The 70,911-nt window shown below is 43.8% G+C and overlaps 4 protein-coding genes and 1 long non-coding RNA gene across 5 annotated transcripts; 3 read left to right on the top strand and 2 right to left on the bottom strand.

Annotated features, from left to right (window-relative positions):
• The first annotated feature begins 17,381 nt into the window (after positions 1-17,381).
• On the top strand, positions 17,382-18,652 carry LOC135635951 (uncharacterized). The gene is made up of 4 exons (XR_010495769.1): positions 17,382-17,675; positions 17,875-17,970; positions 18,070-18,205; positions 18,313-18,652. It is a non-coding gene; the product is annotated as an uncharacterized LOC135635951 (long non-coding RNA).
• Positions 18,653-18,677: 25 nt separating this feature from the next.
• Positions 18,678-36,971, top strand: LOC135635950 (uncharacterized). The gene is made up of 5 exons (XM_065147433.1): positions 18,678-18,827; positions 19,088-19,401; positions 19,968-20,265; positions 35,776-35,853; positions 35,972-36,971. The coding sequence occupies exons 2-5, from the start codon at positions 19,091-19,093 to the stop codon at positions 36,020-36,022; spliced, it is 738 nt and encodes a 245-aa protein (XP_065003505.1). The 5' UTR covers positions 18,678-18,827; positions 19,088-19,090; the 3' UTR covers positions 36,023-36,971.
• Positions 36,972-38,718: 1,747 nt separating this feature from the next.
• LOC135636839 (IAA-amino acid hydrolase ILR1-like 1) lies at positions 38,719-44,629 on the top strand. Its single transcript, XM_065148923.1, has 5 exons — positions 38,719-39,141; positions 39,500-39,625; positions 42,100-42,414; positions 43,842-43,970; positions 44,086-44,629. The coding sequence occupies exons 1-5, from the start codon at positions 38,803-38,805 to the stop codon at positions 44,491-44,493; spliced, it is 1,317 nt and encodes a 438-aa protein (XP_065004995.1). The 5' UTR covers positions 38,719-38,802; the 3' UTR covers positions 44,494-44,629.
• Positions 44,630-44,763: 134 nt separating this feature from the next.
• Positions 44,764-47,048, bottom strand: LOC135636840 (vacuolar-processing enzyme-like). The gene is made up of 8 exons (XM_065148924.1): positions 46,938-47,048; positions 46,680-46,836; positions 46,488-46,573; positions 46,212-46,411; positions 45,825-45,873; positions 45,528-45,743; positions 45,234-45,440; positions 44,764-45,027 (listed from the first exon to the last, which is right to left on the bottom strand). Exons 1-8 carry the CDS (start codon positions 47,031-47,033, stop codon positions 44,845-44,847), a joined length of 1,194 nt encoding a protein of 397 aa, XP_065004996.1. The 5' UTR covers positions 47,034-47,048; the 3' UTR covers positions 44,764-44,844.
• Positions 47,049-48,912: 1,864 nt separating this feature from the next.
• Positions 48,913-56,158, bottom strand: LOC135636354 (ferrochelatase-2, chloroplastic-like). Its single transcript, XM_065148043.1, has 9 exons — positions 56,086-56,158; positions 54,648-54,881; positions 52,791-52,885; positions 52,346-52,449; positions 52,148-52,274; positions 51,243-51,395; positions 51,004-51,104; positions 49,349-49,405; positions 48,913-49,227 (listed from the first exon to the last, which is right to left on the bottom strand). Exons 1-9 carry the CDS (start codon positions 56,156-56,158, stop codon positions 49,152-49,154), a joined length of 1,020 nt encoding a protein of 339 aa, XP_065004115.1. The 3' UTR covers positions 48,913-49,151.
• Positions 56,159-70,911: the final 14,753 nt, after the last annotated feature.

The raw sequence follows: 70,911 nt of genomic DNA, 5'->3' as shown, positions 1-70,911 counted from the left end.
ATTGACTTATAAAGGTATGATGAGTGTACTACTATCAATTTCAGCTTAAGCATTTTGGTCAGTGGTTTAGACCAAACGAAGTTGATAGGCCAGTTAGCCCATCAGGCCCGAGTCATAATATTTGGTATCAGAGCATGGTCTAGGGCCTGTAGGTGTATTAGGTCCCTTGATTAACTCTAACCGATGATTATTTTTAACTTATTTTAGGAGTAATGGAGCCAATTCCAGAGATTAGTGGTCCTGTCACTCGGGGTGCTCATGGTCGCAATGCTATTGGTCTACGCACTCGGAGAGGTGTTCAAACAAATAATAACTTAGAAGCTCCACGCATCGTAGAGCAAACCCAGTCCTCCCGTACACCTGTCACTAATTATGGGCCAGCTTCTTCGACTTCGCAGAATGCCCCTCATGCCCCAACACCCATCAATGCTCAAGATGACGTACACGGAGTCCTCAATGCTATTAGAGGATACTTTGAGCGTCAGGAGGAACGAGATGAAATTCCACGGGGTAGGAATAATACTTTAGATCACTTTAAGAGATTAGGACCACCAAATTTTTAGGGCAAGCCGGATCCAATCTTTGCTGAACGTTGGATTCGTCAAGTGGAAAAGACATTCGAAGCTATTGGAAGGGAAGGCAGACACTTGGTGGACCTAAAAAAGGAGGATGTTAGAGGCAGGAGGTAATGTGGTAACTTGGGAGCAGTTTAAAGATGCATTTTATGAGCAGTTCTTTCCTGATTCAGTTCGCTTTGAGAAACAACAAGAGTTCCTTAGCATCCACCAAGGAAATAGAACCGTAATGGAATATGATCATCATTTCACTGAGTTGGCTCAGTTCTCTCCACATATTGCTTTTAATGAAAGTCAAAGAGCTCATCATTTTGAGAGGGGACTTCGATCATCAATTAGAAAGTCTGTTGCAGTATTGATTTTACCAACATATGTTGAAGTGTTAAATCGAGCTTTGGTGGTAGAGAAATTGGATAATGAATTACAACAAGCAAAGGATCGAAAGCGACCTTTTAGTGCTACACCATTTACGTATGGGGGATCACATTCCGAACCCTCAAAGAAAGGAAAAGATAAACAGTTTGGGCATCAACAAGCAGGAGCTCCTAGCAATCAAGTTGTTATAAGATGTTATTTCTGTGGGAAGACAGATCACGTTTCCACCTCATGCCCCATGGGACAACGCGTATGTTTTTATTGTCAACAACTAGGGCACATGTCAAAGGATTGCCCACGGAAGCAATATCAACGCCGAGCTCTGTTAGGATCGAGAGCACTAAGAGGGGGGGGTGAATTAGTGCAGCGGAAATCTTTCAGCGATTAAAAACGAAAGCTATGTTCGTTCGATAAAAAACTATTTTGATGCAAAAGCCGATTCTAAGATTACTTATGATTAAGTATAGTTTATGTCTAAACACAGTTTGCGTCTAAGCGTAGTTTACGCAGTTTGCGTCTAAATACAGTTTATGTCTAAATGCGGTTTGCGTCTAAATGCAGATTGCGACTAAGTACAGTTTGCATCTAAGTGCAGTTTGTGTCTTAGGCTCAGATTGCGTCTAAGCGCAGTTTGCGCAGTTTGCGTCTAAGCGCAGATTGCGTCGAAGCTCAGATTGCGTCTAAGCACAGTTTGCGTTTAAGCGCAGTTTGCGTCTTAAGCGCAGATTGCGTCTAAGCGCAGTTTGCGTCTAAACACAGTTTTACGTCAAAACGTAGATTCGGAAAGATTTGAACTTAGACACTCGTTCGTAAAAGCGCAGAAGTCAGTTTGCAGTTATAAATGGAATGTAAACGTAAACTGCAGAGAAACTTGTTTGTAAAAGCGCAGAAATCAGTTTGTAGTTATAAACAGAATCAAGACATAAACGTAAACTGCAGAGAAACTCGTTCGTAAAAGTGCAGAAATCAGTTTGTAGTTATAAACAGAATCAAGACGTAAACGTAAACTGCAATGTAGAGATCGTACGAAAACACCGATTTACGTTTGAATGCAGATTCGGAAAGAACAAAACTTAGAGACTCGTTTGTAAAAGCACAGAGGGCAGTAGCTATGTAGGAGGTTTGCAGTAATGATAAAGTGCTCAAAGTAAAAGCAAACCAGAGATTTAGAGTGGTTCGGTCAGTCTTGACCTACTCCACTTTTGGCTTCCTCCACCGACGAGGTCACCGACGTCAACTAGAGGCCTTCCTTCAATAGGCGAAGGCCAATTGCCCTTTTACAGTTTCACTCCTTTTGACGGGCTCAGGAGACAACCCTTACAGAACCTTTCTCTCCTCTCTTTACAACTCAAGACTTGAAGAACATAAAGAGGAGAACTTTTGGACTTTACACAAATTTGAGCTCTTAGAATCACAGAAAAGATCAAGAATTCGGTGTAGGTCTGTATCTTTTCAGTGCTGAATGGGTGGGGTATTTATAGGCCCCAACCTAGTTCAAATTTGAAGCTCAAAACGATCAAATCCCGGAATTCCGGGATCAGGCAGTTGCACCTCCTGACTGGGGCGGTTGCACCGCCTGGCAGAGCTCGAAGACTGAGCCTCTGGGCGGTGCTACCTCTGTCAGGGGCGGTTGCACCTCTCTGCCAGAGCTCGAAGACCGAGCTCAGGCGGTTGCACCGCCTGACTGGAGAGGTTGCACCGCCTGGCAGAGCTCGAAACTTGAGCTCTGGCGGTGCTACCTCCTGACAGAGGAGGTTGCACCGCCCAGTCTCGCTCGGAGACTGAGCCCTGGGCGGTTGCACCTCTTGGCTGGGGCGGTTGCACCGCCCAGTCTAGCTGGGAGACATAGCCTGGGCGGTGCTACCTCCCTGCCTGGGCGGTTGCACCTCCCACAGCAACCTGGGTCCGAATGGGTTGAACCATTCGACCCAATTTGAGTTCTTCAGGGGCCCAATTGCCCCAGGATTAAGCTAATGGGATCACCTCCCATTTCTAACTTAATCAAAGTGCTAACTACGATTATTTCCTAAGACATATTCTGCAGCTTGCTTCGGTGCGTCACTCGCTTCTTCCGGCGAGTTTCCGGCGAACTTCCGTCGATCATCCGATGAACCCTCGGTGATGCTCCTGCGGACTTCCGGCAAACTCCTGGACTGCGACGATCCACTTGGCAAGTTCCGACGAGCTCCTTTGGCAAGCTTCTGGACTTCTCGAATTTGTTCCCGCAGAACCTCCGACGATTGTCCGAACTTCCGTCGAGCTCTCGAACTCCCAACGTGATCATTGTCATGACTCCGGCGCAACTCCTACTGCATGTCTTACTTTCATCGTAGTTAATCCTGCACACTTATCTCAACACATACATTAGACAACAAATGACAATTGACTTCATCATCAAAATCCGAGATTCAACAATCTCCCCCTTTTTGATGATGACAATCAATTGATAATGGAGTTAACCTTAACTCCCCCTGTCTATATGCCATACTTCTCGAATTTAAAAACTTTATAAATTCAAGAGACATATTCCCATCATGATTCCTATCATAATGTATCTTTTTGAAGATGATGTCAAGGCTTGACATACATTTTCAAATTTAACAAATTTGAATGATGGTTATTGTAGCAATTCATCATATTGTAAGATATCGACATGTAAAGCTGTGAAGCAATATCTTAATATCATATGATGTACACATTTCAAATATTTTAGCAAGTGTAGCATTGCATCACATGGTAAGATATCAGTTCGTACGATGCAAATTTTTGTTTGATATCTTGATACAGAGCATATGGCAATCATATATTTCTTGGTGATGCAAGTATGGCCTAATCATAGTATCAGTGATAGCAACCATATCAACATCAGTAATAGCAACCATATCATTATCAGTGATAGCAGGTATGGCCTAATCATAACATTAGTAATAGCAACCATATCAATTCATATTTTTCTCTCCCTTTGTCATCAACAAAAAGCATGGTAGCATCATCAAAAAGCATGGTAGATGTGATTCCAGCAGGTTATCAAGCACATAAAGGAAGGCATGACACATATAATACTTTGAATATCTCTTCTCCTTGTTATGTTATAGTTCGTTGCTTGAAGGAGGAAACTCATTTTTCAAAAAGTTTTCATAAGAGTGTACAGGAAAATCCTATTTTTAGCATTCAAACCGAAAATAAGATGAACTTCTTACATGTATTCGGATATGAGTAAGCTATTGATTTTCAAAAACATTTGTCACATAATTTCCAACATGTTATTTGATCAAGTGATACCAAGGCATGTAATAGTAATCAATAACGTCCGAAAAATAATTTTAACTAGTTTAAGTATTCGGATACATCAACATTCCTAATTCTCTTCTTATGAAATCAAATTGTTCTTCACTTAGAGGTTTTGTAAAGATATCAGCTAGTTGATGTTTCATATCAATGTCATATTGCTGACTTATCAACTATATTGGTATGTCACTTTATATTTTTCAAGGCATAAGGTTTTCAAAACATTTAGTTTCAATGTAAAATCCGAGATAAACAACAAGAGATGTTTGTAAATTTGCATATGCTTACAGATCAAGGTAAAGAGTAACATATTGAGTTTACAACATACCATGTAACCATATCAAAGACAAAGTCCTTCATGATGAGTAACATAAGGAGTTTACAACATGCCATATCAAAGACAAAGTCCATGAGGAGTTTATAACAACAACGGATGATTGTGTTCATACAAGCTCATTCATGAGGTGGAAGGTTGAAGTGCCTAAATAAAGAGTCAAATTGTCGATGAATTTGCTGCAGCTCAGTTAGGATTTGATCTTGTCGAAGTTCAAGCCGTTCTTGTCTTTGTTCGAATCGGTCCATCCGAATCCCAATATCTTCGATAGATGATGTGTGAGTTTGCTCAAACGGATGTGTTTCCTCAAAGGGACAGATCGGAGGAGATTGGGTACCCCTAAAGACTGGTGTTTCCGGTTCTGGTTCAGGTTGAGGGGGGTCAGTTCTTCTTGGCATTCTAACCCAGTTACCGTTTCTATAAAAACATCTTAATCGGTGAAGTAGATTTTTATTAATTATGCTGAATCTATCTACTTTTATTACTTCTTCTTCCGATGGTATTAGAATATCATAGGCTTTCATTATTCTAGTTATTATACCACCATATGGGAGCATCATGTCTTTCTTAGATAGTTCCAACATATTTTGTTGGATAAGATAACCAAGATAGATGTCATTTCCTTTCATGATCATATACATAGTTCCTAATTCTAATTGGCTTACTTCATCATGATGATATTGTTTAGGAAGAATGATGCTAGTTAGGATGTGATGAAGTACCTTAGTGTTTAGAGGCAGTAAATGTTCATAACTTTTAGGAACAAATTTTAAGTTCGGATTGGCAAAAATTGTTTGTAGGGCTTCAACGTATGTTGTTCCAACATTTTCATCATCCCATGATCCTCTAAAGTAAAGTCCTCTACTTTTCATGGGAATGCCTATCATGTCGCAAATGAATCTATCCGTAATTGAAATATGTTGTCCTAAGAGATAGGTGGACATCCTTTCTTCTTCATCTACTAGTATGTTGTTGTAAAACAGTCTTACTAGTCTTGGATAAATGTGTTCATTAATTTGTAAGATAGGGAGTAGATCTAAGTTTGCAAACCACTGGATTGTCTCTAAGCCTCTTAGCTCACTTAAATCTACATATTTTCCCTTTTTTGACATTCCTAAGTTCAAAAGAGGAAAATTTTTCAGCATGGTATTTTGAATCGAAAAGGGTGGAATCAAAGTCTTCTACTAATCTCCTCTTTCCTTTGTCCCTTGAGGATCTTCTAGATTCCATAACTATTGCTGTTTAGAATAATAGTGATGAGCAAAAGTAAATGAATCAAGAAACAGAGTTTAAGGGCTTCTTAGAAAGTACCTTAACGAGATCTTCAAGAGAGGGATCTTCAAGAGAGGGAAGGAATGTTGATGCTTTGCTTCGAAATGAAGGGTATTTGGGATGCTAAGATGGGGGAAATGGGGATGGAGGAGGTTTAGGAGAGTAGAGGAGGGAAGGAAATGAGTTGGGGTCGGTTTCACCGCCGGCCCTAGCTTGAGTTATAAAGGAGCAGAGTTGCGGGCGGTTGCACCTCTGGCTGGAGCGGTGCAACCGCTTGCAACACGTGACAGCTGGAGGTGCTACCTCCAGCTGGGGCGGTGCCACCGCCTGGTGAACACTTGTTCTGATCTGAGAATTTTTCTGTCTTGAGGAGAGTTTTCATTCTCAGTAATCAACTTTACTTACGTAATTACGTAAGAATTTTCATTTTAAGACAGGGACTTTGGCACGATCAAGGTAGATTTTTAATGTGCACATTCTTAATGTCGTACACATGTTTGTGATAAGTCTTGCAAGTTCATGACAGAGTTAGTCATTTCATGATACGAGTTAAATTAGAAGGTTATGAAAGGATGAAATTGATGGGTTTGAAAATCCAGGGATATGTGAATTTGGGAATCATACATTTCTAATTCTTGAAAAGTTAAACAGGACTGTATCTAGGTCGCATTTGTGATTTTACCCTTGTTGTTGTTTCCGAAGGTGACATAGCCTTCGTCTATGCTAGTGAGCTTAGAGAATTAAGATGGATCTCCGGTCATATGCCTTGAGCATCCACTATCAAGGTACCATCTCTTGCTCCTAGCTTGCGATGGTGTGGGTTTCTATAAGAAAGGATGATTTTTAGGTACCCATTTGCTTTTGGGTGCCTCAAAGATAGATTTACATTGTTTATCATGTTGCATAGAGTTTATCATGGTTCCTTTAGGAACCCAAATCAATTTGTTTGGACTAATTTTCTTGAATGGACAATAATGCGTCTTGTGTCCAATTTTGCAACAAAAGTTACATTTTGCTTGGTGTTGAACATGTAAGATGGGGCCTTTTATAAAGGTGGTTGGATTTAGGTGAGGACTTCTCACAAATCCAATTCCACTTCTTTTTGGAACGTGACCCTTGTTTGTAAGGATCATGTTCAATGACTTGCTACCAACCTCGAATTTCTTCAAGGTGTCCTTAAGTAGCGAGTTTTCTTTTTGGAGAGTTTCTAGATCATGACATTTGATACATGAATTTAAACTATCATGATATTCAATTTTTAACTTATCAAAATCACAAGTAAGACTATCATACTCCTTTTTCAGCAATTTGTATTTTCTATTGATAATCTTGCATTCATCAAATAAGTCATGGAAGGCATTTAATAATTCATCGAAAGATAAATCAACATCTAATAAATTCGTTACCTCCTCTCCGATGGCCATTAAGGCGTAATGAGCAACTTGCTCGGTGTTAGACTCCTCTTCTTCAGACGCGCTCGAATCATCCTATATTGCTTTGAGCGCCTTCTTTTTTGTTGTTCTCTTTTTGGCTTGGGGACAATCACTCTTGTAGTATCCCGGCTTTTTGCACTCATAGCAAATAACTTGGTCTTTCTTGGGTTCAAGTTTACTTTTAGTGTCATTCTTAAACTTGTTTCTTTTAATGAATTTTTTAAATTTTCTTATTAGAAGTGCCAAGTCATCATCACAGTCCTCATCACTTGAGTTTTCTTTCAAGTGATCTTCCAAAGTTCTAAGTGTCATATCCTTCCTGTTCTTTGGAAGGATGTCTTCTTGCTCTTCATGAGCTTTGCAAGTCATCTCGTAGGTCATTAATGACCCAATTAGTTCTTCAAGAGGGAAGTTGTTTAGATCTTTTGGCTCTTGAATAGCAGTGACTTTAGGATCCCAACTCTTAGGAAGGGATCTTAGAATCTTATTTACGAGCTCAAAATCCGAAAAACTTTTTCCGAGTCCTTTTAGACCGTTGACAACATCCGTGAAATGGGTAAACATGTCGCCAATAGTCTCACTCGGTTTCATCTGAAAAAGTTCGAAAGAGTGTAACAAAAGATTGATTTTTGACTCTTTCACTCTACTTGTGCCTTCATGAGTCACTTCGAGTGTGTGCCAAATATCAAATGCAGTTTCACAAATCGAAACACGATTAAACTCGTTTTTATCAAGTGCGCAAAATAAGGCATTCATAGCCTTTGCATTAAGAGCGAAAGCCTTCTTCTCCGAATCGTTCCAATCGATCATTGGAAGAGAAGAGTTTGAAAAACCATTCTCGACAAGATTCCAGAGTTCAACGTCCATAGAAATAAGAAAGATCCTCATTCGGGTCTTCCAATAGGTGTAGTCCATCCCATTAAACATGGGGGGACGTGTAATGGAATGGCCCTCTTGGTTTCCGGCGTAAGCCATCTCTCTTGGGTTTTAATCCGTTTGAGAGTTAATCGGGCTCTGATACCAATTGTTAGGATCGAGAGCACTAAGAGGGGGGGGGTGAATTAGTGTAGCGGAAATCTTTCAGCGATTAAAAACGAAAGCTGCGTTCGTTTGATAAAAAACTATTTTGATGCAAAAGCCGATTCTAAGATTACTTATGATTAAGTATAGTTTACGTCTAAACACAGTTTGCGTCTAAGCGCAGTTTACGCAGTTTGTGTCTAAATGCAGTTTGTGTCTAAATGCGGTTTGCGTCTAAATGCAGATTGCGACTAAGTACAGTTTGCATCTAAGTGCAGTTTGCGTCTTAGGCTCAGATTGCGTCTAAGCGCAGATTGCGTCGAAGCTCAGATTGCGTCTAAGCGCAGTTTGCGTTTAAGCACAGTTTGCATCTTAAGCGCAGATTGCGTCTAAGCGCAGTTTGCGTCTAAACACAATTTTACGTCAAAACGTAGATTCGGAAAGATTTGAACTTAGACACTCGTTCGTAAAAGCGCAGAAGTCAGTTTGCAGTTATAAATGGAATGTAAACGTAAACTGCAGAGAAACTTGTTTGTAAAAGCGCAGAAATCAGTTTGCAGTTATAAACAGAATCAAGACATAAACATAAACTGCAGAGAAACTCGTTCGTAAAAGCGCAGAAATCAGTTTGTAGTTATAAACAGAATCAAGACGTAAACGTAAACTGCAATGTAGAGATCGTACGAAAACACCGATTTACGTCTAAATGCAGATTCGGAAAGAACAGAACTTAGAGACTCATTTGTAAAAGCGCGGAGGGCAGTAGCTATGTAGGAGGTTTGCAGTAATGATAAAGTGCTCAAAGTAAAAGCAAACCAGAGATTTAGAGTGGTTCGGTCAGTCTTGACCTACTCCACTTTTGGCTTCCTCCACCGACGAGGTCACCGACATCAACTAGAGGCCTTCCTTCAATAGGCGAAGGCCAACTGCCCTTTTATAGTTTCACTCCTTTTGACGGGCTCAGGAGACAACCCTTACAGAACCTTTCTCTCCTCTCTTTACAACTAAGAACAGAAAGAGGAGAACTTTTGGACTTTACACAAATTTGAGCTCTTAGAATCACAGAAAAGATCAAGAATTCGGTGTAGGTCTGTATCTTTTCAGTGCTGAATGGGTGGGGTATTTATAGGCCCCAACCCAGTTCAAATTTGGAGCTCAAAACGATCAAATCTCGGAATTCCGGGATCAGGCGGTTGCACCTCCTGACTGGGGCAGTTGCACCGCCTGGCAGAGCTCGAAGACTGAGCCTCTGGGCAGTGCTACCTCTGTCAGGGGCGGTTGCACCTCTCTGACAGAGCTCAGGCGGTTGTACCGCCTGACTGGAGAGGTTGCACCGCTTGGCAGAGCTCGAAACTTGAGCTCTGGCGGTGCTACCTCCTGATAGAGGAGGTTGCACCGCCCAGTCTCGCTCGGAGACTGAGCCCTGGGCGGTTGCACCTCTTGGCTGGGGCGGTTGCATCGCCCAGTCTCGTTTGGAGACATAGCCTGGGCAGTGCTACCTCCCTGCCTGGGCGGTTGCACCTCCCACAGTAACCTGGGTCCGAATGGGTTGAACCATTCGACCCAATTTGAGTTCTTCAGGGGCCCAATTGCCCCAGGATTAAGCTAATGGGATCACCTCCCATTTCTAACTTAATCAAAGTGCTAACTACGATTATTTCCTAAGACATATTCTGCAGCTTGCTTCGGTGCATCACTCGCTTCTTCCGGCGAGTTTCCGACGAACTTTCGTCGATCATCCGATGAACCCTCGGTGATGCTCCTGCGGACTTCCGACAAACTCCTGGACTGCGACGATCCACTTGGCAAGCTTCTGGACTTCTCGGATTTGTTCCCGCAGAACCTCCGACGACTGTCCGAACTTCCGTCGAGCTCTCGAACTCCCAACGTGATCATTGTCATGACTCCGGCGCAACTCCTACTGCATGTCTTACTTTCATCGTAGTTAATCCTGCACACTTATCTCAACACATACATTAGACAACAAATGACAATTGACTTCATCATCAAAATCCGAGATTCAACAAGCTCCACCCCAAACAACTGGACAACAATAACTATGACCCAGAGAGGAAGGACAGGCAAGAGTCTATGCACTGACTCATTAAGATGCTGAAGCCTCGGGATCTATTATTAAAGGTATCATCACACTCTGTGGTATGCCAGCATCTTTGCTTATTGATTTTGGTTCTACATATTCTTTTATATCACCCTATTTTGCTATGAAATTACATAAGAATCGTGAGACAATGAATAATGCATTAATGGTAGTAACACCAGTTGGAAACTCTTCGATAGTTGATCAGATATATAGAAACTGTGTTATTACTATTGAAAGTCACAATTTGCTAGTAGATCTTATTCTATTAGAATTTCAAGATTTCGACGCTATCTTGGGTATGGGCTGGCTTTCAGCATACCATGCAAGTGTTGATTATTTTCGAAGACTGTTACTTTCTCACCTCTAGATCAACCACCTTTCAAGTTCATTGGGATCCAAGAAAAGTTTCCTTCCATTATTTCAGCCTTGAGTGCTACCTAACTATTACTGAAAGGATGTCAGGGATACTTGGCCTTCATTTCTGGAGAAGAATCTAAGAAGCCAGTATTAAAGGGCATCCCTATTGTGCGGGATTTTCTAGATGTTTTTCCTGAAGATCTACTTGCACTGCCACCAAATAGACAGATTTAATTTACAATTGATCTTCTACCTGGTACTGCACCTATTTCTAAACCTCCATATAGAATGGCACCAATTGAGTTGGAGGAGTTAAAGAAACAGATCCAAGAGCTTTTGGACAAGGGTTTTATTCGACCCAGTGTATCACCTTGGGGTGCCCCTGTCCTATTTATGAAGAAGAAAGATGGATCTATGCGACTATGCATCGATTATAGACAGCTTACCCAAGTGACCATAAAGAATAAATATCCTCTTCCCCGAATAGATGACCTGTTTGATCAACTTCAAGGTACTCAGGTATACTCAAAGATTGATTTGAGATCCGGGTATCATCAACTAAAGATAAGGGAAGGAGACATACAGAAAACTGCCTTTAGAACAAGATATGGTCATTATGAATTCTTAGTAATGCCTTTTGGACTCACAAATGCACCAGTTGCCTTCATGGACCTCATGAATAGGGTGTTCCACCCTTATTTTGATAAATTTGTAATTGTGTTCATTGATGATATCCTGATCTACTCCAAAAGCATAGCAAAGCATGAACACTATCTTAAGACAATTCTGGAAGTCCTAAGACAAGAGAAACTATATGCCAAGTTAAGCAAGTACAACTTCTGGCTTAATGAAATTATGTTTCTCGGTCATGTAATTTCGAGCGCTGGCATATCTATTGACCCTCACAACATTGAAGCTGTGATAAAATGGAAGCAGCCTTCTAATGTTTCAGAGATTAGAAGCTTCTTGGGTTTGGTTGGATACTATAGAAGATTCGTAGAAGGCTTTTCAAAAATAGCAGCACCATTGACCAAGTTGACACAAAAGAACATAAAATTCATATAGGATGATAAATGTCAACAAAGTTTTCAAGAATTGAAGAAGAAATTAACCAGTGCTCCTATCTTGGTGATTCTTTCAGGGGGAGAAGGTTTTGTAGTGTATAGTGATGCCTCACTACAAGGGCTTGGTTGTGTTCTAATGCAAAACGAGAGGGTAGTTGCTTATGCATCGAGGCAATTAAAGCCTCATGAAAAGAACTATCCTACTCATGACTTAGAGCTAGCAGCTATCATTTTTGCACTGAAAATTTAGAGGCATTATCTCTATGGACAGACTTTCGAAATCTTCACAGATCATAAGAGTCTCAAATATATTTTCACACAGAAAGATTTAAATATGAGACAAAGAAGGTGGTTGGACTTTCTAAAGGATTATGATTTTAATATCAACTACCATCCTAGGAAAGCTAATGTAGTTGCTGATGCCTTAAGCAGAAATACCTACAGTCTTGTAGCCTATATGAATATTCAAAGGAATTCTATGATGACGGAGTTAGCAGACTTAAAACTTAAACTTTTATCGGAGACAAATAAAGGTTTTCTTGTGTGTTTGATGGCACAATCATTTTTGGTGAAAAAAGTTAAAGAAGGTCAAAAGGAAGATACATATCTTCAAATGATGGTTAAGGAAATAGCTCAAGGATCTAGACCTGAATTCCTCCAAGCCGAAGATGGTTCTATTACATTCCACAATCGACTTTATGTTCCCGAAAGCCATCCAGTAAAGATGCAATTATTAGAGGAAGCACATAGATCAAAATTTAATATCCATCCCGGGACTACTAAGATGTATCGAGATTTACGCCAAAACTATTGGTGGCGTGGTACGAAGAGAGATATAGCAGAGTTTGTCTCTAAATGTCTGATATGTCAACAGGTGAAGATAGAACATCGAGTACCTGCGGGAAAGTTGCAAAGGTTTTCGATTCCTGAATGGAAGTGGGAGTAAGTCACTATGGATTTTGTGACAGGATTACCCAAGACTGTGAAAGGATACGACGAAATTTGGGTAATAGTAGACAGACTTACTAAATCTGCTCACTTCCTTCCTATTAACAAGAAGTATTAATTGGATAAACTAGCAAGCTTATATATTAAGAAAATTATTTGATATCATGGGGTGCCAGTTAGCATTATCTCAGATAGAGATCCAAGATTCACCTCCAAATTTTGGGGAAGTCTACAAAAATCTTTGGGGACGCAGTTAAAGTTTAATACAGCCTTTCACCCCCAAACTGATGGTCAATCTGAAAGGACAATATAAACTCTTGAAGATCTCTTAAGAGCATGTGCTTTGGACTTTGGTGGGAGTTGGGATATGCACTTACATCTAATTGAGTTTTCTTATAATAATAGTTATCACTCTAGCATACAGATGGCTCCATTTGAAGCTCTTTATGGAAGAAAGTGCAAATCACCTGTATATTGGGATGAGGTAGGAGAACGGAAACTTTTGAGGCCTCAATTAATTCAAAAAGATGTTGATAATATTTGAATTATACGCCAAAGATTATTAACAGCTCAAAGTCGTCAGAAAAGTTATGCAGATCGAAGGCGAAGAGATCTAGAGTTCGAAGTTGGTGAGCACGTCTTCTTAAAGGTGTCGCCAACCAAGGGAGTTATGAGGTTTGGTCAAAGGGGAAAGTTAGCCCCAAGATTTATTGGCCCATTTGAGATCTTACAAAAAGTTGGGCATGTAGCATACAGATTGGCATTGCCCCCGGCTTTGGCTAGCATCCATGATGTATTCCACGTGTCAATGCTTCGAAGATATATCAGGGATCCATCACATGTCATATCTTATCAACCTCTACAACTACGAGATGATGTCACTTTTAGAGAACAACCAACCTAGATCTTGGAAAGAAAAGAACATGTTCTAAAGAACAAAATTATACTTTTGGTAAAGATTTGTTGGCAACACCATTCAGACCAAGAGGCAACATGGGAAAGAGAAGAAGATATGCGAGAGCAATATCCTCATCTATTCTATTAAGGTAAGCTAAATTTGGGGACCAAATTTCTTATAGGAGGGGAGAAATGTAATCAAATCAAATATTTAAGTTAGGAATTGATTTTATTTCCTTACTTGTTATTATAATTTAAGGAAATCTTAATCTACTTCCTTGTTTATTGATATGAATTAAGGAAACAACTATTAAGTATTCCAAATATGATGATATCATATTTGTTAGTATATTAAATGGAAATAATTTATATTAAATAAATACAAAAATTAAAATGAATTTCCCTTAATAGAGGCTCACCTCCTCCTATTTAAAGGGGAGGGATTTCTCTCTTTCGTTCCTCATCTAGTTGAGCCTAGCAGCGGGAGGAACGAGGAGTTACACCCTATTGACAAGGAGTTACACCCTGTTGACAAGAGGTAGGTTTCCCTACCTTTCTTAAATTTAAAAGTTTTAGCTTTTATTTTGATTCTTTAAACGTTGAAAGTTTTATAGTTTGAAAAATGTGTATCAATTCTTTAAATGTCAATTTTTTATATTAAAATAATCAGTTAAAGTTTTCATAATATTCTTTGACCCATGATTAAAGTTTTTATTATAGAATTAAATATGTTAAAAATGTATATGTTTTATATGATATATTTTCTGTATTACAGTTTATCTTTAATCTTATCTGGATTAAAATCTAGACTAAAATATGTTATCTAAAATCTTTTTTTGATATTCTTTGATCTGAAATTTAAAATATATTATTCTGAATGATTTAAAATATGACTAGAATATGTTGAAATTTTATGTGTTGAAAACATGATTTTTATTTGAATTTAGAAGGCTATTTCCTTGTATTAAAACATATCTCCTAGTCCCTCTTTTAATGTCTTATGATTTCTAGTCAAATTGAGAATGTTATTTCCTTATATTAAAGTTTTTCTCCTCAACTATCTTTTAATGCATTATTATATTTTTATTTATATTGTTAATGGGTATATGTTATGATATGAAATTGAATATTAATTGGAATGAAATTGCTTATAGGCCAGGCCCAACTCACGGGTCAGGCCTTGGCCCGTAGGCTACCCTAGCCCAACCATTATGGGTGGTCACATATAACGCACATGACTAGTCCATGGGCCAAGGCTGTGCCAGTTTTGTGTAATGCATGTTCAATCATGTATAATGCACATGACCAGTAGATGGACTGACTCAATCTAGCCCAATATTATTGTTGAACTTGAGCCCAAATATTGATTGAACTAAACTAGACTTGATTAGTCTAGATCAATTCAGGGTGATTCTGAATTGATTGACTCATTCAAGTTAGTTTAACCTAAATTGAACTTAATCTAGTCTAAATTATACTAGTCTAGGGTAGTTCCAGGCCAGTTAAATAAGGATTAGAGATCAGTTCAGTTAGGCTCTAGCAAATCGAGTTCAATTGAATCGATTAAACTGGAGTTCAAGTCAATTGAGGGCTAATTTATATTATTTGATATTGATGATATTTGAAAGAGATGTTTTAAATATGTTATTTCATCCCGAAATGGACATGACCAGTGTGAGATTATATTATTTTCTTGCCGAGAGCAAGTAGGGCGATTCCCTTCGGGGATTAGCGGGCCGTCAAACGTGGCGGCTGGAGGGTTCCTCCATCTGCTGTTGGGAGGAACGTGTCCCCACTTTGGTGGGTGTGGGACACCACTCCATCCGCTGTTGGGAGTGCGATATGAGTTTGCCTCCATCCGCTGTTGGGAGAATACAAACTCATCCCGTAGGATAAAGCCTCTCCATCCGCTGTTGGGGGAGTGCTCCTTCGGGTATTTGATATACGCTAATGGGATGATTGATTGAAATTTGATCATGTATACATTTTGAGTTGACTTTTGGGGTTCCTACTCAGCGTTGCTGAATTTTCTTTGTTTTTGATTTTCAAAGCAGCCTCCCTCTAATACTAAATCGGATTCCAGTGAAGAGCGGACCTTCCTCTACCGCTAGGTAGAGCCACTTGGATGATTCTTGAAGTTAACATCACTATGCTTATTTTTCTATTTATGATTCGATGAATAAATGGATTGTAATAAACGTTTATGAATGATGAATAAAGTGATGTTTATCTATTTGGCCTAAATATGTGGGCAGATATAAAAAAAAAAATTCGGGATGTGACATCTTTTTATGGTATCAGAGAACTCATCACGGCGTGGAGCCACCACTGAGTTAATCCTCACATGCACTATGCTAGGGTTCGATCTGGGATATGTTGGACCTTGACGAGGACGTCAAGCTAATTGAGTTGGGGATATTGTAACATCCCATTAGTCCCACATCGGAAGTGGGCAATGTGTATGATTAGCTTATAAGGGCCTGATGAGTATATTATAATAACTCCCGCTTAAGTATTTTGGTCCGTGGTGTATGTGTATGATTAGCTTTTAAAAGTCTGATGAGTGTACTACGTTAACTCCGGCTTAAGCATTTTGATCCGTGGTTGAAGGACCAAAATGGAATTATTGGCTAATTGACTCATCAGACTCGGGTCGTGACATAATTAATGACCACTAATTTATTGGGTCGAAATTCAAATTAATTATAATACTTTGAGCTCTTATAAGTCAATTTAAATTTTTACTTACTAAACATGGAATATTACGCTTAATCACAAATAAGCCCCTATATCTTACCACCACGAGAAGAGCAAACAATGTGCACTTCCGCGAGAGACAGCCGCCGAGATCACATAACACTTGCGCTCGTAGCTCCAAAATCTTCGCTCACTGCGAATTTTGCTTATTTCTCGATTCAGTTTCTAGAATCACAATTGAATGTTGATGCTGTAAAGGAGGAAATAAGTCAAAAAATGACGATCTAGAGGGAAATCAGTTGATGAAAAATAGCAAATTAATTCTCATTCATAATTCTGAAGGTGTACGCGATTATCGATCCGTACCCTAAAATCGAAAATATTTTATTTTCTAGAAAGTATAAAAAACTAATCATAAATCCTACTCTAATAATCGACAATAAATCAAAAGGAAAACACAAGAAAATATAGATCACAGAAATAAAGAATCTGAAATGAAGCTCCTAGTGTTAGCATCGAACTAAAAACTCCCTAAAAACTGACTGATCCGGATAGAACTGATGCAGAAGAGAACGAGACCAATCATAAGAATAACAGAAAAGAGAGAGAGCGAGAAAGAATCATCGATAAAAAATTAAGCGTCGTAAGTTGCGATTACACCGGACTAAGGGACTCGAGAGCGAGAGAGGAAGAAATCAACGAAGCCGACTTCTAATTATTCTTTTTAAATTTCGAAAAGGAAGTGGAAATAGGACGGAAGCCGCCAGAAAGCACGCATCCACTGCCATTCATCCGAGGTGGCTTTCCTGTCCGCCAATCTATACCGTTCAATGATAAACGAAGGGCGTATGACGCGGCATGGGTCCCAGCGAACCGCGGTCAAGTTTCCCTCAAACCTCAAAATAACATGACGTTTTAACGGCATTCGATAACGGCGACAAATTCTAACGCCTAACGCCACTCGCACTGCATAGAACGGGTGGCCAACAGCGAAACGGAACATCATATGGCGAGGACCTCCTCGTTGAACGGAGGACGTGACCAAGAGAGCTGCTCTGGCCGCCATTCATCGCAGAATCAAGGAACGGGAGCGGCTCGCAGTGAATGCGATGATCCCGTTTTGGTGAACGGGAAACGGAGGCCGAAAGAGTGTACAAAGGCCATTGATGAAAGTGGACCTACAGGGAGAGAGGCATTTCGTTGATCAAGACTCGCAGGTCGATCGCACTCTCTTTGTTCTTCTCGAATAGTAGAAGACGACGATCCGAGAAGGAAAGATTCTGGATACAGAGAATTCTGTTGCTATTCTTCCAAGTATAGAGTTTTCTTCTTTTTCTTTTGGTTGCAGTGAATTCTCCTGTTAAATCTCATTGCATCCCGTTACGATTAGAGTTTGATCCAAGGATTTAAAAGGCTTTTGAGCGATTGGGTGGTTTGCATTTCGTCAATGATTGGATTTGTTTGAAACTGCCGGATGAATTCTTCTGATTCATTATTTGTTGTTGACTTCAAGATTTGCGGGGGACAATTGAGGAGCTTTCAGGACTTGATCTGTCGGACTGTTTGATATTGGAGTTCAGCAACGAAGTTGTTCTCGCCCTTCTTGAAGGTGAGTTCCGTTGTACTGATTCAGACTTTTCTCTTTATTACTATTTTGTTCGTTGTAATCTACCAAGGAAAAATTTGATCTCTTCAACGGTTTAAACAGATGCATTTTCCTCCTAGTATCGATCCGTGAATTCCTTTGTTGAATCGTACACGAAGAAGCGGCGATCTCTGGATTACTTACGCGAAATCTGGTGAAATCCCCACGAAAACAGGCGAAATCAGGACATTACTCAAGGGTCATCATTTTAAACCTTTTGATGCTCTTGCAATAGGCTTGCAAGAAGAATTCTAGGTCTTTCCTTGGCCTTACACTATGTTGTCAATATGTTGTTCATCTCCACAGACCTAAAAATCGAAGAATCCTCAACGAAGGCAACCAAGATCTTGGGTGTCGGAGCTACTCAAATCAGGGACCTCCAGTTCACTACCGCTGTGATCTCCTTTCTATTCCTCTTTGGAAATTGATTTCCTGCCCTTGGAAGACAAAGAAACTACACCTTCTCCGCAGGCAAGGTACAAGATCACATAAAGGTAGAATTTTCTTTTTCGTACTACTACTGGTCAATCATTCGAGGCTATTGAAATCTCCATGCCTTTTTGTTAGATGTTTTCTTCTCCTCACTGTCCTCTCTGATCACAGTGATTCATTAGTCTCTTTGTAGTTCTCCAGCCGCCCTTTCGCTTCTGTAATTTTCTGTATCAAAACAGGGAGCGAGGAGCGATTTTCGCCTATTCATTGCATGTCGAACGAAAGCTCTCGAATTCTTCTCACTTGAGACCTGGGGAAGCATTACGCCAACTCCGGGGCTTCGTGCCCAAATTCTTCTTCTCCGCTTTCTTTTCGTCACGGATCCATCGGTATCTCTCTCGTTTGTCTAATTCTGGCTCTTCTTTCATTATACTTTTCCTTACAAGTTTCCTCCTTTCTCCTCTTCCATCTTTCCCACTGCAGTCGCTCATTCTTTCAAATCCCATTTAGTTATCCAATTCAAAACTCTTGCCTTCTTCATTGCCCCTCTTCTCTTTCTTCTGGTCTCTTCCAGTTCCGTTTTCATGGCAATGAGAACAAAATTGCCTCTCCTGTCGATGATTCATCGCGTACTTGGTTGACACTGCAGGAGATGGAAAGGGAGGCGTCGAGGTATCGCTGTCGCGTGCGACGTAAGGGAGGAGGAGGTGGTGGTGGAGCAGTCGAACCGTCGCCTACGAACGATACCGACAGGAAGGGGGCATTGTCGCCGGAGTTGCTGTTGCAGTGGGGGAACCGGAAGCGACTACGGTGCGTCAAGTTCCAGCGCAGGGACGATGACGCCGCAACCGGTCTCCACTCCACCACCGCTGACATTGCCACTGCCCCCGCCGCCGCTGCGGCCGCTCGCGTCGACCGCGCCCTCCGGGGAGCCACCTCCGCCGCATACAAGCGGGTCCTCAGGTACGGCTCTTCCCAGCCCCTTTTTTAGCATGTGTTGTGTTCTCCCCATGGGTAGCTAATTACCATCTGCCACTGTGTCCGGGTATAGGGAACCGGTGAGGTCACTGGGGCACGTCTTCCATTTCTGTTTTTTTTTTTTAATCCCAAAATCCAACCGCGAATGCGGGAGACGAGGGAGAGGTCGATCACCTGCCGTCGGTGTCAGAGCAGGTGAGTGGAGAGAGAAGCATACTCGTTTCATCTCAGTCCACGTCATCCGTTTCGCACATTCCCAAGATTGGTTACTTGGGGAGGGGGACGAGCACGTGAGTGGGAAGACCGGGTCTTACGTGTTTTTTCTGGGTCCATTTTCTCCGTAATTTGGTTTTTTTTTTCAGCTTTTTAAATACTTTATTTAATTATGCAAGCCTAAATAATAAATGATTGCTTAAAATTATCTCCTTTTAGTATACCATTGTATATAAATTTGTAGGTCTTGCGTTAACATTACTTTTTAAATTTGTTTCGTTGAGATAAAAGATGCCACGATCCGCTAAGCATGTTTCTTTGTTTGTTTATTCTTGCAGGAACAATTCAGAAGCGACGGGAGTTGCTACAAGAGCTAAACGTGGGGTGAGGGACAGGGTCGGCGGGGGGTCGGCTTACACTGAGGGGACGCATGAGAATAAAAGCGGTGGCGGCGGCGGAGGTGGAAGAAGAGGAGGATCGCCGTCGTCTGGGAGCGACGGGGCTGCAACAATATGGTCCAAGTTTTCTCTGGCATTGACGAACAAGGAGAAAGAAGAGGACTTCTTGGCATTTAAGGGGTCCAAACTTCCCCCGCGCCCCAAGAAGCGAGCTAAGCTCCTCCAGCGGACAATCAACGTGAGCTCGCTAGCTCCTCTTCTTCGTCTTCTGTCCATTATACTTATTATTTTGAGCGTTCAATGATTCGGTGATTGTTTTTTTCGGATAAATCATTTATAACTTTGTTAAGAGCATTGCTTCTCTTGGAGAAAGGAAATGGGGCCACTTTGTGACCCATGTGTGCTTCACTGCTTGTTCTAAATAGTAGCACTAAGGCAGGATGGTATTTGCGTTTTTGTTTTTTTTCTTTTGTGGTGTTTGTTGACCGTGAAACAGTGGGTGATCGGGTGGAAATTCGGTGGTGGTGGTGGTTTGTCTTCATTTCGTCGGACCAGAATTTTCCATGAATCTATTTATACTTTGTTTTAACGATTGGGTACATGAGGTCATCTCTTTGTTTTGTGTGGTTGTCGTCGATATGATTAGAAGAAAGCGGTTGTATTGTATTCCGCAGAAAAGATGTCGTGGGTGGATGGTTCTTTGTTTTGTAACAAAGCACGAAGCGCTAGACTTGGTGCTTTACACAATTGAAATATGGACTGTGTGTTCTATGAAGGTTGTGATGCTTGGGTCAGACGATTTTGCCAAATAGCCGCTTCCATCCTCTAGATTAACAGGGACCAACTGTTTAGGCTTTGCGTCAAAGATAAGATTTTGCTACTGCGGTAGAAGACCTGTGTGCTGCCTGGAATGATTAGGATTTATGAACATGTTAGAGTCACAAGCCCTGGGCTCACAAAAGGCAGCTGCCCATTTAATAGTCGATTTGTAATTTGTCTACTTCTTGTTTATTTCCTGGTTAGATTGCAAGTACACTTAGTTTGCCTCTCTGCAAAGAAAGATCTTCTTTTCCAACAGCATGTAAGATTGTCTTTCTTTTCGTCTTAGTAAATAAGGTGGCATATCTTGATTATATCCAGACCTCATATTGTTGAGGGCAATATTTGGCGTTTAGGAATACCAGACCCGTACTAGTCCCTGTAGGATTTGTACATGGTGTATCAACGTACGGTATGTTGGTATGTATCGTGGAACTTTTTATAATATCGAAGTATACATGGTAATGGAAGGCATGTGCTGCAGTCCATGCCGCTGACCCAAGAGATCACATATTTGGATGGGTAACATGTAGAACCATGGTTGAGAAACTTTTAAACTGTACCATCATTTTTTAGGTGTGTAACTTAGTTTCGTGCAATATTCCTAGCTGTTCATGGTTTCATATTTCAGTTTTCTGAAGATATATACATGTATGTTATATACAAATCTACATGACGTGTTGTGTCCTACATCAATGGAAAGCATCACATATTTGCTAAAGGATATCTGAATTCTTTTACAAGTTATAGTTTTGGTCGATGGCCTTTTTCTCTTTTGGCCTTGACTTGCATAGAAGATTAGGTCATTTAGATTTTGTTAATTGTGATAAGTAATTTATCTGTCTATGCATTTACCTTGCCCTTGGAAAAGTTGCAATTTTCAAGATAACAATACTCATTATATATCTTGCTGAATGAATATCCAAAATGAAGTAAATCATGGACTAGCATTCTCTACGCTATGCATAGAATATTGCACATATGGTTGTCAGTCATAAATCTTGTTCTCACATTTTTCTCCTTTATTTCAAAATTTAATAAGATACCATTTAACAAAATTTTTCATTCTTTGCTTGTAATTTTTATCAGAGCTGTTAATGTAAACACCTTTTTCTTAGCCGTGACCCGGGGGGTCGTCTCGGCTCGTTCGGGGGTCCGAATGGCGGGAATCTCCCTGGGGCGTTGCTCGTCTCTACTAAGATGGTCGGGTGCGGCCTCGGACTCGGGGCGATGCTGCGACTTCTTCCGGGCGGGGACTTCTCACCGGCGCATCCGGACGGGGGGCCTTGGCTGGGTACTTGCACAAAGGTCGGGTCGGGGTGCTCGGCCCGACCCCTCCGACGATCAGGTTAGAGAATGATGTGGGGGCGGTTTTTTAGAGGAGGAAGAGTCCCCTTCCTCCCTTTGGCTAGGGGACGTTTATAGGGGGGGGCTCGGCATTACCGGGCGCGCCATCCCGTCGGTCAGGGCCGTACCTCTGATGGCGTCCGACATCGCCGAGGATGTTGCGTGGGGGACCGGGGGATTGCAGGGTATGGGCGAGCTTCAACCGTTACCTGCTTCGGTCTCGTCCGACTGTGCTGGGTCAACCGAGGGGGCTGTGGGCTCAGTGAGGCTGACGTCCGGACGCAGACCGTCACCCTCATTGCTCCCCCTAGGGCGCCGCGCCTGTCCACGTGCGGGGGACGTTGCCGGGAGTGGGGTCTGCCATTTTTTGTCATATCATATTCCCCCCCCCAAAGGAAGCCATGGCTCGGCATCGGATGGAGGGGATTCGAGGCGTGGCTTTGATCGGTAAGCGGTGGTTCTCTTCGCGGTTCATGATTGAGACATATGTCCGGGGCGAAAAAGCCGCGCTGCGGAGGCGCTTTGGGTGGCATGAGGCCGGGGAGCACGTCTCGGGCGGGCCGGCCGGACCGAGGAGGTGGTCTCGGGGACGTGCGGCCGAGGAGCACGTCTCGGGCGGGCTGGCCGCGCCGAGGAGGTGGTCTCGGGGACATGCGGCCGAGGAGCACGTCTCGGGCGGGCTGGTCGCGCCGAGGAGGTGGTCTCGGGGACATGCGGCCGAGGAGCACGTCTCGGGCGAGCTGGCCGCGCCGAGGAGGTGGTCTCGGGAACATGCGGCCGAGGAGCACGTCTCGGGCGGGCTGGCCGCGCCGAGGAGGTGGTCTCGGGGACATGCGGCCGAGGAGCACGTCTCGGGCGGGCTGGCCGCGCCGAGGAGGTGGTCTCGGGAGGCGTAAAGCCGAGAAGCCGAGGAGCACGACGCAGGCGGGCAGGCCGCGCAGGCGTGGTCTCGGGTGGCGTAAAGCCGAAGGGCCGAGGGGCACGTCTCGGGCGGGCTGGCCGCGCCGAGGAGGTGGTCTCGGGAGGCGTAAAGCCGAGAAGCCGAGGAGCACGATGCAGGCGGGCAGGCCGCGCAGGCGTGGTCTCGGGTGGCGTAAAGCCGAAGGGCCGAGGGGCACGTCTTGGGCGGGCTGGCCGCGCCGAGGAGGTGGTCCCGGGAACATGCGGCTGAGGAGTCCGTTGGCCTTCCCCTGTAGTGACCTTAGGTCCGCATTCATGATAGGGTGTTCGTTGGCTTTCCCTGATGCGACGAGTGAGGGGGCGGATGAGCTGTCGGCCGCTATGGGGAGACGAAGGGACATCTCTCTTGGCGGGATTTTTCCTATATAAATGGCGCACTCAGCCCGTTTCATAAATCTTGCTGCTGAGCCTTGGACCTCGTCGTCCTTTCTGTCATCGCACCTTCTCCTCTCCTGTGCCGTCATTCCCCAGTCGCTCCCTCGTCGTCTCTCTTGTTCGTTTCAAAGCCGGTAAGGATGTCCCTCTTGCCCGCCTCTTCACCTTTGTCCCTCGATAGAGTCCGGGAGAGCATGCCTCCACCCTCCCCAGACGAGGAGGCGGCGCGAGCCCTTGAGGCTCTAATGTGGCCGCACGACCTTGACTCGGTGGTGAGTGGGTCGTCGCTGGTGAAGCTCCGGGAGCGTTATCACATCTCGGAGGAGTTTGTCCTGGTTGCACCTGATCCGGGGCAGCGGTCATACGACCCGATCCCCCGAGGTTTCGCGCTGACTCAAGATGCCCTAGAGGCTGGGTTGCGCCTCCCCCTTCACCCTATCATTGTCTCCTGTCTTTCTTTGTGGCGGATTTCACCTTCCCAGGTGGCGCCTAACTCATGGCGTTACCTAGTAGCGTTCTTAGGGGAATGTTATTATGCTAACATCGCCCCTACCCGAAACCTCTTTCTCTCTTGTTTCCGCCTTCTCAAGGGGTCGGGGGGCTATTTCGTGTCAGCCCGGGTTGGCTTTCGCGTCGGGGGAGCCCCTTCGAACAACAAAGGGTGGAAGGGGCGGTTTTTCTATGTTAGCTGGTCGAAGGATTGGGGCTTCGGAGTTCGGTGGGCAGTGAGGGTGATAGATAACACAGTCCCGGATTTGAACGACGAGGAGCGTCGGGACCTGAAGAGGCTTCGGGCAAACCTTCCCGGTTCTCAGGCCATCCGAGCTATGACCGAGGAGTGGCTGACCGAGGCGGGTCTTAGCCCGGCTTTCGGGGGTATGTTTATAGCGGGTGTTCCCCGTGTCTTGTTTGTTTCCACAGTTTGTGATGGTTTGCTTGTTTCCTTTGTAGGAATGAAGCTTGTGTCACTCCGCGGTGGTCGCTCATCGTCGGCTCCTTCCCCACGCCCGTCCGCTGCTTCCTCTCCGCGCCCCTCAGCCGACCCGTTACCCGGCTCGACGGGTGCTCCGTTAGAGATTCCGGAGGGGCGCCCGTCAAAGAAGGCGAAGACGGCTGGTCCCGGGAAAGCCAAGGCGGGGGCCACCCCTTCGACAACTGTGGGCGCAAAGCGGACCGTTCAGGACGAAGGGCCTTCCCGAGTTGGTGGGCCTAGCCAAGGGGCGGCCGGGAAGAGGTCGAGCCTGCCTACGGTGGATGACCTGTGCGGGCTACGTACGGGGGCCGACGAGCCCCTATGGTCGTTGGTGATGGGCGAGCTTCCACCGGGGGAGGCTTCCGACCCGCTAGTCGCCCGCTGGAAGGGGCTATCTCGAGGGGACAAGGTGTGGGCCGGGGGAGATCCCTCGATTGCTTTTCTTCGGGGCGTGCTCCACCCCGACTTGGCTCGGGACCTATACACCCTGCCCTCGGAGGCCATGCTCAACAAGGCGGGGAGGTTTCTGACACTGGTGAGTGTTTTGCTAACTTCGGGCGTCCCTGTGACTGCGCGCTGACCCTCCTCTTTCTGTGGCAGGGCCTCCACTACTCGACGGCGCTGATGGACCGAGTGCGTGACGCTGGCCAGGTAATCTGGACCCTCAACGAGCGCAACTTCGAGTTGTGCCGCCAGCTAGAGGAAGTTCGGGTCGGGTCGGGCCCAGAGGCGGTAGCGGCCGCGGAAAAGCGCGCGACTGAATCTGAGGAGGAGGTGGCGCGTCTGAAGGCAGAGCTCGAGCAGTCGGGCAATTCGGTCAAGGAACTTCAAGAGTTTCTTCGTTTGGATCGGGTCGAGCTTCGCCTATTGAAGTCGGAGGCGCTTGGCCTTACTAAGAGGGCGGAGAAGGCCGAGGCTGAAGCCCGCGCTGCTTCCGATGCGCTAGCCGAGGAGGTTCGTCTTCGCCCGTCAAAGGATAAAGAGGCGGTCGAAGCTTATAAGAAGTCCGAGAACTTCGAGCTCGGACTGACCCGAATGGGGCGAGTATCCTACGAGTATGGATATAGAATCGCCCTAGGTCGCTTTAGCTCATGCCCTCCTGGCTCCGAGGTGGAAAGGGACCCGTTCGCCTCTCATTCCGTGGACCTGGAGGTGGATATGCCGGAGGACGTGCCATTCGACGATCGCCCAAAGACTCCAGGAGAGTGATGAGTTTGGTTTTTGTATGTCGGAGTCGGGGTCGAGGGTGTGAGGGGTCTGTCTTTTCCTCACTGTTATGCTTATGTACCCCCTTTAAAATAAAATGATCTTTTCTTCCGATTTCTGTGTTTGCGTAGTGTCTACATCTTCAGGTGAAGTATTTCCTAAGGTTCTGTATGTTCCAAGTCCTGGGTACGGGGTCGCCATCCATTGTTGCGAGTCGGAACGTCCCTGGTCGGGACACTCCGATGACTCGATAGGGTCCTTCCCACTTCGGGGCCAGTTTCCCCCTTACTCGGGTCGGGTGGCTGACCTCGATTTTGCGCAGGACCAGGTCCTCTAGCTTTATCGATCGGGGTCGTACCCTCCGGTTGTAGACCCTCGCTACGGCTCTTTTGTAAGAAAGGGTTTTCCGGTGCGCGTCGGCCCGTCTTTCTTTGAGCAAATCTAGGTTGGATCGGAGCCCTTCACCCGAGGCCTCTTCGCCGTAGCCTGCTGTCCGCGGAGTCGGGACAGCTACTTCGGATGGTAATACGGCCTCGGTCCCGAACGTGAGGCTGTAGGGAGACTCCCCCGTTGGGGTCTTAGGGGTAGTGCGCAGCGCCCATAGGACGCTCGGGAGCTCGTCGATCCAGGCCGATCGGGTAGCGGACACTCTTCTCTTGAGACCGTCGATGATGGACCGGTTGGTTACTTCAGCTAGTCCGTTCGCTTGGGGGTAAGCCACCGAGCTGAACCTCAGCTGAATCTTGTGCTTGGCGCAAAACTCTTGGAACCTCCTGCCGGCGAACTAAGGTCCATTGTCGGTGACGATGGACTGGGGCAGGCCAAACCGAGTTACGAGGTTTCTCCACACGAACTTCTCCACTTGTGACTCCGTGATGGTTGCTAGGGGCTCGGTTTCGACCCACCTGGTAAAGTAGTCCACTCCTACGATGATGTACTTCCGCTGCCCGGAAGCGGGTGGGAGAGGTCCAAGTATGTCCAGTCCCCACTGCGCGAATGGCCAAGCACAGTCGACGAGGGTGAATAGGACCGCCGGCCGTCGGGCGGTGCGGGCGTGCTCCTAGCATGAGCTGCATCGCCGAACGAAAGCTTTCGTGTCCTGGCGCATGGTCGGCCAGTAGTATCCCTGTCGGAGTATCTTGTGCGCCAGGGCTCGTTCGCCTATGTGTCCCCCGCAGGCCCCTTCATGCATGTCGGACAGAACTGTCCGGGCTTCGTTCGGCTCTAGGCAGCGTAACAAGGGGCGTGAGAAAGACCGCTTGTACAGCCGTCCTCCTTCTTCAGAGTACCACGCCTGCGTCCGACGCAAGCGTCGAGCTGTGGTTTCATTGTCGGGTAGGGTTCCGTCCCGCTTGAAGCGTAGCATCTCCTGTACCCAAGTGGTCGGCGCGCCGCCCGTGACTGTGGCAACGATCTCTATGGCTCGGTGAGGGAGCTCTTCGGTCTCGGGTCGAGCCCAGGGGGCCGAGCCGGACGCTAGTTTTGCCAGAGTGTCGGCTCGCTGGTTCTCGCTCCTGGGAACATTCGACAATTCAAAATGGGCGAACTTGGTGGCAAGGCTTTTTACCTGTGCCAGATATTTCGCCATGGTCGGGTCCCGGGCTTCGTATCCGCCGTCGAGCTGCCTAGCCACCAGCTGTGAGTCGGTGATGACGCGTATGTCGGTCACCCGCATTTCCAGTGCCAATTGGAGCCCCGCTAGGAGAGCTTCGTATTCTGCTTCGTTGTTGGTGGCCCTGAACCCGAAGCGGAAGGAGCGCTCAATTGAGCGGCCGTCAGGTGTCACCAGCACCAGCCCTGCGCCGGCGCCCTTTGCGTTGGTCGACCCATCAACGTGGAGAGTCCACGTGTCACGCGGTGGCTCGAGTTCTTCGCCTGTGCTCGGGGTCAGCTCCGCGATAAAGTCTGCCACGGACTGGGCTTTAATGGCGGTCCGAGGTATGTACTGTATGTCGTGCTCGCCGAGCTCCACTGCCCATTTGAGGAGACGCCCTGCAACGTCGAATTTAGACAAAACAAGCCGAAGCGGCCGGTCAGTTATTACCTCTATCGGGTGGGCCTGGAAATAAAGGCGGAGCTTTCGTGCTGACAGGACGAGCGCCAGCGGCAGCTTTTCGATTGGCGGGTAGCATCCCTCTGGCCCGCTCAGAATGTGGCTGACATAGTAGACCGGCAGTTGGTCGTCGGAGTTTTCCTTGACCAGAACCGAACTGACCGCATGCTGGGAGGCGGCGAGGTAGAGACTCAATTTCTCCCCCGGGGAGACTGAAGCAAGTCGGGGGAGGTTGGCCAGGTGTTGCTTCATCTGCTCGAAGGCCCTCTCACATTCCGTCGTCCATCGGAAGTTCTTCGGATCCTTCAGGGCCTTGAAGAAGGGGAGGCAGCGATCTCCCGATCGGGAAAGGAAACGTGATAGGGAGACTAGCCTCCCGTTAAGGCGCTGCAGGTCTCTGATCGTCCGAGGGGGCTGCATGTCAATGATAGCCTGGACTTTTTCCGGGTTGGCGTCAATCCCTCTCTCGTGTATGATGAATCCGAGGAATTTCCCCGAGGTTACGCCAAAGGCGCACTTGGCAAGGTTGAGGCGCAGGCTGAACCTTCGCAGGGTGTCGAATGTTTCAGCCAGGTCGGAAGAATGAGCTTCCGCTGTTCGACTCTTCACGATCATGTCGTCGACATATATCTCCATGTTTCGTCCAATCTGGCGGGCAAACATCCTGTTCAACGTCCTCTGGTAGGTGGCCCCATCATTTTTTAACCCGAACGGCATGACTTTGTAAAAATATGCCCCTTGTTCGGTGAGGAAGGCTGTGTGTTCTTGGTCTTCGGGTGCCATCCTGATTTGGTTGTGTTGAATCTCGGATTTTGATGATGAAGTCAATTGTCATTTGTTATCTAATCTATGTGTTGAGATAAGTGTGCAGGATTAACTACGATGAGAGTAAGACAAGCAGCAGGAGTTGCGCCGGAGTCAAGATCATGATCACGTTGGGAGTTCGAGAGTTCGACGGAAGTTCGGACGGTCGTCGGAGGTTCAGAGAGAACAGATCCGAGAAGTCCAGAAGCTTGCCAAGCGAAGCTCGTCGGAACTCGCCAAGTGGATCGTCGCAAAGTCCAGGAGCATGCCGGATGTCCGCAGAAGGATCACCGAGGGTTATCGGTTGATCGACGGAAGTTGGCCGGAAACTCGCCGGAAGAAGCGATTGACGCATCGGAGCAAGCTGCAGAAGTTGTCTTAGAGATAATCGTAGTTAGCACGATGATTAAGCATGAAAATGGGAGGTGATCCCATTAGCTTAATCTTGGGGCAATTGGGCCCCTGAAAAGATTCAAAGTGGGTCGAATGGAGTGAACCATTCGGACCCTGATTGCACCAGGAGGTGCAACCGCCCCAGCCAGGAGGTGCAACCGCCTGGGCTGTGGGGTTGAGAGGTGCAACCGCCCCAGCCAGGAGGTGCAACCGCCTGGGCTGTGGGGCTGGGAGGTGCAACCGCCCCAGCCAAGAGGTTGCACCGCCAGAGCTCAAGTTCCGAGCTCTGCCAGGCGATGCAACCACCAAGCTCAGTCTTCGAGCTTTGGCAGAGAAGTGCATCAGCCTGAGCTCAGTCTCGAGCTTTGCCAGGTGATGCATTCACCAAGCTCAGTCTTCGAGCTCTGGCAGAATGGTGCATCAGCTTGAGCTCAGTTTGGAGCTCTGCCAAGTGATGCAACCACCGAGCTCAGATTTCGAGCTCTGCCAGGTGATGCAACCACCAAGCTCAGTCTTCGAGCTCTGCCAGGTGATGCAACCATCGAGCTCAGTCTTCGAGCTCTGGCAGAGAGAAGCAATCGGCAGAGCTCAGTCTTCGAGCTCTGCCAGGCGGTGCCACCTCTCCAGTCGAGAGGTGCAACCGCCTGATCCCAGAAATTCTGGGATTTGATCGATTTGATCGTTTTGAGCTCGAATTTTGAATTGGGTTGGGGCCTATAAATACCCCACCCATTCAGCACTGAAAAGATACAGACCCATACCGAAATTGTGATCTTTTCTGTGATTCTAAAGAGCTCAAAAGTGTTTAAGTCTCCTCCTTCTGTTCTTCAAGTTTTCAATTGTAAAGTGAGGAGAGAAAGGTCTGTAAAGGTTGTCTCCTAAGCCTGTCAAAAGGAGAGAAACTGTAAGAGGGAAGTTTGGCCTTCGCCCATTGAAGGAAGGCACCTAGTTGACGTCGGCAACCTCATCGGTGGAGGAAGCCAAAAGTGGAGTAGGTCAAGGCTGACCGAACCACTCTAAATCTCTGGTTTGCGTTTATTTTCGAGCACTTTATCATTACTGCAAACCTCCCTCATCACTACTGCTCTCTGCGCTTTCACGAACAAGTTCTAAGTGCTGTTCTTCCAAATCTGCATTCAGACGTAAACTCGTATTTTCATACATTACAGTTTACGTTTACGTTTGATTCTGCAGAACTGTTTTCCGTGTTTTTACGAACGAGCTTCCTTGCAGTTTACGCTTACATTTTAATCCTATTAATAACTGCAATCTGTCCTCTACGATTTTACGAACGAGTTTCAACATTTAGACGTAAAACTGCATTCAGACGTAAATCGGCTTTCTTCGCTCAATCATCAGATTTCAGTTCACGTTTACGTCTTGGTTTGAACTGCATACTGCCTTCTGCGAGTATACAAACGAGTTTCAAAGTTTAGACGTAAATCTGCGTCTAACTGCGTTTAGACGTAAATCTGCGTTTAGACGTAAAACTGCGTTTAGACGTAAAACTGCGTTTAGACGTAAATCTGCGTTTAGACGTAAAACTACGTTTAGACGTAAAACTGCGTTAAGACGTAAATCTGCGTTTAAGACATAAATCTGCATTTAGACGTAAATCTGAGTTTAGACGCAAAACTGCGCTTAGACGCAAAACTGCGCTTAGACGCAATCTGCGCTTAGACGCAAAACTGCGCTTAGACGCAATCTGCGCTTAGACGCAAACTGCACTTAGATACAAACTGAGAATTTGCTTTTGCATCATAATAGTTTTTGAACGAACGCAGCTTTTGGTTTTTAATTTATTATAAGATTTCCGCTGCACTAATTCACCCCCCCCCCTCTTAGTGCTCTCGATCCTAACAGGTTGTACCTGGAGAAGGCATCCATAAACGAGAGACGGGCGTGGCCGGCCGTGGCGTCGACTAGCTGGTCGATCTTCGGTAGGGGGTAGCAATCTTTTGGGCAAGCATTGTTGAGACTGGTGTAGTCAATGCACATCCGCCAGCTTCCATTAGGCTTTTTGACGAGGACTACATTGGAGAGCCATTGTGGGTACCTGGCCTCCTCTATGAAACCGGTCGCCAGAAGTCGGTTTACCTCTTCTCGGATGGCCAGTTGCCGATCTGGGGCCTGCCGCCTGGGCCTTTGTTTCACCGGACGGGCGTCGAACGAGATGTTTAGGTGGTGCAGCGCGACTTCCGGGTGGACTCCTACTAGGTCAGATGGCGTCCAAGCGAAGATGTCGGCGTTGGCTTGCAGAAGGTTGACGAGCTGCCGTTGCTCCTGTTCGGGCAGTCCCGACCCGATTTTGACTGTTTGGTCGGGGCTGCCTTTGATCAACGGCAAGTCGATGGTGGATTCCTTCGGCTCGGGGCGGGGAGTCAGTTTTTTTCCCTCCCGGGGGTCTTCCAGCGGGGATTGGACCCTCGCTCTCTTGTTTAGCGACACGGCAGTCAAGTAGCAATGCCTGGACTCCCAGGAGTTCCCCGCTACTTCCCCAACCCCATCGTGGGTCGGGAATTTGATGGTTTGGTAGTAAGTTGAGATGATGGCTCGGATCTTGTTGAGGGTTGGCCGTCCGAGGATGGCGTTGTATGCCGTGGGGAGGTCGACCACCAGAAAGGAGGTCATCACTGTTTTTGTCTTCGGGAAAACTCCCAAAGTCAGGGGCAGGGTGATAACCCCTAGTGACGAGATTGAGGCACCGGTGAACCCCGTGAGCGTCGAGCATACCGGCTTCATGTTCTCCTTGACCAGGCCGAGCTTTTGGAAGGCGTCCTAATAAAGTATATCGGCCGAGCTTCCGGTGTCGACCATGATCCTTCTCACTTGCGCGTTGGCGATTCTGGCTGATATCACCAACGCGTCATCATGTTCGGCTAGCCCAGGTTCCCCGGTCGGGAAGGTGACTTCGGGTCCTTTTGCATGTTTGGAAGCTTCGGCTCGGGAGGCCCTGGCGCGTGCCTTTCCGCCCGCCATGGAGTTTCCTCCGGACGCGGGCCCGCCGGTTATGACATCTATGTGCCGCTCGATGGGACCCTCCGGGCGTGGTGAAAGCTCCTTATCTGGCCGGAGGTATGGGCCGAGGTGCCCTCGGCGGATGAGCTCCTCAATTTGCCTTTTTAATTCTCGACACTCCTCGGTGTCGTGACCGGGCTGTCGGTGGAAACGACAGTATTTAGAGCGGTCCGCGAGTTCGCGCGGGCTCCTCATCGGGTGGGGGTCTTTGAGAAGGCCTTTCTCCTTAATGTGGAGAAATATTTCGGTCCGAGAGGAGTTCAGGCCCGGGGGGGGGGACCTAGGTACCGCATCGTTGAGGCCGCTGGCCCTACGCCGGGAGGTAGCGGGCTGTTGTTGCCGGGACTGCTCCGGCTTGACCCTCTTGCGCTCGTCGCGCCTCCCGACCATCCATGCTTCAGCAGTGATGAACTGGTTCGCACGCTGCAACATTTCGGGTACCGAAGTGGGGGGTCGCTCCACCAGAGACCAAAAGAATCGGGTAGGCCGCAGGCCCATCATGAATGCCTGCATCATCAAAGAAGGGTGAGCATCAGGCAGCCCGCGAATTTGTGTGGTGAAGCGGTCCACAAAGTGAGAAAGGGGCTCGTCCTCCCTCTGGTTGAGCCCGAGGAGCATTGCCACCGACGGCTTCGGCTTGGCGTGAGCCAGGAAGTTAAGCTCGAAGTCTTTTGCCAACTGGTCGAAAGAGGCGATGGTCGCGGTCTTCAGATTGCTGTACCACGCTCGGGTTGGGCCTCGCAGGGTTGTTGGGAATGCCCTGCACATCAGGGCGTCGGACGTCCCGTATAGCGCCATCTGGGCGCGGAAAGCAGCTACGTGGTCCGCCGGGTCGGTGGCTCCGTCGTAGGCATCCAATGAAGGGAGCCGAAAATGCGGCGGGATCACTTGCTCTTGAATCTCGGGGGTGAAAGGGGACCCCTGGCGTTGCTCGGCCCCCGGGTCTCCCCTGGTCCGGCGAACCTCACGCTGTACCTCGTCCAGTCGGTGGCCTACGAGGCGCAGCTGGGCCCATAAGCCCTCCGCCGAGTCTGAAAGCGGGGCCACGGACGTCAGGTGCGCCGCTGGATCCTCCGCTCCTCGGCTCCCGGGTCGGGTCGATTGTCCCGAAGGTGAAGCGGGAGACTCGGGAAGCGGTGCGGGGGTCCGAGCGGCGGACCGTTGCCGTGGTGGAGGTAGGGTTGAGTGTGAAGACGTCGGATGAGAGACCAGTGGGATGATGGTCTGCATCACCCCCGTAAGAGCCCGGACCTGGTGTGTGAGGCCGTGGAAGGCTTCGGGTGGCACGGGTGACGGGCCGCCGGGATTGGCGATGGGTGGCGATAGACCCGGGTCGTTGAACAATCGCCAATAGCGCTCCGAGATCGCAGCGGGGCGCTCGTCCCGAACCCCCTCCTGTTGGGGATGTTCTTCCGTTGCGTCGGTCGGGTGCGACCTGACGGCTGGGGGTTCGTCGGAGTGAGCCTGCTGATCGCTTGACATTCGGACCGGCCCTCCTTCTAGCGCCAATATGTTAATGTAAATACCTTTTTCTTAGCCGTGACCCGGGGGGTCGTCTCGGCTCGTTCGGGGGTCCGAATGGCGGGAATCTCCCTGGGGCGTTGCTCGTCTCTACTAAGGTGGTCGGGTGCGGCCTCGGACTCGGGGCGATGCTGCGACTTCTTCCGGGCGGGGACTTCTCGCCGGCGCGTCCGGACGGGGGGGGCCTTGGCTGGGTACCTGCACAAAGGTCGGGTCGGGGTGCTCGGCCCGACCCCTCCGACGATCAGGTTAGAGAATGATGTGGGGGCGGTTTTTTAGAGGAGGAAGAGTCCCCTTCCTCCCTTTGGCTAGGGGACGTTTATAGGGGGGGGCTCGGCATTACCGGGCGCGCCATCCCGTCGGTCAGGGCCGTACCTCTGATGGCGTCCGACATCGCCGAGGATGTTGCGTGGGGGACCGGGGGATCGCAGGGTATGGGCGAGCTTCAACCGTTACCTGCTTCGGTCTCGTCCGACTGTGCTGGGTCAACCGAGGGGGCTGTGGGCTCAGTGAGGCTGACGTCCGGACGCAGACCGTCACCCTCATTGCTCCCCCTAGGGCGCCGCGCCTGTCCACGTGCGGGGGACGTTGCCGGGAGTGGGGTCTGCCATTTTTTGTCATATCAAGAGCCATTTTTGTTTAAGCATTCATCGTGAGGTTTTTAGAGTGTTCTAACTGTACTAGTATCATTATCTTAACTGAAATTGGTAATGAACATTCTGTTATCTTAAAGATTTGTGGATTTCTCCATATTACACAAATACTACATGTGGAAAACACAAAAATGTTGGCCTAGATGTAACTTATAGGAATATAAGAATGTCATTACAAGCTTTGGACATACATCCAATTCTTTAAGCAGAAGATGAGACAACTTTATGTATGAAATGGGCAAGGAATGCTTCATTCTCCCTAAACATAAAGGAATTAGAAAAGAATGGAAAGTGACTTCAGAAATTTTATTCTTTTTTATGATGGTGTGGAAATTCTACAAAATCTACTTTTCATCATCATAGATTCATGTAATTTACGGCTGTCAAGTGTCTAAAGCGGTTGATGTGGAATGTGCATTATATGTTGCAACATGTCACAATGGAGCATCTTGTAAAATGTTGTACCTTGATAAATGTTAGTTTGTGCTTGCTTGTGCCAATCCATTAGGTATTTTGTAGCAGAATAATGGCTGCATTAGTGCATGACTACACAGTGATGGAAAAGTCTTCTTCCAGAGCATGAACCTGCATAGCATGGTACAATAGCGAACCATGCTATGCCATATGGTGCCTACCCATCACCAGATTCTTGAATGTTTGTCTTTAGCATAGTCTAATTTTGTGTATGTTTATTTGGAACTGGATATTTTGATCCTCTAACATTGCTCATAAGTTATTGCATACAAGAAAATAACAAGAAAATAACAAGAAAAATAATTTTGGAGTTTCTCTTTGAAGACTTCCCAAGTGACTTCACTGACAATTTCTGTAGCCAAGCTATTTATTCTGCCATAACAGGATCAGGCACTTATCGCTAAGCATCATTGCAACTCATGAAAACTCAGCTATATATGGAAGAAGATGGGCTTAATATTGTTGAAACTTATATTAATTAACACCGCATATATCTTATATTGGCTTGTTCTTTTTATCATTGACATGTCTATATGTATCTGGGTTCCACTGCTGTGCCAGAATACAGTGGGCCTCGAATGACTCATGGCCTGTATCTTGGCGTAAGATTGTCTCACTCTAGTACAACACTTGTCATTATTTTGTGATAAGATGAGGACCACCAACCTAGCTCTTTTGTCCAAATCTATTATAGTCCTCATAAAGTTCTCAGTCAATTGAAATCTTTTTCCTCAGTTTGTGGATTTTCTGTTTACCATATATGGCCAGTACCAAACAGGGAAGGACAAGCATGAAAAACAACTTTCGTTGATAGTGTTGAGATTTATTGTTCAGAACTTAGAGCTCTTCTTTTAAGGAAATATCAGAGCCTTTTATGAGTTAAACAATGATGTGTTGCTCTATAATTATGAATCTACTTATTTGTATCCGTTGAGAATCAAAATCTTGTACTTTGATTTAATTTACCATGGTATACTCTGAACGCCTCTTATGATTAATCGCATTTAAAGTAAAGCTTCTACCTGCAGTGGCTACCAAACTGATGTAGTCCAAATATACATCATAAGTTGCAGGATGCATGGCTTTATGTTATTTAATTTTTTCTTATTGTTTTCATGATTGTTTAACTTTATTTTGCCCTTTTTTGAAAAGTTGGTGAGCCCAGGTGCATGGCTTTGTGATCTGACATTAGATCGGTATGAAGTCCGGGAGAAGAAAATATCAAAGAAGGTTTGTAGTTTCTTTCCGCATACAATTAGAATTAAAAACTTCAGAATTTATCAGAACAGAAATGATTAAATTGACAACCGCAACACCTTTGGTTTTGTTCTTATCTGTTCTTTTACAGAGACCAAGGGGGTTAAAGGCAATGGGAAACATGGAAAGTGACTCAGAATAGCATAAAAGGAGAATTAAAAAAAAAATTGAAAGAGCAGTCAAAAGATTGAAGTCGTGTGCTAAAGTGGTTATATGCATGGGATGTTCAGAACTTAGAGTACCTTTGTTTTGTTCAGTTTATAGATAAGATGAGGATGGGAAAGAAAGTAGGAGCAACTAGTGAAATTGTCAGAATTTTACCATTATGCAAATAGAAGTGCCAGAAGCAATCTCATGTAGTAACACTAGAAGATGCAGATATCGAGCTTGTAATTATTTCTATTTGTCTTCCCTTGTGGTCTCTTTATGGTTAATGAAACTATTCAGGATGAAGGAATGCCATCTGTCTTGTTGTTAAGTCTGATGTATTTGGTTACAGTCAAGCTAGCTTTAGCTGTGCTGTTCGTTTTTCCTTTTTCCCAGCTTATCATCTACTAATCTGCATCTTTTGGTCAGCTTCTGTTAGCGTGAGATTGAGCAGGGTAAAGTCAGCATAGGATTGGGAGAAAATCAAATACAGGGATTACAACATTTTGGCCCCATCCCAGGTTTAGGCTACTGTTGATGGTGTAGAATTAGATTGTCTGGGATTCAACTGCTAGGTGCACCATTACAAGGTCTGTCTTGGTTGCCAAGTCAAAGATGCTCAGGTTCATGATGTCCATTTGCAAAGGCATAAAGCCACCATTGTACTTTCAATTATATGTGTACCTCTTGTTGTGTTTTGAGGCTGCAGGCCACAGAAGCTTTCGTAGCTGGATTCTGGATCACAGGATGCCAGCTGAGACAGCACGTTGGCCGGGTTGATGAATTCTTAGACACGAACTGCGTACATTCTCCATTTATGCACCTCTGATATTTTGCAGATCACATCTTCATGAGGTGCAGGTTGTGGCACTGCATGGGTACTTCAAAAAAAAAGTAACGTTTCCAGGTACTTCATTAATTGAGGCCATCTAGTTAAGATGTCTCCCTTCTAAATGATGGAACTTTGATGAGATGCCATTTGGATAGCCTGTAGCTTTCGGCACTTCGATTGTGAATTTGAGTAACATAGTTTCTCCTTGAAACGATAATATTTATGTCGCATTTATTTAGAAATAGTTGCCACTTGAGACAATAATATGCTTGCATAATTTTTTTTGTCGTTCTGCATGTAATTAATTGCCCATTATTTTGATCCACAAAATTCACAAGTTGGACTCCGTATTATTTCATTTCATCCGAGTTGGTCATCATTGAAGGAGCTGTAAACATCTAACTACTAATTATTTACTCAAACATTATTATCACCCATATTGATTACTTTGTTCTTATGTTCTTGCTTCTCATCCAAAATTTATTTTTTCTAATATATTTTTTTTTCTGTCATGTTCAGTGTCATCACATCCCCCTCTATCGCTCGTTATCATCGAGGTCTTGTATCTCAGCTTCTGTCGTGATATTGATTTTAATTACTATATTTTAATTGTCCTTGTCTCTCTTAATAAATGAGTCTGGTATACCAACTCTTAATAAATGAATGAACACGGGATATTGATTTTAATTACTATATTTTAATTCTCCTTGTCCTCTCACAATAATTATATTCTTCTTTTAACAATAAACAAGTAGTGGTTATAAAATGGCAATTGAGTAATAGGGTGTCAAATAAGGACAAGTCATCCATCCGGATTTTGTCTTGTGTATTGCTAGAATTTGATGTCTAATAACTTTTTTTATTAAAAAAAAAATTGGATAAACTTTTGAATTTTTCAATTTGTTTTTTTTATAAATGAGTTTGATATATTTTAAGTGAGTCTAAGCCACCACCACCACTAACACCCTTTTGTTCCTATTTTGATTGTTGAAGTAGACGATTGAACACTCACCTTTATTAAAATAAAATCTGAGGTTCCATTTGATTTGGATCAAAGTAGTCAATTTAAGTTATTTTAATCTTGTTATTTTCGTTTCTATTTGACTGCTAAAGATTGAATCGATGGATTTGGGTCAATAAAATTAATAGAAAAATATCAATTGGACTAGCAGAAAGAATTAAAAAATTATTTTCATCCAACAAACAAATGTTTTCTGGACGGGTTTATATTATTTTTTTAATGTAAATAATTGTTTTTAAGGATAAATCAATAAATTTTTTATATTATTTTTTTAATGTAAATAATTGTTTAGAATATTTGACAGGATAAATCAATAAATAAATACTAACCTCACGCATCGATCAATGTTTCATCACATTTGTTGTTATCTGATACACGACGGTGGCTTGGCGTGTCTTCCTGCTCATTTATGGCCCACGTGCAAAAATTGTTCGAGAAGAATAAAAAAGGGAAGAAAATTTTGTCGGCACAAAATAAATGATTGATATTTTATCCATATTTTATAAAAAAAAATGACATGATAAATAAATAAATTTGATTTATTTAGTATAATGTTTGTACGCATTTATTTGATGTAATGAATTTTTTTTATAAAAAAATATGATAAATAAATAAAACCCATTCATCGCTGCTATCGTAGCACTGCTCCTTGTGAACATTCATCCGTCCCCTCAATTTGTACTTAGATAGGCATACGTGTCCTGTTCTTGGAGGAGCAAGTTGGACCCGTTTTGGAGATTTCCTCCATTCACAAAATAGGTACGGAATTGGGTAACACAATCGGCAATCCAAATCCCGCGTCTACGAACTCCATTAAATTATGCCCACAACTCCTGCGTCTCATCTCCCTCGAGGGGGAAACGATTAGGAGAGACTTTGGTCGAGAAGCGAAAAGGGCAAAGAGAATTAAGAGAGACTCGTGATGGGTTTCTCCAAATCGATCGCTTTTATTGTGCTTTTTCATCTGTTGTGCTCGGCACGCATCGCCAGATCGGATCTCTGTGGTGTCGTGGGGTTCCTGGAGAGGGCCAAGGAGCCGGAGTTCTTTGATTGGATGGTGGGCGTGCGGAGGAGGATCCACGAGAACCCCGAACTCGGCTACGAGGAATTCTCGACCAGCGAGCTTATCAGGAAGGAGCTTGACGCCTTGGGAATCCCTTACCTGCATCCCGTCGCCGTCACCGGGGTTGTGGGCTACGTCGGAACCGGGAAGCCTCCGTTTGTCGCCCTCAGAGCCGACATGGATGCCCTTGCGATGCAGGTCTTTCTTTAAAATAGTTTTTTTTTTTTTTTTTTTTTGTGGTATAGGGATTGGGCAGGAATTTGATCGAAGAGATCCGTTTGACTTGTCTTGGAGTCAGTCTTTACGTGCTCAAGTATAAAAAGGGGAATTTGCTGTTTTATTAATTTTCAAGTTTTTTTGTCTTTCATTGACATAGATGGAATATATACAATTTTTTCGTAGATCAAATGATTAGGATCTCTATTTCGGTAGTGCCGCCGGTTTTTAGTGTATGGTGTCTTTGCTTGAATGGGTTGAATCTGTCTGTTGTCACGCTAAAGTTTACATCTTTGGCAGTCTCTCCTTTATTTCATGTCGTTGATGTTGCTATGAGCAGGAGGAAGTGGAGTGGGAGCACAAGAGCAAGGTGCCTGGCAAGATGCATGCATGTGGCCATGACGCACATGTTGCTATTCTGCTTGGTGCTGCTAAGATCCTTCAAGAGCATCGTGATGATCTACAGGTTTGTCATTCCTTATTAAATCAATGTGTTTCTGTGATGTAATCTTAACAAATGTTGGGCTGTTTCTTTTGGGAACAAAAGTCTACAGAACACAAAATGTGTGGTCTTAGTTTTATTCATTTAATCAACGCAATATTTTTTTTGAGTTTGTGGTACATGGCTTGCCAACTTCCATTTTCTCAACTATATTATTGAGTCAATTCTTTGCAACTGAGATAAGAATAAGTTCCCTAACCAATTCAGTCTTAATTAATTTTTATTCCTTGATGTTGCCTATAATGTAGCCTTTAGAATAGATAGTATCAAACAGTTGACATGTGCAGGAGAGTTTACGTTTGTCTATATCACAGTCCAGAATACAGGAAACAACTTCTGTATATTTAGAGGTAAAACTGCTCCAGACACCGCATTGGTGGGGAGCCTTGTGCATTGGGTACACCATTTTTAGAGTCCAATGTGATTCTTTTGGCCTCTACAATGATTTGCTCAGTGTGTTTGCTGAAACCTTGAAATTTGATTTGTTTACTAAGAAGATGCTTCTTGTTTTCCTTTAGTTAACACATTTTCTGATGATGTAAAGTCTAGACTGATTTTCCGATTCTATTTATATATTTTAACTGGTAAGAACAAATCTTTTATGATGTGAAATTCTTCTGATTCTGTTTATATGTTTTAACAGTTGACTGATAATAAAATCCTTTTTGTACCTACTCATTCTCCCTGGAGGCTTCATCAAGTCAATTTTATTCTCTATAGGTTGCAAATAAATATTTTTATCCATATTGTATTTTCCATGTTAAAAAATTGCCTAACTTACCAAATATTTTGCCCAATCTCATTTTTGACATGATTATGATAATCAAGGAGGACTCTTCAACAAGACTTGATCAATTATGTAGTCATTTTTTGCTTGAACTTCTCATTAGTACTGTTTCCATTTTCAAAGGCAAACCCATTGTGTATGTGAAGTACTTCTGTTTTACTAAAAGCTCAGTTGTCTTGAAATCTTTTTCCAGTCATACTTGAGAATATAGAGGGATTTTTTTTTCATAACCATCTAATGTCTTGATGTTAAGTTTTTAAAACAATTAATTTTAAGTTCATTAACAACGCATGAGGCATGAAGTACTCTAGGTCATCTGGGCATGCTTAGTACAATGGCTCTAGGGGATACTATGCCAGGCAGTAATATGCTAGAAATTGCAAACCGTCATTATTGCATTGGGACTTAAGTAATGCTTAGAGGTTTTTTACTGGAGTGATACATTAAAAGAAATTATTTGTTTCTTGATAGATATTGTTAAGCTGTGCTGTTGTTTTATTACTTGGAAATATCTGGACATGTCAGTTGATCTTCTCCCAGCTGTAAATTCTATAATATTCCATACAATAACATCAACCTTTCTCTGATATAGTTCACTATTTAAACCAAGGTCTGTAATTTCGTACCGTACCGGAGTTTCGACGTTCGCTCGGTACGGTACGAAACTGTATACCGAGCGGTATACCATTCGGTATACCGCTTGGTATATATATATATATATATATATATATATAAAATATAACTCGGCGACGTGACGTCGCCTCTCTTCTCCTAGGCGAGAGCGATGTCGCCTCATTTATATATATATTTTTTTTAATTTAAAAGATGATGTCGCCTTTTCCTTCCCCACGCGAGGCGACGTCGCTGAGGCGATGCGACGTCGCCTCGTTTATATATATATATATATATAATTTTATTTTATTATTATTTTTCGTTCCGTCCGGTAGCCGGCGGTCCGCGTACCGATATGCTATCGGACCGGTATGTACTGCCCGTACCGGGCGGTATCATTCGGTATTGCCTACCTTGATTTAAACTTTATAGTATGAATTTTGCTTATAAAGTACGAATGGTGTACGAAATTGGACAAGGTTTCCCTTTAAAGGCCTGTTTGTCACTCAGTTAGATTTTGCCTTTCTGCCTTACTAATTTTTGTATACCATCCTATACTGCACATGCTCAGCATCCTTCTATATTCTTTTGGAACACGTCCCTAGATGTCTCAGACAGCAAGTTATATTTATCTGATAACAATACAGAACTCCTTCCTCCATAAAAGTTTACCCGCATTATTATGAGTTTTGATTGACAGTAACATTGATCCATTTAATTTTCTGCTATTGCAATTAACTGAAGTTCTTTCTCCCAATGAAATTTCCTTACTCCTTGTCCTTTTGGATGACTAGCTGTCTGACACCTTTAATCACTAGTGTAGAGCTAACCTCTGAAATTATGGTGATATCACAACTTCATAATCATGGCCTCTCAAAGACTGCATTAGGGTACCTTCTATTTCTTCTATGAGTCCACACTACACCCTTTGCTATAATTCCAGTCTGAAAGTTCTGTAGTTACAGTCCATCAAATCTAATCTTGATTATTTTTTATCTACTTTTTTTTATTGTTCTAACCATGGTCGTTCTTACAATAGGGAACTGTTGTCCTCATTTTCCAACCTGCTGAGGAAGGAGGTGGTGGGGCCAAGAAAATGATAGAAGCTGGAATTGTTGAAAATGTTGATGCTATTTTTGGATTTCATGTGGCAGTTGATATACCTGTTGGCACTGTCGCGTCCAGGCCTGGCCCTATAATGGCTGGGAGTGGTTTTTTTGAGGCAGTTATAAGTGGCAAGGGAGGTCATGCTGCCATTCCTCAGCACACAATAGATCCAATTTTGGCTGCATCAAACATCATTGTGAGCTTGCAGCATCTTGTTTCTCGTGAAGCCGACCCTTTGGATTCACAGGTAATTTTCCCCCATATACCATATAAACTGCTCAAAAGAATCTTGCTCCATGTGTATTATTTGGTTCAGCATAGCATAGCTGGTATTTCTCCTTTTGGCCTTTTTGGTCCCTGTGGGTGCACAACCCACACTGGTTTAGTACAGAATCAATCTCATCATGAAGCAAAGCAATTTTTATGGAGCTACTAGGCTCATACTAGTGATCCATCTGGCAAGTGACTAGTTGACTGGTTGAGAACGAGAATGATGACTACTTGTACTGAATAACTTATCTATTGAGCACTCGCGAGCAATACTATTGTTTTTTCCTTATTTCGTATTGGATGCTGGCCACAACAACAACAACAAAACCGTATATCCCAACTATTTGGGTCGGCTATATGAATCTTTTGCCGTCATTGAGAGTTGTCTATACTAAAATCAGTTATGATCCATGTTCCTTGATATCTAAAGTTAGTTGTTAGTGACCTAACACAACCCTCCACCTTTATCATCTGGGCTTGGGACTGTCATTGGTGGTGCTGTACTGAATGCTAACTACAATAGTAAATTCCCACAAACCATTCTCTCTCTCTCTCTCTCACTCTCTCTCTCTCTCTCTCTCTTTCTCTCTCACACTCCAAAGAAGGCTGAAGAGAGTCTCAAAAACAAACAGAGCTTTAAGAGATGCCAAGGTAGTTTTACCCTTGGCCTGGTTGACCTTACCCTCTCATTAGGAAGGGCCGGCTGATTCCTTTTCTAGTCAGGAGAGTGTTAACTTGCCTTGGGAGGAGGGTGGCAGCCCCTCTCCTTCTCGTAGTTGCTATAGGAGAGATGGTGGCAGCCTACTTTTCTTCTTCCATAAGTGAACTATATCTGTCCAGATGAGTTTTCTCTCTCTCCTTTTCTGTCTTTCTCTTCTTCCTCTTCCATTTTTCTTCTTCTTGTTAGGTCAGCATTGGGTCATGATGAGGCTTAGATGTTTGGAAAATTGACAAAAAAAAGGGCAGTCCCAACATGAGTCTTTCATTAATGTAGGGTTTGGGAGAGTCGATGTCATACTTTTCTCTTGTTCTAAAGAGGAAAAAAAATCAAATTTGTTTGGTGACAAGAAATAAGCCAGTTGATTCTCTTTTTTTATTTATTTAACCCTCTAAAGTTAAACATATAAATTAAATATGATTTACTTTGTAGGTGTGGTTGGTAGCATACTCTTTGAGACTTCAAACTCTTGTAAATGGATTGATAAAGAATAACAGTTATTTCATTTGAGAAGTGAGTGTTTGTGCACTATTCTGAATCTTTAATTTTTAAATATTGTGAGTGTTCAAGATACATGCTACTGAGTATATAACAAAATGCCAAGCCAAGCCCTCTTCATGTCCCTGGCTCTGCCCCTGGCATTAGTCTCAATTTTTTTTACAGTACACACTTGATTTTAATTACAGGTAGTAACGGTGGCAAAGTTTCAAGGAGGTGGTGCATTCAATGTAATTCCAGACTCGGTGACCATCGGTGGCACCTTCCGAGCTTTTACCAAAGAAAGCTTCTATCAACTCAAGCAGCGAATTGAAGAGGTCTGACATCTTCTTTTTTAATTTAAAAAGCAAGCTTCTTGTAATCTTTGAGGCACTTGGTTTAAACTGTATATTAATTTGCTTGATTCCTTTCTTCTCTTGGTTTCTCAAACAGGTCATCGTTGCACAAGCATCGGTGCAGAGGTGCAGTGCGAGTGTTGACTTTCTCAACAAAGATCGTCCCTTCTTCCCTGTTACGGTCAATAGCAAGGATCTTCATGGGCATTTCCAGAAGGTGGCGGCGAAGATGCTTGGGGTCAGCAACGTAGTAGATAGGAAGCCTGTAATGGGAGCTGAAGACTTTGCATTATTCGGTGAGGTCATCCCTGCTGCTTATTATTACTTTGTTGGGATGGTGAATGAGACGCAAGGGCCGATGTACCCCGGACACTCACCATACTTCACCATCAATGAGGCTGCACTCCCTTATGGTGCAGCCCTTCATGCCTCTCTGGCAATGAGCTATCTGTCTGAAAAGCACACTCCTTTGTCATCCACGGAGAAAGTTCATGATGAACTCTGAATTAACTTTTCACGGCTCTTCATGAGCTATGTTTAGGTGGATTATGTTGTATATCTAGTTCGACCCGGATACGTTCTGATATGTGTTTACTGCATATTATTATTATCTTTAAGTTAGACGAGTCATTTTTATCTCAGCTGCAGTCACCTTGTTAGAACGAACAGATAAATCATTGCTGGATCATTTGTTGCTTAATTTTTGATGATTAATGGGATATGATTTGGGATCAATCTTCAACTGCCTGATGGAACAGTATCACGAGTCACTTTATTGTGACATCCCAAACAAGATGATTTCAAAGAGTGAAAATCTGATGTAAATCTTATTTCAGATACGGTCGGACCATCTTGTTCAGGCACTGAAACCCTTGGGGAGAAGGCTCCAGGTGTTGGAGGGAACGTTGGGACAAGCTTCGGCAGCCACCTTGGTCATGGCTTCCACCCTCACACCCGCATTGCAGATGTTGGCTAGCGATCGCAGGTGTTTCATCCCATATCGAGATAGAGAGCCGCAATATGTTTCAAAAGCTCGTACCTGCACGCAGCAGAGAGGTCAGAAGTGAGGTGAGGTGCTAAGATGAGCCAGGATCTAATGTTACAGAATGAATATTCGATCATCAAAATGGTTTTGGCATCTGAATATTCGACGTGGTCCATCATCAAAAACTAATTGGGGATTTGTGGTTTTAGCGAAAGCATAAGACGCGGACCAAAGGAATGAATGGGCGAAAAAAGATCCACCATCGATTTGAGGCATGACCAATCATCCACCAAGGGCTGTCCTGCTGCTCCAACACTCTCCAGTACTCGTGGCCCATTCTCAGAACCGAAAAGAAGATTCCCAATAAGTCGTACGCTCTTATCTACGTGCGATCGATGCTCCAATACTTGGAGCAATTGCTTTTGAGCATCCAACTTCTGAGGGGAACCTTCGGATGCCTTGTGCAACTTGGAAGAGAAACAAAGCCTATTTATTAGTTGCCAGCGATGTTTGGAATCCATAACATCAAAGAATTTGGTACGAAGAAACCCAACCTTGAGCCAGAAATGAATTAGTTCCGCATCACGTTGGTTTACCACCACCGTCTGTGTTGACGATGGCAAAGGATTAGCAACAGGAGTGACACCATCACCGGAAGGATCGAAACCCACGTATAAAGAAAGTTTCTGTGTGTTTAGACGCAGATCCGCATATTGCATGACATGTGAGCCAAAGTAGTATGTGTTATGAACTGCGGTTCTATTTTTGACCTGCAAACACCAAAAGCACAACAAGTATATTAGATCCACAGGTGATAAGAGGAGGAGGAAACTCCAGCACTAAGCGCTTACTAGCTGATACTGTTGCGCTAGGGTTTCGGTCCGCCAATCATGTACGTAGCTGATCATGCAAGAAAACGACCCTGTGAGATAACTATAGAACTAGAACCGGAAAACAATATCCGTGACATTGAAGATTGGGAATTTCTCAAGAGGTATGTATGTATGTGTGCAAAGAAGTACTTCATTTCAGGAAAGCACATACATCAGGTGGAGGTAGAACAGAGAGAATGAGACGTTGCAATAAATTTGTGCATCATCAATACATGTCATGATAGAATAAAAAAAGTGTATGTGTGTGTGTGTATGTGTGCGCGTACGCGATGACGGTAAAAAGACATTCCTCATATGTATGTGATAGATAGCAGGAGGGACAGTTGGTTTAGTAGTAATACGCACCTGTCTTCCATCCAGGAAACACTATACAAGTCCCCCAAACAGGTGGTGAATTGTGGAGGAGGGCTGGGGAACATCCCCGGGCAGTAGGTTGCATAACTGCTTTCCATGGCGTTGGCGGCTGTTGTGGCATATATATTAATATTGTTCGGCAGAAGGCCCTCGAAGATACTCCCAGATTCACAAGCTTCCAAGTAAAACACCTGAAATATTATCGTATATAAAAGAGTATATGCACGTATGTCCAGATGATAGATAGTGTATAAATGTGGATGTTACCATGCTTTTATAGGATCCTGTTGCATGCTTGTGCTTCAACACAGCAATCAGGTCATCGGCATAAAGGTCAGGATAAGTGGGCATCCCTGGCAAATTTTTAGGTCAATGTATTAGTTTCCTCTCCAATATCACTCGACAACCATGGAACGAAAGCGTTAAACCAGTTGAGAACATTTAAAGCGTCCTACTAACCAAGAACTCCAGGCCCACCGTGATCGGTGTAGTAGACGAATATGTAATCATCCGGACTGCTATCAATGACCTTTCCGCTTCCTCCGGTCAGAGCAGTCCTATTTCCAAGGAGAACGGCGAAGAAGTTGTTCACATTAACATCATCTCCAACGTAGTCCTGCATGCATGCATGCAAGTCATACTCAGATATCATAGAAATTAAATGGTCGATGATAATGATGGACGATAACCCTATTCATAAACAAAGCAAATGCAAACCTTTGGTACTCCCGCATACACATTCTCACCCTGGGGATCATTGATTATGACTCCGGGAATAGGATTTTCCTCATTGTTTGCAATATCATCGTACATGAAAACAACGATGTTCTCATCTTTTAGCCCGCCCCTCCTCAAGATTTGATATGCATGACAGACATCAGCCTGCAGAAAGGTTTCAAAGAAAAGAAAATTGTGGACTTCAAGGCAAAATCCAACCGAATATTGAATCAAGATATGTATTCAATTGAATATATATACATACCACTTTATACTATCACAAACATGCATGCATGCATGCATGCATCTCTAACTCTATAACCATACGCTAGTAACCTACGATTGATAAATGAGAATAAATGCATGCAGCTCTAACTCTATAGCAATATAAAATAACCCACGATTGATATATGAGAATGGTAAGAAGGAAGACATCAGATTGCATCAAAAAAGTAGAGATACAGTAATGTTGGCGTCGTGACGTTACGTGGAAGGAACAAGGATGGCCGGGGAACGATGCACCCACCTGATGACGATAGTTGTAATAGCCATTGGATCCCGCGATGAGCACCGCCCATCTCGTCCCCACGATCTCGTCATCGCCGTTGATCGTGTTCGTCGCCTGATCGGACGACACCCCAATATGGTCGAGGCGGGAGTCGACGAGGAAGAGTGGCAGGAGGAGGAGGAGGAGGCGAAGTGCGCCGACAGCGAAACGGGCCATCGTATCGGTTTTGGACCACCCAAGGCGAATGTATCCGATCAACATCGCCTACTTCGTAACAGGTACAGAAGGAGGGGGAGCGAGTGAGAGTGAGAGTGAGAGAGAGCACGAGGGAAAGGTTGTCGGGAGTGACGCGTTTATATAGGGTGTTCTTCCCCCGTAATACGGATATCTCCGCCGTTGGATCTGCTCCAGAGCCGACGTGGACGACCGTCATCCGTTGCTCTTGGTTGACGAATCACGACCGTACACGCTCGAGCTCGTTGGAGGTGTGGGATCGGGTGAAAGAATCTCAGGCCAGAAAAAGAATGCATTCGCTTGCGGAGTCCGATAGCTATCCGCCTTCCCACTGGGGACAGAGGTGATGCTCACTAGGGCCCACCTGCGTCTCCATATCCGCAAATGAGCTGCTTGGAGGTGAACGATACGATACGTGTCCCAGAATACCTCGACATATCCTATGGGCCATGTGGGCCCCTACGCACAAGTTTCGTAAGATTCCTCTGTATGTGTATCAAAACTAAACCACTAATAATATTAGCCTGCCGATGTCGATTTAAATTTAATAATTGTAAAAATAATATATCTAGGGTATTTATGATAATCAAATAATATTAAGTTAATAGAGATTAACTTCAACTATATATATATATATATATATATATATATATATACATATATATATATATATACATATATATATATATATATATACATATATATATATACATATACATATTTATATATATATATATTTACATATATAAACAAACTTATTTGGAGGAATAAATTCGAAAACCATCGAATCCAACTTTCACGGAAGAGAAGGATTTGACTTTGTTCAATATCGAGGCAGAAAGTAAATTAGCCATGGATATGGTCGTTCCTTTGCAAGTCATCGATGGGGAACACCTTTAAACCTCCAAGCTTAAGCCACAAGGGAAGGTGGGCAAGTTATGGAAGGGGATGGAGTGGGAGCTGGTGCGGAGGTTCCTGGATTGCATGTCGTCAACAGGTTGTGTGTCTCCGAAGAGGGAAATATGCTCCCATCTGTGGAAAGCATCTTGACATCTTTATTCTTTTCAACCCCTTCCATCTTTTCGTCTATTGAAAAGTGCTTTGTTATTTAAGAAGTCACTTTCCAGAAATTGAAATAAAACCAAAACTAAACAGAACGTGGCTTCTGTTTGGTAAATGGAATCATGGACTCTGTCATCACACATAAAAGCATAGATAAGACAAATCAAAAACAGACAAACTTAAGATGTAAGCCGCGGTGCACGAGAAGAATGAGACTTACGTTTGGTCTAAGAATCACCAACTGTGTCATCACACATCAGTTTGGATTCCTAATAAAGCATAGATAGGACAAATTAAAACCAGACAAACTGGTCTACTGGACAAACAGCCTTCGTCGTCGTTCGTGTAACTCTTCGTCCCTATAAACCATTCTCATAACACATAGCATCAATACTATGGATGGATGTTCATTAGTGGCTTCGTATGCAGAAGAAGCACGGAACAAAATGCGTGCAAACTTTGAAATGAAATCCCAGGCATGTCTCGCTGGAGTAAATATGATGCCAGTGATCAAAGCTATTAGTGGGAAACAAATGTGAAATTGCTAATAAGAAGGTCGATCGATTAATTATGTAGGTGGGTTGCAATTGAAGCCAAGTAACAGTACCTGGTATTGATGCTTGCGTATGAGATTGGCATATCATTCCTTTCACATCCAAAGATGCTGCAGTGGCATATAGGAAAGAAAGTAATCCTGTGAAGTATCATCACCTTACACAAAAAAAAAAAAAAAAAGCTACAGTAGTAGGATAGGACGGTCGGACATCGAAGCATGCAACTACTTCTCCACGATGTGCGTTTAATGACGAAAGCTAAAATATTTGGATGGTTGAAATATCCAGTAGAAGATTTTTTTTTTTCCCAGCTAATAATACACTGAAATGGTCGCAATGGTATGTATGGCCCGTTTGTAACCAACCGAGAAGACTGTTTGTACCGCTCCCTCCCCAATGCAAGCGAATTCATCCTAAAAGTTTGCTTCTTGGACTTTGGTTATCAGAAAGACATGCGGTTCATCAGAAGAATCATGTCTCGAGGAAACACGTCAGAAGAGGAAATTCCTGAACGCAGAAATCACTCTACGCGACAGCAACAGCACAAATGCAAAGATGGATCCAAAAAACAGGTTGATCACAGGTTCTGTCTCGGTCTCACATTGACTGGGCGCGCTCCTTGTACTTGATCTAGAAGCACAAGGGAGGGCTTCGATCACAGCATCCGCTAGATCTGAGATGAAGGATGAGGTGCAGCCCAGAGCTGGCACCCTGCCCCAATTCTCAATGCCTGATTGCAGAGCCAAGTGCTTGTACTCCATATCAATCTCTTCTAGAGTTTCAATATGCTCACTCACTGCTGATTGGTAAAAGAAATGACAGCACAGAAATATCAGAATCGTAATCACTGTGAAAACACAAAACGTCCAACTAGATTCCATTTTATGATTCCTTCCCAATGCGAATCACTGCTGATTGGCTCCTGCACTACAATTTAGTGCACAAGGATGAGATTCCCTCTTGGCATCCTAAATATAAGTAGGTCAGGATTCACTGGATTTAAAAAATTGGCAATGGAGAGCTAGTCAAGCAAAGGCATAAACAAACCCCCAACCAAGCAAATCTTTCGTCAAGGCAGAGGTTTATGGTGACCTAAATTTACTATTTTAAAAAGATGAATCTAAGTGGCTATGCCATAAATGTAAACAGTAAATCAGGAGATGGTCCTCAATTACTCAAGCAAGCTAACCAATTCATGAATTGTTATAACATATGAATGTGATCCAACAAATCTCCTAAGCGAAAAATCTGGCATATAAATAAATGTATGTGCACTAGGGGAAGGATATAAAGCTGCAATTCGCTACCAAAATATGATGCATTAAACAATTATATGGGTGTAATCATGGAAAATCAAGCGGCACAATATGCCTGACTATCAAAACAACCATCCAGCAAAAAAGAGGCAAGTATGATCAATCAAAAGACCTTGGTGATCAGAAAGATAACATTCTACATTAATGGGAAACAACAAGGATTCTATTACATCTATTGATAAAACAATCTGTCAAATAGGGGTCAAGAAGACAATAATTGATACAATTGTGCAATGCAGCATTGATAGACTATTTTATTAAATATCCATGCATCGATAGACTATATTATTAAATAACCATTGAGAATATGATATGTTGTCAAAATCATAGTCAAATTTAGCTCAATCTCATAATTATTTGCAATCGTGAAGTTTGACATAATGAAAAGTTACCTGACAGGAACAGCCAGAAGGCTCCTTATACCTCTCCGGCCAAGCTCAACAATTACTTCGTCAGTATAAGGCTTCAACCATTGAACAGGCCCAACTGGGCTCTGCAAGAATTAAGAAAAATGATGAGGAAACTACAGGATCAAGTGATGAGATTAATTCTGAAGTCTGTCTGAGAAACCATAGAGATCTCGATACGAGGCATGTACAAAGCTTTGAGCGCCTATATAAACTCACACTACCTGATAAGCCAGAATGTGGTGATTGTGAATTCCTCTAGATTTCAACTCATCCATGATCAAAGCAATACACTCTTCCATCTGATCTCTGTATGGATCTCCTGCATCCTCGACAAAACTAAGTGGAACTCCATGTGCGCTAAAGAATACCATGACCTACCCTCACAAGCCAAATAGAAACATGCCAACATAAGTATCCAGAAACAATGCCGAGCTACTCGGGGCATCATATCACGAATATGGGGCAAGGATAAATTCATTAGCAAATGCATGAATCTCTATCCGGAGCAGCAACAAAACCTTTTGATATCCATTTAGCTGACTTTTTTCACCAACTAATCCCTAAATGAATATGCTGCAGAAAAACACTTTATGCTTTAACAGCAGTATCACAAACCATAAATGTAAGAACAGCAGTGCCCCAAATTAGATATGAAAACATCTTCATGCCTGATTTTAGATGCCGCAATTTGTGTTTCTTTCGCATCATCCAGTTAATTTCATCAATCCAAATCCAAAGACAATACGAAAAGCATGTTTGGGAAAACAATTTTTGCTCTCAATATGAAACGAGCAGAAAACAGAGGTGAAAAGGCAAAAAAAAAGAGAACTAAAAGCAAAATCAGAGCACCACACCATCACTTTTCAATGTTGTTCATTGGCTGTCGTTCACGCAAAAGATTGCTGGTTTAACAAAGCAACTTCCATGGCTCTCCTTGCATAGTTTATGAAGCTTAGCACAATATGTTGATATAAATTCTATACAATTTGGAATTAAAAATGTTGTGGTAGATATAATACATGTGAGGCTACAGGAAAAACCACCATATGACATCATGGCATAACTGACAAAGTAGAAGAAAGCTGATTAACGTAAATCACACATTCACAAGATCAGTATGAATTACCTCCTCTGGCTTAGAGAAAATTAATAGCTCATTTTCTATCAAGTCAACCATTGAGTTAATATACCCTTCACGTTGATACCATGATTCGATGATAGAAATTGGCAATCTTGTAAAATAAACATCTTCCCTGCAATGTGATTATGTAAAGTGTAAGACAAGTCAACAAAGTAGAGAGACAAATAAGAAACTGTTATCCACCTGATGATGCTCTGGAGAACACAGATGCTAGAACCACTAGTAGATATAGAGAATTGAGGATAAAGTGGAAGCACAACGAGCTTTGTTATTTTGTCCTTCTTTATCTGTGATCGCATAGGTAAATAGTCATAATTAACTAAACAATTAGCCAGAGAGCTTAGAGTAAAGCAAGGACATTCCATGCATCATATTACCAAAAAGAATTACTGTTCTTCTGAGTAAACTATATATATATTGCATGAATACTGTCACCACATGAAGAAACAAGATAATTTTGGTTTGCCTATGATATGACGTATAGTTTTAGGATTGAAGAGCCAATTGGCATCAGACGAAACAATTATAAGATAATGAGAAATGCAGCAGATGACTACAGCAAGGAGGGATGTCATATTGAACATTGAGCAACTTGTTTCCCATGAGCATGCCAAGTGCAATGACAAACCTGATGAAGAGCATCCTCTGTGAAAGGGTGCCAATATCGCATACCAACATATACATCAGCTTGCAGATCCTTGTCTTCAAGGGCCAGTTTCAATGCTCACGCCAGCAGATTCTCCAGTGATAAGCTCGTCATTAGCAAATTTTTGGCTTTGAAAAATAAGACTTCTAAATTCTAATGACAAAACATTCCACCAAATCACCAGGCCTTTGTGATGTGAAGATGTATCTCCAGGAAAAATAAGGAAATGTTACCAAAATCAAATTGCAAACCTGATCATCAGTAATTCTCCGTAATGGTGATCCACCACCAATGGCAGCATAACCCTCCTTACTTTTTGGAGCTCTGAAAACTGACATTAGTTGGGCCAGTGGTCGCTGGAGAAACCAGAATAACCTAGGAAGTTGTATAATATCCTAGTAGAGCAGTAGAAAAGAACTCTTAAGTCAAAACAATTGAAAATGAAATAAAATCATTCCAAAAAAAATATTATGTGCAGCATTAATGACAAAAATTTTCACAGGCATTCGTGAAATTGGAAACAAAAAACAATTGGTTTTTATCACATGCATGTTTCGATAGTTACACTATTTGCAATAATATTTGTGATGGTACACCAATTATGACCATTGCACCATTCCCTGATATTAAAATTGTATTAGCAATGTGCCAACCAAGAGAAAACGCATGCACACCCACTCTATGATTTGTTTTCAGCCTTCTGCTTCTTTCCCTATCTGTCAATGTTATACCTATTTTTCCCTCATGGAAGGCATATCCTTATTGTCCCTTTTTATTTTCCTAAAGAATGACTTTCCTTACATAATAAAACCTTTTATTAGGAATGCATTGTCCAAATATGGCGAAGGATCCCTAGAAAACATGTGGCTGTCCTATAAAAATTTCTCCTTTGGGGCTGCTTTCCATACATGAATAAAGCTTTGGGTTAGTATCCTCCTGTTTATTCTCTTTTACACGATGGCTTGCATTCTGAGGGTATTGAACAGACAGTAACTTTACCCCATAGAAAATGTAAAGTTTTGTCTATTTCTTCTATAACTGACTCCACCTTTTGCAGTGCTAGTAAAACAGAAATTTCTAGGTGGGATTACTCAACAACCTTGTTTATAGTATATTTCCTTCACCAGGTTTCTGTGAGTATTTAACTCTTCACTTCTTTTTTTTTTGTCTCAATACCAAGAACTCTAAGCCATCACATGACGAACAGAAATGATCAATTTACTTTATTTCAACCATCAATGATGGTTACGACTGGTATGTATGTAGATCCAAGTTTAAAATCTGAACTGTTGAGTTTCCAATTTTAATTAAGAATCCAGAGCCATTAGTTTCAAACACTAGCTCAAGGAGGAAATTTCCTTGGAAACCCGAAAAAACCAATAAAATCCAAATTATCTGTGTCGCATCAAGCAGGAATACCTATTTATCATCAGTTCATCTTATATAAAGCTATCCTATCCCAGCTGTAGCATGCATTAGCATCTCTAAAAGGATCAACATCTATTGTAGGCTGGTAAAGATTGAGGAACATTTGCTGCCTTATTCACACAGAAATTTTCTATTTATTAATCATGTAAAAGACTTATAACAATTAAAAAATTCTAGCCAGCATAATTTATTTTCTCAAATTCTTATTTGCTCAAAAGGTTGACTATTGCAAGTAGAATAGTTACTAATGAAGTCAGCAGAATGAACCAAAATTCCAAATACAAAACAAGTAAGCACACATAAGATAGATATAAAGTCTTTTTTTTTTTTTTCAATAGTTGATGAATTGACTTACTGGATCAGCAAATAAATTGAAAAGGAATGGTTAAACATCGTTAAGGGTCTCTGGACCTCCAAGATTCAACAGCAGCACCCCAACCCTTTCTTGTGCAGCACTTGAAGCATTACTGAGAACTTTACCATCATATGTACATGCTTCAGCAGAATAATTTGTTCTCCTGGATTGGTTATACTTCTTGACCAGCATATGTGTTTGTTTAGCAAATTTCATTTTGCCAACATCAGACGAAAGACAGGAAAATGATGGTAACTCCAGAGACTTATCAGTTTCCTGAAGACCATTATCTGATGAATGGAAGGTAAATTTTATACAACAGACATATGTACTTCGCCTGCGCATTGACCTGAAATTGAATTGGCAATAAGCTCTCTGTTTATCTTTTTATATAGGAAAGACGAACGGTTTACTGAGATATAAACCCACAAGTCGATCTCAATATTAGGTTCATTTATCAAAAGCAACCAAGAAAATGGGGAGTATCCCTTACAAACCGAGAGAGCCATTATTGTTTCGACCCCTTAAATGAAGGAGCTTGGTCTGCGCAACCGCAGAATTCACTGTTTCCATGCTTTCAGAGCGTGGCAATTGAGCTCCAACTCTAAAGTAGCAAAAGTGAGAAAAGGATTAGATTCACCAACATATATAGTCCTTCAGATCATATAGAAATCAGAAGAGAAAAAATAATGATAACAATGAAGCCAACGGAAATTGGCACATTAAAAGGCAAAGAACACCTAGACAATTACAACATCATACACAATCTCATAAAAAATACCCTCGAAATATGACATTAATGATAACCAGATCACAATCTCATCCAATTTATCATCTGCCAAACAGACTCGCGCATTTTTTTGTTCTCCCATCAAGCTATCGCTCGCCAGATTGCACCCCGTACTCGCTAATGTGGCATATAATTCGTACATGGCAATGATTATGACTAAAGATCGAAAGAGATAAATGATTCGTCATTTTGACCGGTCCATGCATCATAAATCCAACGGCTTCTGATCGCAAACACTAAAGGAACGGGTCCAAGGACACCGAGCTCGAGGCAGACGAAATCAGAAGGCAATACCGCTCGAGAAGGAACGGAGAAACGGGATGGAGGAGGACGCACCTTGCAGTTAGAGAAGGATCGAAAAAAGAGGACGAGAACTCCAACAATCACGGTATAGCACGATGGATCGACCGTCTCTTCTTATGACGGTGGGCTAAGGTTACTAGCCAGTGGTCGGACAAAAAGGGGTAAGGGAAGGAGGCAGCAACAGGTTGGTTGCTTCTTTGCGTCAAATGAAGGGAAGGGAGTCGCGCCGAGCTCTATCCTCCGCCCCCCAACCCGACCTACCAACAATTTAGAGACTGAGCAGTCCTTATACGCGTTGTGATTGGCGAAACATATAGGGCCCCGTGAAATCGTCGCGCACGAACAAAACTGGGGCCGCGTCTGGTGCGTTTTTTTGGCGGAACCAAATCAACAAATCTGACCATCTCCCTTCCTATTTTGTTTGCGCCAGAACAGCGAATAGCGAAATTCACGACGCAATGGCTGCCACGCCATCAACGCCGTGGGGACGCAAGGGTTGAGATGGAACCCACGGTGGCGACGTCTGATGCACATTGTGAGCGGGAGAATTGCAGCGTCGACGTGGCGCTGGGTAGTACAGTTTACCTGGACGCCACCTTCCTCGTGATTGGCCATACTAACGAGGTCATCTCGGACCTAGATGTCGGTTTGACCCAATAGATAGGTCGGTAGGCGAGTGTTAGGATTCTAGTTAGGAGAATCCTAATCGAGAGGGATATTCATGTAAAACATACTTAAGCCGATCCCTATTAAAGAGGTGAAAAGGCCAGCTAAGGTTATGAGGTTGTTTCTTAGAGAAATTAGGAGTTGTAAAGGAATAGGAGTCATATTAAGAGTTTGTTAGAAATAGGAGTCATATTAGGAGTTAAGGTTTACAAGCCCTATAAATAACCTTTGAGCAGCAACTTAGAGGGAGGAACCCCTATAGAGTTCCAAGGAGGCCGATCCCATAAAGAAATCAACCCCAAGTTTAGAATCTGCAAGGGCACCTGGTATCAGAGCAGCGTTCTTGGTATCTCGATGCCCTTCCATAGTCATCCATCAACCCTCCACAACCACCCAAAGCAATTCCCACAATTGCTTAACAGATCATTGCCAAATTCCATCATCATCTCCACCACTACGGATCATCCTTTGATCTCCCCATGAATTGCAATAGGTTTTGGTTTCATACCTTACTGCCACTGCAATTTAGTTATCCTTATTTGAAAATAAAAAAAAAATTATTCTAAAATTACTGCATAAACTTTTCATCGCAAAGTTTTCATCTCTACGATGAAAGATACATTACAAAATTCCAATTGCGTAACCCAAATTTTTTTATCTCGCTACTACGTTTTCTCTATCCAAATCACTACAAAATTTTTATAACAGCTTTGACACTTCCTAACAGTAGATTTCCCTTTGGTTTTATCAAAAAATTCTTAATATAAACCATTGATCTTTTACATCTAATCTACTATACTTGAAAATCTGCACTGAAAAATTTCAACCACATAACACTATTTATTTGATCTTGATACTACCTTTTTTTTTCCAAATCTATACGAAATTTTTATGATAGCTTTGACACTTCATAACAGTAGATTTTCCTTTGGTTTTATCGAAAAATTCTTAATATAAACCACTGATCTTTTACGTCCAATCTGCTACACTTGAAAATATGTGTTGCAAAATATTTCATCCGCATATTATTGCCTTAACTCATCTATTTACAATCTTTTTTGAATGAAATTTCTTATATACTTCATGGATTATCTTGGCTTCCATCTAAGATTGATCTATTGAGGAATTCATCTCTAAAAATGATTGTGTTACTATAAATTTTCATCGTAAACCGTTGAAAATTTTCAACGAAAATTCTGCTATTGTAACTTACACCAATTTTCTTGCTGTTACCATCGAAATTTTCTTAATTAAATTAGACATCTATGCTGTCATATAAACTGAGATATTGCTGTCAATTCTCTTCTCAAATCTCTTAAGTTTTTGGTGGAAATTTTATCGAGAAACCATTGTTTCTTCGATGACAATTATGCTCTTACAAGATAACACATATTTGTAGCAACTTCCACTGATTTCTATCAAACCTTTGCAGCCATCTACCATAGATCCAAAACTTTCATCCATAGCCCTAAAACTCTACTAAACCACACTCTCAAACTGCACCCAAAACAACCACAAAACAAGCCTAAACGGTAGCCTAAATCTACCGATTCACCAACCCTTTTGACCATCACTTCTCTCAACCTATACATGACTTTAACCCGACAACAAAAGAGAGATCTTAACATCACATGTTTGGAGGCATATACTATGGCATCTGATGAGATAATCAATGCTAAATTTGAAGTTTTCGAGGTGTGAATGGAGGATAAGATTTGGACGCTCTTTACCGAATTCAGATTGGGCCGACCACTAAGCCCGAAGAAATCATATCAAGGAGAGAGCTTTGCCCAATCGCACCAAGCCCGAAGAGATGATTTCCAAGGGAAGAGAGGCTCTATAACCGATCCCAATTATCCACGCATGAGGGTGGCCTTCCCTAGATGGGAAGAAGGAGACCCGATTGGTTGGATCTCATGCGTAGAGCGATATTTTCGGTACCACAAAATCACGGATGCATCTATGGTGAAAATTACGGCTATAAATCTTGAAGGGGATGTCATACAATAGTTTGAATGGTTTGAACACACTCATGGAATCCTCTCATGGTGACAATTCAAAGAAGGACTGCTGATCCGCTTCAGACCAACTGATTACGAGAACATTGATGGACAACTAGCAAAGATCCGACAAACCTCCACCATTCAGGAGTACCAAACCAGGTTTAAAAAGTTATCTAATCAAACTCGTGATTGGTCTCAAAAACAGCTATTGGGGACCTTCATTGAGGGCTTGAAGCTGGAGATCTGGGGAGAAGTTAAAGCACAACAACCGTACACGCTTATGGCAGCCATCTCTTTTACACGATTTCAAGAGGAGTGATTGAACTATGAAACCCGGAGGAATAGGGTTGCTCCCCAACCAGCAATATAGAAGCCCTTACTCCTACTATCAACCGAGTCCCTACACTAAAAAGTTTGACAAGAGAAGAACTTAGGGAGCGATCTGCGAAGGGGTTATGTTGGCATTGTGACGAGCCATGCGCATCGCTATAGTAAAGGGAGTCTTTTTATAATTGAACCAGTAGAAGAAGAGGTCATTGAACATCTAGAAGAGAGCCTTGAATATAAAGGAAGAGATACAGAAGAAGAACCACAACCGACCGAAATTACGGTACATACACTAGCCGACCACTCAAACCCGTAAACGATGAAAGTTGAAGGCCTTCTCAAACAACAACCGATCACTGTTCTTATCGACACGGGCAGTACTAATAACTTCTTAAACAATAGGTTGCTATCTAGATGGCCTTACTTATCGAGAATTGTAGCAGGTTTGACGTTAAGGTCACCAACGGATGGATTTTAAAGTATGATCATAGGCGCCCGCGAGTGAAACTATTACTGCAAGACCAAGAGATAATTGCATATTTCTTCCTCCTCCCTCTTGATGATCATGAGGCCATGCTCAGAATTAAATGGTTGACGATATTAGGTGATATTTCTTGAAATTTTATGTAACTAATTATGAAATTTTACAGTAAGGAGAAACAGGTGATACTGCACGGGAAATGTGGGAGCGACGTAATGATGATTTGCACACAACAAATGGAGAAGGTTTTGCATAAAAGCATACAGTGGCTTTTTAGTACAACTTGAGTAGAAAACTAAGGGAGAGCCAATAGAATTTGAAGATCCAAGCCTACTTCCTTTGCTTGCTGAATTTTCATATATATTTGATGAACCGCACAACCTATCTCTTACCCGTCGGCATGATCATTATATAATGATTCTTCCAGGAAAACCTCTAGCAAATACTCGGTCATATCAATATCTACATCTCCAGAAGGATGAAATAGAAAGGATTGTAAAAGAGATGCTTAAAATAGGAGTTATTTGGCCAAGTTACATCCTCTACTCTTCACCGATGCTACTTGTACGCAAAAAGGATGGAACATGGTGAATATGTATTGATTACCGAGCTCTCAATGGCATAACCATCAATGATAAATACCCTATTCCAATAGTAGATGAATTGTTAGATGAAAGGGAGCATAAATCTTCAGAAAGCTGGACCTTTGATCCGGGTATCATCAAATACGAGTGTGTGAAAAAGACATACCGAAAATCGCCTTTCGAACACACAACGACCACTATGAATTTTTGCTTTCTTCAATAAAATGTGGAATATCTTGGGCATATCATATCAGAGGAAGGTGTGATGGTAGACCCCTCCAAAATAGAAGCAATGCAGAACTGGCCGATCTCGAGGAACATAAAATTACTATATGGCTTTTTAGGTTTAACAGGCTACTACCGCAAGTTCATGAAAAACTATGGAAAGATCAATACACTATTGAATCTCGTATTTTGATGATGAAACCACTTGATATGTGTTTATGATTTAATCTGTGTTTTGAGTGACGCAGGATGCTCCGATCAGGATGAGATAATTAAAGCAGGAAAATCATGTTGTGCCGGAGGAACATGTTAGAAGATTGGACGTCGGGCCGGTGGATCGGTCGACGTATCGACAGAAGGCTTCAGGCCATGGACTCAGGCATCGGGCCAAGAAGAGTGGGTATTGTGCTAAGGATATCGGAGTTACGGAGTCAACTGGCCGATTGGGCAATAAGTCGCAAGAGAGGACAATGTGCCGAAGAATCGGACGAAGCGTCGAGGGACCAATGACATGCCGAACAACTTGGTTAATTTCTTAGGATTAATTGTCTCGATCGAAGTTTTATTTTACATGTGCAGGATTAACTACGATGAAAGTAAGACATGCAGTAGGAGTTGCGCCGGAGTCAAGACTATGATCACGTTGGGAGTTCGAGAGTTCGACGGAAGTCCGGACGGTCGTCAGAGGTTCTGCGAGAACAAATCCGAGAAGTCCAGGAGCTTGCCAAAAAAAGCTCATTGGAACTCGCCAAGTGGATCGTCGCAAGTCCAAGAGTTTGCCGGAAGTCCGCCGGAGCATCGACGAAGGTTCGTCGGATGTTCGCCGGAAATTCGTCGGAAGAAGTGATTGACGCACCGGAGCAAGTTACAGTAAATGCCTTAAGAAATTCGTAGTTAGCACGATGATTAAGTTAGAAATAGGAGGTGATCCCATTAACTTAATCTTGGTGCAATTGGGCCCTTGAAAGACCCAAATTGGGCTGAATGGATCAGCTCATTCGGACCCAGATTACTTGGCCAGAGGTGGCACCGCCTGGGTCAGCGGTGGCACCGCCCAGGGCTCAATCTCCAAGCTCTGGTTGGGCGGTGCAACCGCCTCTAACAGAGGTGCAACCACCTGAGCTCGGTCTTCGAGCTCTAGCTGGGCGGTGCAACCGCCCCAATCAAGCGGTGGCACCTCTTGAGCTCGGTCTCCGAGCTCTGGCAGGAGGTGCAATCGCCCCTAACAGGAGGTGGCACCACCCAGACGCTTAGTCTTCAAGCTCTACCAGGCGGTGCAATCGCCCCAGTCAGGCGGTGCAACCGCCAGACCTTGAAATTCTGGGAGATAATAGTTTTTAGCTCAAAATTCAAATTGGGTTGGGGCCTATAAATACCCCACCCTTTCAACAATGAAAGGGGAACCAAAAGGCACCGAAAGCTTGATCTTACTATGTGATTTTAGAGCTCAAAAGTGTTGTAAAGTCTATAAGTTCTCCTCCCTCTTTTCTTCCAAGTTTTGATCTTTCAAGAGAGGAGAGAAAAGTTTGTAAGGGTTTTCTCCTAAGCCCGTCAAAAGGAGTAAAACTGTAAAAGGTGCTAGTCATAGGTGCCCAACAAGCCAATCACGTGAGTGATGGCACGTGTGACTTGATACAGAATCTTTTTGCTTATTATATTTTTGCGTATATCACTTTATAACTATTGCATATGACCATATAAATATTGTGATGTCCTTGGATTTGTGCAATGGGAATCGGATCGTGATGAGATCACGATAATGAGATCGATTCACCTTTAAACACATATCCTAAATAATCCCCGGTCATAGGTTACTCGAGAGGGACATCGTGATAACCGGATAGACTGGTGTGCTGTATACCCGTCTATATGATGGATGCAGCTGGTCTCATAGCTGCTCGTGTAGGGACACTAGGGATACAGTACAGGTGCTCATTGGAGAATGAGTTCACTGATTGATCCGCTTACAGAATGTTGGATGGTTGATGATGCCTTATTGTCAGATAGCGATTCCGTAGTCCTAGTGGTGTATCTGGTCCTTAGACTTGAGACACCAAGGATGTCCTGTATGAGTGCTCCACTCTTTGATACCAGACTTATAGGTTTGGCTGTCCCAGATCTAGTACAGCTGGTCATTGGGAGTGGTAGTCGACCTTACGAGGGCTATTGAGTGTCGACAGAGGATCATCCACTCCCGGCGTCATGAGAGGAATATCCCATATATTCTTGCTCAGACAAATCCCTAGCCAGGGTCATTCGGGTTGAGAGAGAAAGAGTTCTCCGGGAGAATCCGATTAGAGAGAGACTTGAGTAGAAACCGTATGGGTCTGACAGCACCATACTCGATATACGGTCTCTAGGATATTAGATGGATGAGGGACTATAGGTACATGGTAACTGAGGACAGACAGGTCAAATGGATTGGATTCCCCTGTATCGTCTGGGGACTACGGCGTAGTGGCCTAGTACGTCCGTAGTCGATGAGTCGAGTGAATTATTACAGAGATAATGATTCACTGAGTTAGAAGGAGTTCTGACAGGTATGACTCACGGCCAGCTCGATATTGGGCCTAGAGGGTCACACACATATGGTAGGCATTGCGATGAGTAGAGGTTCAGATATGAGATATCCGACGGAGCCCTTGTCTTATTGGATGCAGATCCAATACCCACTAGGGAAGGACCCATTAGGGTTTGACACGGGATCTCTATAAATAGGAGGGATTCACAACCTCATAGGCTAGAGTCTTTGCTTGCCCTTCCTATTCTCCTCTCCCTCTCCACCTCAGAGTATGCCTGGAGTTTTGAGGAGCGTCGTCGCAACCCTGCTGTGTGGATCACCGCTAGAGAGGAGGACGCTTGACCTCCTTCACCCTCTCCAAAGGATCTGCAAAGAAACATGGATATACGATCTCCCTAGGTAACACAATCTCTATATGCAGTTTTATGTTTTGCGGATTTTTGCGCACCAATCTTCGCACGACAATGAACATCTTTTTTGGGAATCGGGGATTTTTGTTTTCTTGTTCTTACGCTACGCATATGATGTCGCCCCCCATGATTTCCCAACAGTGGTATCAGAGCCAGGTTGTTCGTGCGAATGATTGGTTTTGAACTGCGTGTGTTGTGTTTAGGAAGAATATTGACGTCAAAATCGTTGACGCAAAAGCGAGGAAGGGCAGCAACAGTTGCTGCCCTCGATCTGCATGCCTGCAGCCACCAGCAGCGGCAGCGGCAACCGCAGCCAGGCAGCACAGCGCCGGCGCATCCGCAAGCGCTGTGCCTGCAGCAGCCGGCCGACGGTCTGCTTGCAGCAGGCTTGCTGCTGGCGGGGCTGGCAGCCCACGGGCAGAGGCGCCGCAGGGCAGTGGCGCCTGCCGCCGCTGCTCTCGCGGGCGAAACCCCCCACAAGGGCGGCCGCCCGGCGGTACAACACCGTATACGGAGGCAGCGGCGCCCGAAGTGGGCACCCACCCGCAGCGGCATCGCCGCCAGCGGGCGTGCCGCCTGCAGGCGAGGGCAGTGCCCTCGCCCCGCCGCATAGGTCGTCGCCGGCAGGGTGGCGGCGGCGACAGCAGCGAAAAGGGGAAAGGGTATTAGGGTTTTCTGGGCAAAAGATAGTTTTGCCCCTCAGAATTTGAGAAATTCCAGTTTCTGTCTTTTGTCTAAAATTATGAAAATACCCTTAGGAATTGAGAAATTCCCTACATGTCCCTGATTTCAGAAAAATATTAATTAATTAAAAAGTTTAGTTGATTATTATTTTTTATTATTATCTAGTAGTTATGATGTGTGGACGGATGATCATGGACCGTGTGATGTGTGTACTTGTGATTATTATTATTGAGGTCTGCGAACCTCCATTATATTTCTCGTTTATTGTCGGGTCTGCGTGCCTATGATTAAGTTGTAATCACATGAGGAGGCGCAGCGGGAGCGTGGATGCGATAGCGGGACCCACGAGACGGACGATCGTGATGCATGGAGATGCATCAAGATGTCGATGGAACCGACGAGGACGAGATGGACGATCACAGCGCATGGAGATGCACCGTTGCACACATAGATCTTGATGTGAGTGATTAGGCCTACTGGCTCGGGCCTAATCATATTAGGTTGTGGTCCATGATCATCTGATGTGATTGCTTATACACATACTAGATATGTATATATATTTGCATGCGATGTAGATATATATTAAATATGTATATGTGTGACATGTCATATTAGGAGACCAAATTATAGAAACATCTCTCGATAATATTAAGTTGGTAAACGTGAGGCAATTAGATTGACCCACGTGGCCTTCCATCGTTATGAGTAGGAACCGATTCCCGGTGTAGGTTGAGTTGGTCGAGTCCCTCGAGACTCACCTATATCGCGATTCGCTATCTTGCTTACGACATAGAGATGTCACCGGTGACCTGAGGGCATGGTATGCTTGGTCGAGTCCCTCGAGGGTATATCATCAAATCAGACTCATCTTGTAACGAAGGTGTTGACTTAACCGAGCATCATGGTTGGTCGAGTCCCTCGAGGCCATGGTGATTCGGAGGCCGAACAGGACGGGAATCACAAGGAGTTGTGATCGGCAAGAGTTGCCTACCTTTGAGGCTTAGTGTGATTGGTCGAGTCCCTCGAGGTTACACTAAGACGCTGATTGGATCCTGATCCCTACTAGAAGTCTGCCGGAGACTTCCATTTCACGTGCTGAGGGTGTCGCGTGACTCATTAGTAAAATAGTGGGAGCATATTAAGATAGAAGTCCATATCTTGATAGTTTATTTCTTGCAAAATCTGCATGTTATTCATTTCTACTACATCTTTATTTTCAGAAAATGTCGCTTTCAAATCCCTTACGTGGCATACTTGATGTCAACCGCCTCACTAGTCCAAATTATACGGATTGGCTCCGTAACTTGAGAATTGTTCTCACAGCGGAGAAAATCGTGTACGTCCTTGATACAGTGATGCCTACGCCCGAAGAAGGGGCAAGCGAGTATGAGATCGCTCGCTACGTGAAGTACATTGATGACTCCACTCTTGCTCAGTGCTATATGTTGGGCTCTATGACTCCAGAGTTACAGAGACAACATGAAAAGATGGATGCCAGATCCATTCTCCTACATGTCCGTAAATTGTTTGAGGAACAGGGAAGGACTCAACGATATGAGATATCCAAGAGCCTTTTCCGCACTAGGATGACTGAGGGGACACCGGTTCAGAACCATGTCCTAAAGATGATTGAGTGGATAGAGAAACTCACAGGTCTAGGAATGGTCCTAGAGGATAACTTGTGTGTGGACATTGTGCTTCAGTCCCTACCAGATTCCTTTTCACAGTTCATAATGAATTTTAATATGAACAAGCTTGAGGTGACTCTCCCAGAGCTCCTCAATATGTTGAGGGAGGCAGAGAGTACTATTAAGAAAGAGAAGCCAGTTCTCTACACTGGTGAGACCAGAAAGAAAAGGAAAGCAGAAAGGTCCCTTAAGAAGGGAAAGGGCAAGGGCAAACAAGGTAAAGCAAAGGTTGATAAGAAAGACCCAGCAAAGGACAAAGGCCAGTACTTCCACTGTGGTAAAGATGGGCATTGGAAGAGAAACTACAAAGAGTACCTTGTAGAAAGGGCGAAACAAAAGCTTGATGAAGCTTCAGGTATATTCATGATCAGTCTCCATTTGTCAGACTCTTATGATAACACATGGGTATTGGATACCGGTAGTGCTTATCATATATGCAATTCGTTGCAGGTTCTGGCAAGGCCTAGGAGACTAGAGAGAGGCGAGATGGACCTCAAGATGGGTAATGGAGCAAAAGTTGCTGTATTAGCTGTTGGCGAGGTCGCCCTACATCTGCATAGTGGAGCTTTTATTGCATTAGATGCATGTTATTTTGTTCCTTCTATTATCAAAAATATTATCTCCATTTCATGTTTAACAGTTAGTGGATATAAATTTGTTTTTGAGAACAATGGTTGTTCGATATTATTAGATGATAAGATCATCACGAAAGGAACATTGCATAATGGTTTATTTATGTTAGACACCACTCCACATATCATGAATGTAAATATGTCCAAAAGGAAACGAGATGAGTTGAACAGTGCGTACCTGTGGCATTGTAGGCTAGGTCACATCCATGAAAGAAGGATTCAAAAGTTGCTAAATGATGGATATCTAGATCCATTCGACTATGTGTCATATGCAACTTGTGAGCCTTGCATTCGTGGAAAACTGACCAAATCTCCATTTAGTAGAACTGGAGAGAGAGCCAATGAGTTGTTGGAACTCATACATAGTGATGTATGTGGACCCATGTCAACTCATGCCATTGGAGGTTACTCCTACTTCATTACATTTACTGATGATTTCTCAAGGTATGGATATGTGTACTTAATGAAGTACAAGTCCGAAGCCTTTGAGAAATTCAGAGAGTATAAGAATGAGGTGGAGAACCAGACTAGAAAGAGTATCAAAACTCTTCGATCAGATCGAGGAGGTGAATACTTAAGTACAGAGTTTACTCAGTTCCTCAAGGACCATGGGATATTATCCCAATGGACACCTCCTTATACACCTCAACTCAATGGTGTCTCTGAAAGGAGAAATCGTACATTATTAGATATGGTACGGTCCATGATGAGTTTCGCTGACCTACCCATCTCATTCTGGGGATATGCCCTAGAAACCGCAGCTTACCTTCTGAACAGAGTTCCAACTAAGTCGGTAGTGTCTACACCATATGAGATATGGAAAGGGAAGAAGCATGATCTTAAGGTTGTTAAGATTTGGGGCTGCCCTGCCCATGTTAGAAGACACAACCCCGATAAGTTAGAATCAAGGACAGAGCGATGCAAATTTGTGGGATACCCCAAGGAAACTTGTGGGTATTATTTCTATCAGCTTGAGGACCAAAAGGTCTTTGTAGCTAAGAGAGCAGTGTTCCTTGAGAAGGAACACATTCTTGACGGAGATAGTGGGAGAATGATAGAATTGAGCGAGGTTGGAGAACCAAGCTCAAGCACCACTCTACAACCCGAGTCTGTTCAGGTACCTAATACACAAGTATCAACTTTACGCAGGTCTGATAGAGTATCCCATCCTCCTGAGAGATATGTGGGATATATTAGAGCAAAGGATGTAGAGGATATTGATCCTCAGACCTACGAGGAGGCTATTATGAGTATAGACTCCGGGAAGTAGAAAGAAGCCATGAATTCTGAGATGGATTCTATTTACTCCAATAAGGTTTGGAACCTAGTTGATGCGCCCGAAGGTATTGTACCCATCGGTTGCAAGTGGATCTTTAAGAAAAAGATCGGAGTAGATGGAAAGGTAGAGACCTATAAAGCAAGGCTAGTGGCTAAGGGGTATCGTCAAAGGCAAGGTGTTGACTACGACGAAACTTTCTCACCCGTAGCAATGCTAAAATCCATCAGAATTCTATTGGCTATTGCAGCACACTATGATTATGAGATCTGGCAGATGGATGTGAAAACCGCATTCCTCAATGGGAACCTCGAGGAGGAGGTGTATATGATGCAACCTGAGGGATTCGTGTCCAAGAACTACCCAGATAAGGTGTGTAGGTTGCTTAGATCCATTTATGGACTAAAGCAAGCTTTCCGAAGTTGGAACGTAAGATTTGATGAGGCAATCATATCTTATGACTTCGTTAAGAACGAAGATGAGCCTTGCGTATACAGAAAGGTAAGTGGGAGCGCTATCACATTTTTTGTGTTATATGTGGATGACATCCTCATCATTGGGAATGATGTAGGAATGCTATCCATAGTAAAGGCTTGGTTATCTAGACACTTCTCCATGAAGGACTTAGGGGAAGCATCCTATATTTTGGGGATTAGAATCTATAGAGATAGATCCAAGAGGATGCTTGGCTTGTCCCAGTCCAGGTACATAGAAACTATTGTCAAAAGGTTTGGCATGGAAAATTCCAAGAGAGGTCTCATACCGATGAGACATGGGATATCGCTTTCTACGAGTATGTCCCCAAAGACTCCGGAAGAAAGGGCGAACATGGATATGATACCTTATGCCTCAGCAATAGGGTCTATCATGTATGCTATGCTATGTACTAGGCCTGATATAGCGCATGCTCTGAGTGTCACGAGCAAGTATCAGGCGGATCCAGGCTTGGAGTACTGGAAAGCAGTAAAGTGTATCCTTAAGTACTTGAGAAGGACTAAGGATCTTTTACTAGTATATGGAGGTAATAGCCTTAAGGTTGAAGGCTGCACTGACTCAAGTTTTCAGTCTGATGTCGATGATAGCAAGTCGAATTCAGGGTATGTGTACACCTTGAATGGAGGAGCAGTGTGCTGGAAGAGTTCCAAGCAAGATACCACTGCTGACTCGACCATAGAGGCGGAGTACATTGCTGCATCAGATGCAGCAAAGGAGGGAGTCTGGTTGAAGAAGTTCATCACAGATTTGGGAGTCGTGCCGGGTAGCACGGAGCCGATCTCCCTATATTGCGACAACAATGGGGCAATTGCTCAAGCAAAGGAACCTAGGTCTCATCAGAAATCTAAGCATGTTCTGAGGAGGTTCCACCTTATCAGAGAGATCGTGACCCGAGGAGATGTAGCAGTGGAAAGAGTTCCATCCAAAGATAACATTGCAGATCCACTGACAAAGCCGTTGTCTCAGATTGTCTTTGAGCGTCACAGGAGTCTGATGGGGATCAGACACATAGGTGATTGGCTTTAGGTCAAGTGGGAGATTGCTAGTCATAGGTGCCCAGCAAGCCAATCACGTGAGTGATGGCACGTGTGACTTGATACATAATCTTTTTGCTTATTATATTTTGGCGTATATCGCTTTATAACTATTGCATAAATGCATATATATATTGTGATTTCCTTGGATTTGTGCAATGGGAATTAGATCGTGATGAGATCACGATAATGAGATCGATTCACCTTTAAACACATATCCTAAATAATCCCGGTCATAAGTTACTCGAGAGGGACATCGTGATAACCGAATAGACTGGTGTGCTGTATACCCGTCCATATGATGGATGCAGCTGGTCTCATAGCTGCTCGTGTAGGGACACAAGGGATACAATACAGGTGCTCATTGGAGAATGAGTTCACTGATTGATCCGCTTACGGAATGCTGGATGGTTGATGATGCCTTATTGTCAAATAGCGATTCCTTAGTCCTAGTGGTGTATCTGGTCCTTAGACTTGAGACACCAAGGATGTCCTGTATGAGTGCTCCACTCTTTGATACCAGACTTATAGGTTTGGCTATCCTATATCTAGTACAGCTGGTCATTGGGAGTGGTAGTCGACCTTACGAGGGCTATTGAGTGTCGACAGAGGATCATCCACTCTCGGCGTCATGAGAGGAATATCCCATGTGTTCTTGCTCAGACAAATCCCTGGCCAGGGTCATTCAGGTTGAGAGAGAAAGAGTTCTCTAGGAGAATCCGATTAGAGAGAGACTTGAGTAGAAACCGTATGGGTATGACAGCACCATGCTCGATATACGGTCTCTAGGATATTAGATGGATGAGGGACTATAGGTACATGGTAATTGAGGACAGACAGGTCTAATGGATTGGATTCCCCTGTATCGTCTGGGGACTGCGGCGTAGTGGCCTAGTACGTCCGTAGTCGATGAGTCGAGTGAATTATTATAGAGATAATGATTCACTGAGTTAGAAGGAGTTCTGACAGGTATGACTCACGGCCAGCTCGATATTGGGCCTAGAGGGTCACACACATATGGTAGGCATTGCGATGAGTAGAGGTTCAGATATGAGATATCCGACGGAGCCCTTGTCTAATTGGATGCAGATCCAATACCCACTAGGGAAGGACCCATTAAGGTTTAACACGGGATCTCTATAAATAGGAGGGATTCACAGCCTCATAGGCTAGAGTCTTTGCTTGCCCTTCCTATTCTCCTCTCCCTCTCCACCTCAGAGTATGCCTGGAGTTTTGAGGAGCGTCGTCGCAACCCTGCTGTGTGGATCACCGCTAGAGAGGAGGACGCTTGACCTCCTTCACCCTCTCCAAAGGATCTGCAAGGAAATCGGGATATACGATCTCCCTAGGTAACACAATCTCTATACGCAGTTTTGTGTTTTGCGGATTTTTGCGCACCAATCTTCGCACGACGACGAACATCTTTTTTGGGAATCAGGGATTTTTGTTTCCTTGTTCTTCCGCCGCGCATATGATGTTGCCCCCATGATTTCCCAACAAGAGGATCATCCACTCTCGGCGTCATGAGAGGAATATCCCATGTGTTCTTGCTTAGACAAATCCCTAGCTAGGGTCATTCGGGTTGAGAGAGAAAGAGTTCTCCGGGAGAATCCGATTAGAGCGAGACTCGAGTAGAAACCGTGTGGGTCTGACAACACCATGCTCGATATACGGTCTCTGGGATATTAGATGGATGAGGGATTATAAGTACACGATAACTGAGGACAGACAGGTCCATTGGATTGGATTCCCCTGTATCGTTTGGGGACTACGGCGTAGTGGCTTAGTACTTCCGTAGTCGATGAGTCAAGTGAATTATTACAGAGATAATAATTCATTCAGTTAGAAGGAGTTCTGACAGGTATGACTCATGGCCAGCTCGATATTAGGCCTAGAGGGTCACACACATATGGTAGGCATTGCGATGAGTAGAGGTTCAGATATGAGATATCCGACGGAGCCCTTGTCTTATTGGATGCAGATCCAATACCCACTAGGGGAGGACCCATTAGGGTTTGACAGGGAATCTCTATAAATAGGAGGGATTCAGAGCCTCATAGGCTCGAGCATTTGCTTGCCTTTCCTATTCTCTTCTTCCTCTCCACCTCAGAGCAGGCCTGGAGTCTTGAGGAGCGTCGTCGCAACCCTACTGTGTGGATCACCGCTAGAGAGGAGGACGCTTGACCTCCTTCACCCTCTCC

The sequence above is a fragment of the Musa acuminata genome, chromosome BXJ3-4 (assembly GCF_036884655.1).
Source record: "Musa acuminata AAA Group cultivar baxijiao chromosome BXJ3-4, Cavendish_Baxijiao_AAA, whole genome shotgun sequence".
In the NCBI taxonomy this organism is placed as follows: Eukaryota; Viridiplantae; Streptophyta; class Magnoliopsida; order Zingiberales; family Musaceae; genus Musa; species Musa acuminata.
This window is presented reverse-complemented; position numbering and strand designations above follow the sequence as displayed.

Excerpts from the sequence above, each read along its gene's own strand:
- LOC135635950 (XM_065147433.1), top strand. The coding sequence starts at position 19,091 with ATGGAAAGGGAGGCGTCGAGGTATCGCTGTCGCGTGCGACGTAAGGGA. Across the intron at positions 19,402-19,967 it reads GCATACAAGCGGGTCCTCAG|GAACAATTCAGAAGCGACGG; the intron begins GTACGGCTCTTC and ends TTATTCTTGCAG. Across the intron at positions 20,266-35,775 it reads TCCTCCAGCGGACAATCAAC|TTGGTGAGCCCAGGTGCATG; the intron begins GTGAGCTCGCTA and ends TTTTTTGAAAAG.
- LOC135636839 (XM_065148923.1), top strand. The coding sequence starts at position 38,803 with ATGGGTTTCTCCAAATCGATCGCTTTTATTGTGCTTTTTCATCTGTTG. Across the intron at positions 39,142-39,499 it reads TGGATGCCCTTGCGATGCAG|GAGGAAGTGGAGTGGGAGCA; the intron begins GTCTTTCTTTAA and ends TGCTATGAGCAG. Across the intron at positions 42,415-43,841 it reads CCGACCCTTTGGATTCACAG|GTAGTAACGGTGGCAAAGTT; the intron begins GTAATTTTCCCC and ends TTTTAATTACAG.
- LOC135636840 (XM_065148924.1), bottom strand. The coding sequence starts at position 47,033 with ATGTACGATGATATTGCAAACAATGAGGAAAATCCTATTCCCGGAGTC. Across the intron at positions 46,574-46,679 it reads CGGTGGGCCTGGAGTTCTTG|GGATGCCCACTTATCCTGAC; the intron begins GTTAGTAGGACG and ends AAAATTTGCCAG. Across the intron at positions 45,441-45,527 it reads TAATTCATTTCTGGCTCAAG|TTGCACAAGGCATCCGAAGG; the intron begins GTTGGGTTTCTT and ends TTCTCTTCCAAG.
- LOC135636354 (XM_065148043.1), bottom strand. The coding sequence starts at position 56,158 with ATGGCGTGGCAGCCATTGCGTCGTGAATTTCGCTATTCGCTGTTCTGG. Across the intron at positions 52,450-52,790 it reads CAGAGGATGCTCTTCATCAG|ATAAAGAAGGACAAAATAAC; the intron begins GTTTGTCATTGC and ends ATGCGATCACAG. Across the intron at positions 52,275-52,345 it reads GTTCTCCAGAGCATCATCAG|GGAAGATGTTTATTTTACAA; the intron begins GTGGATAACAGT and ends ATCACATTGCAG.